A 63630-nucleotide genomic window follows, 5' to 3' on the forward strand; every position below is an offset into this window, starting at 1 on the left:
CTAAAGTTCAAGGAGCTTCTAACCTAGAAAGGGATAAGATTTTGTGCTGTGTGCTAAGGTGGTGAATTATGAGGGGAAGGGAGGTGCTGAAGGGATTCCAGAATGGCCCTGGGTAGTTGAGCAGGGTAAGATGATGGTTAAGTTTGATCAGAAAATATAGAGCAAAAGGAAATGTGACTGTGTTCTTTACCCCTAGCAGATCTCTTGAATTTCCTTCCTGACAACATGCTTTTTGGGGAAGACATGAGATGCCAATAAGACCTGGCACTCCTCCTCCTCTGAGCATCCATAGAAAATGACCTTTCTGCTCAAAATTATTTCTTTTCTTTCCACTATGTGAGCCTGCGTTTGCTTCTTCCACAGTGCCTGCTTCTATTCAGTCTGTCTGTCAGCAATGCCTACAATATGCTGGGCTCTTGGCTAGGCCCTGGGGCTGCAGAAAGGAACCTCACTCTCAAGGGATTCATGGACAAAATCCAGTGAACAGACCATGATTAAACAGTGTGATCAGTGCTGTGCCATGTGTGTTAACCACAGAGTACCAGCCTGAGGAGTTGGGGGAGGCATCCCCTAGGCAATGACCCCACTAGAATCAAGTCTTAATGATTGGACAAAAGCTCTTGTCACCCAAGAAAGAGTGAGGCCTGCCTTCAATTGAACAGCTGGTGCAAATCTTAGAGCTTGTGTGCCAGAACACCCTGGAATGACTCCACTTTATCCCCATCTCCTTTCCCCTTCAGCCAAGATCCATTTGCCACCCCTCCCCCAGCACTGGCTGCATTGCTGTGGCCACATTAAGACCTGGCCCCAGATGGAGGATGAGTGAGGAAGCCGTTGTACCAATATGGCTGAGTGAAGCTGCCGAAGGCCCTAGAAGGAGGAAGTGGATAAGTGCCTTATCCAAAAGGATACAGCAGCCTCAGGTCTTATCAGGGGGCAGGAGCTTCCTCACTCCTTCCCCCACCTCTGACCAAGTCACAATGTGCCTCGGCAGTGCAGGCAGCTGTGTGGGGGGAGGAGGAACTATAGAACTGTGGGCTAGAGTGGAGGTGTACAGACCAGCTGGTTCATGATTGCACTATCCCAAGCAGGAAGCAATGGTGGCTTAGACTAGCATGGTGGTAGTGGAAATGGGGTGAAGATTCAAGAGACATAGTTGAAAGGCAGAACCAACAGGACTTGATGATAAAATACTCTCAAGAAAAGGGAGGAGTCGACTTTCAGCCATAAGCATCCACCCCCCAGAGTGGGCCTCACCCCCTTCCTGGCAATCCTAGAAACCATATGGGTCCAGGACCTAGAGCCCTTTACTCTGCCTACTACTCAGCAAGTGGGTTTCAGTTTGATAAGAAAAGACTTCCTGTGGTGGAACTGAAAGGAAGAGGAAGGAGCTAACCCATTCCTGCCTAGGAGGTTGTGGGAGAAGGAAGATGGCCAGAGCTTTGTGTCCACTTCATGCCCTCTGGCTTCTGGAGTGGGTGCAGCTGCTCTTGGGACCCGGTGCTGCACCTCCAACCTGGGCCTTGAACCTGGACCCAGTGCGACTCACCTTCTACACAGGCCCCAATGGCAGCTACTTTGGGTTTTCATTGGACTTCTACAAGGACAGCCGTGGGAGGTGAGCCCTGGGGAACTCCCCCCCATCACTGCTTCTCTGGGTCTTGACTTCCCCATTTGTGATAGAGGTTGAGCAAAGTGATTTCTAGGGTCTATTCGGGCTGAGTTCCTGTTAGGAATACTGGGGAGGGACTAGCTCAGGTGAAGGTGTCAACGAGAGGCAGCACTGGGGAGCTGGACAGAGCAAGGACAAAGGGAAGACAAAAGTTGATGCTTTATTTTTTTCCCCAAGGGTCAGTTTTATGACCCACTCCACCCTCATCCTTTTGAAATACAGAGAGGAGCACATGTCTTAAATTGACTTGCAGAACTATGAAATTGTCTATCCACCCCCCCACCTTGCTTTTCTATTCCAACCCCCTCATCCCCATAAAAATTATAGATATTTGAAAAGAAGCAATAGGGCATTCATGGTTGGGATGGATCAGGCTGCAAAATCAGACAGCTAAGATTAGAGTCCTGGCTCTTCCTCTTGATAGGAACTACCCTGAGCTAGTTACTTATTGAAGTGGACACTAGTGTCCAGCTTCAGGGAGTGGCAATGGCAGATGGCCTTCAAGTATCAGCCCCTTGGGAAATTTCCTCTGCTGAAGAGAGCCACCTCCCCCAAAGCTCCCCCACTTCCAAATGTGGCCTAGGAACAATGACTGATCGATGAGGAGTGTGGAGAGCGGGGAAAGATTAAGGGTCCGGCTCTCTCACCTCAACTCCAGACAGTTCTGAAGGGTCCTTCTAGCTCCAGAGTTCCCAGGGCATTAGCCCATGGCTGTTATTGGGCCTGAATCTCAGCTCGGCTCCCTCCTCTGCCCACTCGTGCTTCTTTCCCCTCCTTTCCACAGATATTGGTCTCATGGGCATTACTTAATAAACATTCTGCACACTAAAAAAAAAAAAATTATAGCATTTTTTGGAGCACTCATATATTATTTGGATGGCACTGTGCTGAATGTTCCTCTTACGTTTATTTCATTTACTTCTGACAGCATTTATTGGTTGGTATTGTCCACCTTTTATATACGGTACAGCTGTGATTTGAACCTAGATCTACTAGAGTCCTCAGAGGTGTCAGCACCCCACCACCCACTTTAGAGGTGACCACTAGCTTAATTCTTCGCCGTTAAAACTCACCCTCATGAAGGGATCTGATAACAGTTCAGACAGACATATTAGGGTGCATATAAACCCATGGCTTTTGGCGGCAGGTGTTGGGGAATGCAGATGTGTACAGAGTTTAGGAGGTCTCTAAAGGCAAGGATATCAAAACCCTGGTGTTCAAATCGAACCAAATGGTTATAGTCTCAGCTTTACCCTTAATTCCGCGGGTTGCTGTGGGCATATGATTTCCCTCGCTGGAAGTCAGTTTCACTGACCATAAAATGAAAAGACTGGCCTCTGCGGTCTGTGAGGTTTCACTGAGGAAAGATGACCCAGGGACCCACCCCAAGGCACACTGCCCTCCCGGGTAGTGCTCCCGCCGCGGGCACTGGGGAATGGGGTACGCTGGAATCCGCGCAGCGCTCACCCAGCTTTCTTATGCAGCGTGTCCATCGTGGTGGGCGCCCCACGGACCCTGGGCCGCAGCCAGGAGGAGACAGGCGGCGTTTTCCTGTGCCCCTGGAAGGCCGAGGGCGACCAGTGTACCTCGCTGCCCTTCGACCTCAGTGAGTCTCGCACAAGGAGGGAAAGGGAGGGGCTACAGGGAGAGCGGACAGCTGGGCTTCAGCACCCCACCCCTTCTTGTGCCCTCCAGATGATGAGACGCGAAGCGTAGGCACCCAAACTTTCCAAACCTTCAAGGCCCGTCAAGGACTAGGGGCGTCGGTCGTTAGTTGGAGCGACATCGTTGTGGTGGGCGCTACAGGACTGGGCTCAGGGAGCAGACAGAGGGCGGGGACACGTGGAGGGGGGGAACCCGAGTCCCGCCCCTTCCCCACTATCCTGTGGCCCTGCTTCAGGCCTGCGCCCCCTGGCAGCACTGGAACGTCCTGGAAAAGGCCGAGGAGGCTGAGAAGACGCCCGTAGGTGGCTGCTTCGTGGCTCAGCTGCAGAACGGCGGCCGCGCGGAGTACTCACCCTGCCGGGCCAACATCATGAGACGGGTTTACGAGAAAAATTACTTCAGTGAGCTCCGCTCTCCGTTCTGGCTCCGCCCACTCGCGGCGGTTTAGCCCCGCCCTTAATCTGATCCTTCCCTCCCTCCAGCTCCCCCAAACCCTGCTTTCAGCCTGGCATCGCCCAGTGACCCAGCTCCTGGCTCCACCCCGCACGCCCCCGGCCCGGGAGCCGCTTCAAGGCCACGCCACCGTATTACCCCGTGGCCCCGCCCCCATATGACTCCACCTCCCGGCCCCGCCCAGGCCCCAGGGCCTGCTTCTTCACAGACCCTTCCTTCTTGCCTCCTCTAGGCGGAGACAAGCGCTACTGTGAAGCCGGCTTCAGCTCGGTGGTCACTCAGGCGAGTAGGGATCATAAACGGCGTGGGGGCGGCTCCCAAACAGGACCCCCTCTCACCTCCAGGGCTTCCTTTTCAGGCTGGGGAGTTGGTGCTTGGGGCCCCTGGCGGCTACTATTTCCTAGGTACGTGCCCATCCGTACACCTCCCTCCCTTCTCTCGGCCTGGGTAGACCCCAGGCGTCTGGGGCCCCACACCAGCTGTCCCTCGCTCCCTAGGTCTCCTGGCGCGGGCTCCAATTGCCGATATCATCTCGAGTTACCGCCCGGGCACCCTCTTGTGGCACGTGCCCACCCAGCAGCTAACCTTCGACTACAGCCACCCAGAGTACTTCGACGGCTACCGGGGTAACCCTGGCACCTCCCTTCGAGGCTTCCCAGCACTCTTAAGTGTCACCGCCGGTCAGGTCCTGCCCCTGTGGGAACTCCCCCTTGCCAACCCTGGCTGGCCAGCTCCAGCGCTAAGGCGCCCCCATCCTCTGCTCCCGCAGCTCCCCTTCCCCACCCTCTGCAGACCGCCCAGCTCCCATACACCCCACCTCGACTTCCCGCCCTGGATTCGCTTCACGGCCTAGGGCAGGTCTCGGTGGCCTCGATTTTCCCGTCTACACAATGCAGGATTTAGACCGGGTGGTCTCTGAGTCTCCTCTCTCTCGGCCCCCTCCCTGCTTCACCCTCCCGGAAAGGCTAATTCGCGCTGTGTCTTCAGGGTACTCGGTGGCTGTAGGCGACTTTGACGGGAATCCAAACACTACAGGCAAGAAATTCACTTAGGGGCGGGGGTTGGGGAAGCCCGGAAAGGAGCACCTCTAAGACCCGCACCGAAATCTCCCTGGGATGAGGAATGGCGGGCTGGAGGCGGGTAGAGATTCCAAGGACCTCACTCGCTGGGCCCGGCTCTCCCTAGAGTTTGTCTTCGGTGCCCCTACCTGGAGCTGGACCCTGGGAGCGGTGAGTGCCCTCTGCCCACCACTCAGTGTCCCGAAGCCACTGACTTCACTCTTCAGCCTGATATCCCCACCTAAACCTCCTGCCCTTCTGCGGCGGGGGCGACAATAACGCGCTCCTGTGCGTTGTCCGCGCAGGTGGAGATTTGGGGCTCGTACCACCAGACGCTGCACCGGCTGCACGGAGAGCAGGTGGGCGTCGGGTCCCCTTGGGGGTGGCCAAGGCTGGGGGATTGAGACCGTAGAATATTCCGCGGGACATGGTGGGGGCAAAGTCCAAGAGAGGGTACCGAGTCCGGGGACAGAAAGTAAGGTGCGGCCGGGCTTCCTGCAGATGGCTTCGTATTTCGGGCACTCAGTGGCGGTCACTGACGTCAACAGGGACGGGTGAGAAGCTGGGCGCCCCCACCCCTACCCAGTTGGGTCCCAAATTACCAGAGGCGTTGACTGCCCTCGGTCTCCTCCTTTCCTAGCCCTCACTCCCACGTGACCACCGAGGGGAGCGGGAGGGCGAGGGTGGGCGAGATTTGGCTCTGGCCCGCAGCGGCCCCCTACCTCCCACCCCCCCACGTAACCGCCCGTCGGGCCCGCAGGAGGCATGACCTCTTGGTGGGCGCGCCACTGTACATGGAGAGCCGTGCTGACCGCAAGCTGGCCGAGGTGGGGCGCGTGTACTTGTTCCTGCAGACTCGAGGCCCCCACGCGCTGGGCGCCCCCAGCCTCCTGCTGACCGGCACGCAGCTCTATGGGCGATTTGGCTCAGCCATCGCCCCTCTGGGCGACCTCAACCGGGATGGCTACAACGGTAAGGGATGAGAGGAGCCCCACTTGCTACACAGGGGTTTACAGCCACAATGATCTTGGATTTGACCCGAGGGCAGCAGGAGCCAGGAAGGGGTTTGAGCAGGAGAGAGTTAAAGGAGACTAATTGGGATTTGTTTGCGTTAGTCCGTGCAAGAAGTGGTGACTGCCCGGATGTGGGCTTTGGCAGCGGAGTTAGAGATGAAGGTGATTTCAAGATATTTATTACTTAGATTATTAGGACTTGATAGGTGACTGGATGTGGGGCTAAGAGAGAGAGGAGTTGGGTGGGTGGTGGTGCCCTTCACTGCCTGGAACTCAAGCCATGCAACAGGTCTGGGGTGAGATCAGCAATTCAGCTCTGGACTTGTTTGATTTTTTTTTTTTTTTTTTTTTTTTTTTTGGCTGTGCGATGTGGCTTGCAGGATCTTAGTTCCCTGACCAGGGATCGAACCCGGGCCTCTGGCAGTGAGAGCATCGGGTCCTAACCACTGGACTGCCAGGGAATTCCCTGGACTTGTTTGATCTTGAAGGGCTTGGGAACATTAGGCGGACATATCCAGAGAACAGCTGGGTGTGGCTTCCCCCACTTCCAGCAGAGAGGTCTGAGTGGGAGATAGGGGACTGGGGAGAGTCAGTGAGGTCCTGGGAGCTTGCGAAGTGTGAAGAGGCCCAGGACAGAGCCCTGGGGAGCAAGAGCATTTAGGGGACTCCCAGAGAAAGTGAGTCTGGAAAGGAGACAGAGGAATGTTCAGAGAGGTGGGAGGGAAACCAGGAGATCTGATAGCCCAGAACTCAAAGGAAGAGTGCTTTAAGCAGGAGGAAGCTGGGTCAGTGGCTCCAGATGCTGCTGAAAGGTACAATTAGATGGGGCTGGAGAAGTAAATATTCATGGGCTTTAACAAGAAGGAGGTCATTGGTGACAGTGACAAGAACCGATTCAGGGCTGGGTAGGGACCAAAGCCAGAATGCCAGGAGGCAAGGTATGAATGGAGGGGAAAAACTGAGGGCAGCCAGGGTAGACCACTCTTGCAACCAGTTTGTGAATGGAAAAAGAGAAAGGTGATTACTGAAAGGAGATGAGGGTCAAGGGAAGGTTATTTTAATTTCAAAGAATATGGAGTAGGTTGAATGTGGAGGAAAATGATCTTATGGGGAAATGGGGGCGTGCAGTGAGCTGGAGGAGGGTCCCTGCAATGCCTGAGGGATGCAGGGGTGGGATGCTCAGCCCAGTGGCAGGTGTAGGAGGGACACCTATTCCAGGGTCAAATGGGGAGAGGAGGAAAAAGTGGGTGTGGAGTTATAACAACAGTTGGGCTGCTTCTCTTTGTGAATGAAGTGGGGGGCTGGGAGCCTGACTGAATGGAGAAGGTTTGAAAGAGGTGCTGAGCAGAAAATGCCGAGGGACTGCTGGGCAGCATCAAGGTCCCTAGTGAAGGCTGGAGGTCAGGAATTCATGGTGCTCCATATGGTGGGGTCTGGCCAGGCTTGCCCAGGACTGGCAATGGGGCAGGACGGCTGAGGATATGGTGAGGGTGATTGAATGACCAGAAAATAAGTGAAGAGATGAGGAAGCCAAAGATCAGGAGACAGTGGAGGCCCAGGGCCTGAGGATGAGACTGGTCTGAGTGGTCTATTTGGATGAATTCTGTGTACCTCGATCAGAAAAATCAATAAAGATTTTTAAAAGAAAACAACTGCACAGAAAACATAGCATAAAGTCAGAAGACAAAGGAAAGGCAATTACAACATATATATCAAAGATTTTAATTGCTATCACATGCAAAGAATTCTTACAGATTAATAAGATTATGATGATTATTAAATTTTCAGAAGTGATCTTAAAAGTTATTAGTGATGACGAGCCCATGGCATGACTCTGGATTTGCATGGTGGGAGTAGAGTGGGGTGAAGACCCCCAGGTGAAGAAGGGGCAAATATTTAATAGGTCTTGGTTACTTAATCTTCTGGGACTCTATTTTCTCATCTAAAATGGGAAGAATAATGCCTAATTTTCAGGATTAAGTGAAATCGTGTCATTATATTTTCCTCAATAGATAGTGAGGGCTGTTTTTGTTTTTACAATAATCGGACTTGATGGGTCTCCCTCCTACCCAATTGTAAACTCCTGGAGGGCGGGGCAGCTCTCTCCTTGACCCAGACCTCTGCCTTCCTCTCCTGGTCCCCTGGAGTCTGCCCAGAGAAGGAGCTCAGGAAAGTTTTACAGGGCCATCTGGAGAGACTGGATAACAAACAGCCACCCCCTTTCTGTTGCTCCTTCCAGATGTTGCTGTGGCCGCCCCCTATGGGGGTCCCAGCGGTCGAGGCCAAGTGTTGGTGTTCCTGGGTCAGAGTGAGGGACTTAACTCACACCCTTCCCAGGTCCTGGACAGCCCCTTCCCCACAGGCTCTGGCTTTGGCTTCTCCCTTCGAGGTGCCACAGACATCGATGACAATGGATACCCAGGTGCCCCTGGACTGCCTCCAGCTAGACAGGAAGGGCCCTTGGGCATTAGCTGGAGATGCTGAGACACAGCCAGGGGCTTGAACCTGACCTGGTGCCCCACTGAGAGCTCTGACCCGTCTGTGGGGCTGGGGGGCCAGAGCAAACCTTCTATGGGGGTGGTTGTGTGGGGAAGTTCTGGGAAGATGAGGTGAGGACGCCATACCCCCTCTAATTAACAATTCTGACACCTCCCCTCCTTCCCACAATGTCTATAGACCTGCTGGTGGGAGCTTACGGGGCCAACAAGGTTATTGTGTACAGGTGAGCACTGGTTCCAGGGGCGGGGAGGGGGAGGACCCACACCACCAGAGGAGACTAGGCCAGGAGGGGCCACAAGGCAAGCTTCCTGCATCCCACCAGGGCTCAGCCGGTGGTGATGGTCACTGTCCAGCTGCTGGTGCAAGATTCGCTGAATCCTGCTGTGAAGAATTGTGTCCTGCCCCAGACCGAGACGCCAGTGAGCTGGTGAGGAGACAGAGGGCATGGGCCAGGCGGGATCTGGGGCCTCAGTGCGGGGACCCTAGCCCCTGAGCCCCATTCACATCTTTGCAGCTTTAACATCCAGATGTGTGTGGGAGCCACTGGACACAACGTTCCCAAGAAGCTGCGTGAGTGGCACCATGGGGACAGGAGGGAGGTGGGCCTGGGCCCCCTGGAGGCTGGCCGGGGAGACCCTGACACTTCCTGCTTGCCCGGCCAGGCCTAAATGCTGAGCTGCAGCTGGACCGGCAGAAGCCCCGCCAGGGCCGGCGGGTGCTACTGCTGGCCTCTCAACAGGCAGGCACCATCCTGGGCCTGGATCTGAGCGGGAGGCACGGCCCCACCTGCCACACCACCAAGGCCTTCCTCCGAGTATGCCCGGCTGGGAACGGGCAGGGCTGGGTGTGCAGAGCCTGTTCATCCAGCCCTGGGGCATTGGGCTGGGTGCTGCATGGGGTGGTCAGTGGGACACACGTAGTAGGGTACATGGTGGCAAGATGGCCTGACTCTTGCCCCCTCACTAGGATGAGGCCGACTTCCGGGACAAGCTGAGCCCCATCGTGCTCAGCCTCAATGTGTCCCTGCAGCCTGAGAAGGATGGACTTGCCCCTGCTCTCATGTTGCATGGAGACACCCACATCCAGGAACAGGTAGGGGTGGGCAGGTGCAGGCAAGGGAGGTGGAGGACCCCTCCACCCAGAAAGTCAGGGTTAGGGTTAGTGTCCAAATCGTATTGTGAACCCCCAAACCTAGATGTCACCTCTAATCTCTGATGTTACTCTCAACCCTGATGAAAACCCCCAAATCTCAATATCCCCTAAACCCTCATGTAAACCCCAAATGTCGATGTCACCTCTAAACTCTGATATAAACCCATAAACCCTGATGTCATCATCAAAGCCCTGACATCATCCCAAACCCTGATGCAAACCCCAAAGCTCTGATGTCATCTCCAACCTCCTTTTCCTTCTCAGACCTTCTAATTCCCTAAGCCCTGATGTGCCCCCAAACTTACCCACACACCTGATGTGCCCCCTCTAGACCCGCATCATTCTGGACTGTGGGGAAGATGATCTGTGTGTGCCACAGCTCCAGCTCACTGCCAGCGTGTGAGGAGACCGCCCGCTCTACCCGACCCTGGCCCTGTCTACCCCGATGACACCCCCTCCCCACCTGGCTCCTGATACTGTCCTCAGCCCCTCTCCTCCTCCCAGACCCTGGGCTTGGACCCGGCCTCCTCGGCTTTACTCCTTTCTCCCCACAGGACGGGCTCCCCGCTCCTCATTGGAGCCGATAACGTGCTGGAGCTGCAGATGGAAGCGGCCAACGAGGGTGAGGGAGCCTACGAGGCCGAGCTGGCTGTGCACCTGCCTCCAGGCGCACACTACATGCGGGCCCTCAGCAACATCGAGGTGAGGCCCCCACCCTGGGGCACTGTCGGGGACCTGGAAGGTGCAGGAGCCTTGATTCTCATCTCCCACCTGAGAGCTCCCACTTCTCTTATACCTTCCTTTAAAAGCTGTGATTTGTTTTTTTTTTTCTTTTTAATTCGGAAGAGGAACATTTGCTAAGAACTCGATTATAAAACCCAAACCAAAAATGGCTCAGGAAATAAATGTTAACAGGAACCTCTGTTAACATTTGGTGAATTTCCTTCCAGTCTTTTTTCTCAGCATCAACACTTTATTTATTTTATTGACGTAGTTTATAATAATGGGGTTATACTCCATGTAATGTTTTGTGCGTTTTATTTCCAAAAAAAAAAAATCATTAAAAAGAATAAGGTGCTGCAGTAATACATAAAGTGGAATATGACAGTCCTTGAACTCCCACCCTGGCATCCTCCCTTCCCTGAGTTTCCAAGGGAGCTTAAATATATATGGGATGCTCTGTAACCATCTTCTTTCTCGGGACTGCCTCTCTGAAGGGCTTTGAGAGGATCATCTGTAACCAGAAGAGGGAGAATGAGACCAAGGTGGTACTGTGTGAGCTGGGCAACCCCATGAAGAGGAACGCCCAGGTGAGGCCACCCAATCCTGGGTGCTGGGTCTCCTCCACCAGGGGTTCATAGGCAGCTGGGTTTTAGGGGCTGGGTTTGGAGTCAGATGGCTCCAGGCTAGAATCCTGGTCCTCCCACTCCCTAGCTGTGTGTTCTTGGGTGAGTGACACCCTTTCTGAGTGGGCTTCTGAACAAAATGGAGGTAATAATGGTGACCTTGGAGCATGAGGACCACAGGCCACATTCAGAGTGGGCATTTGGGCGGTGACTTTGGCTCTCCCCATGTCTCAGATAGGAATCACGATGTTGGTGAGTGTGGGGAACCTGGAAGAGGCTGGGGAGCACGTGTCCTTCCGGCTGCAGATCAGGAGGTACTAGACTGGGAAGCACTCCGTTCCCCTATCTGATCTCCACACAGAGACCCTCAGACACCCTCCAAACATAAGGGTCTTCTGGGATGTCTGCTCTTTAGACTTCCCTCTTCCCTTTCTTCCTCAGAGACTTGTTTCTGAGTTTTGGAGCCCTAGAGGAAGTTCTTTTCTAGGTCTAACTTTAGTGTGGCATGCTGTTTGTGGAGTTAGCTCTTCCTGAGGCCTCTGAAATTCTGGCCCAGCCCCAGAGAGTCCTCATGTTCACTGGCCTGGTGTCCCTGATCTGTTTCTCCTCATCCCCCTCCCTTACAGCAAGAACAGCCAGAATCCAAACAGTGAGATGGTGAAGCTGGATGTGCCAGTTCGGGCAGAGGCCCATGTGGAGCTGAGAGGGTGAGAGGCCAGGGATGGAAAAGGGAGTTAGTAGGCACAGCCCTAAGGTTCCGGGGTCCTGGGCAAACCCCCACGGGCAAGTCAGGGGATCAAGCTCACTCGGGGAGTGTCGGGCCCCTGCAGGAACTCCTTTCCAGCCTCCCTGGTGGTGGCAGCAGAAGAAGGCAAGAGGGAGAACAGCTCGGACAGCTGGGGCCCCAAAGTGGAGCACACCTATGAGGTAGGGAGGAGCCTCCGCACCCCAGGCTAGAGTGGGAGGGCCCCAGGGGCTGGTCTAGGTGCTGAGCCTCCTAACATCCTGCCACCACCACCCCGCCAGCTCCACAACAATGGCCCTGGTGCTGTAAATGGCCTCCGCCTCAACCTCCACCTCCCCGGCCAGTCCCAGCCCTCCGACCTGCTCTACATCCTGGATATACAGCCCCGGGGAGGCCTTCAGTGCTCCCCACAACCGTCTCCCAACCCCCTCAAGGTGAGAGCCTGGGTGAATCCCCAGCCCATCAAACAGGCCCCCTCTAGGAGGGCTGGGAGATGGGCAGAGTGCCGGACCTGATGGCCTCTTTGCCTCCCCAGCTGGATTGGGGGCTGCCCACCTCCAGCCCTTCCCCGGCCCATCACAAGCGGGACCGCAGACAGGCACTCCTGCCAGAGCACGAGCAGCCCTCGAGGCTTCAAGGTCCAGTTTTTGTGGTGAGCAGGCTCTGTGGTCTCCAGCTGGGGCCTCCCTGGGGCCCAGGGGCAGAGGGGATGGGAGGCAGGGAGGGAGAGGGGCGGGTGGTGTGATGTAGGCCTCGTGTGGGCCACCGTGGTCCCACAGAGTCCTCCGAGTGAATAGGAAGGATTGTGCTGGTCTTGTGTCTAGGGCAGGGTGGGGGGCACTTGCATATTTTAAGGTTTCCAGTACATTAAAGAAAATGAATAAATGCCAAAGCAGGTTTACAAAAAGGCTGGGTATTGAACGCTGTGTTATTGACCCACTTCTTTCCTCCCTCTCCCTGCATCTCCGGGACTGTGTGAGCAATCTCATTCAGAGATAACGTCCCAAGCTTGAATCTGAGTCCCTTCCCGAGGAGGAGGCCCGGCCTGTGCTCCCTGAGCCCCCAGCCCCCTCTGTCTTGGGTCCTGCGGTGAGAGGGTGATGGGTCAGCAGGGGCTGGGGACCAATGACACATCCCCTCAGAGCTGCGATTCGGCGCCCTGTACTGTGGTGCAGTGTGAGCTGCAGGAGATGGCGCGCGGGCAGCGGGTCATGGTCACGGTGCTGGCCTTCCTGTCGCTGCCCAGCCTCCGCCAGGTGGGCCGGGATGCGCGCGGGCGGGGCCCTCGGAGGCGGGGACTGAGTGTGTTGGGGGAGGGCGGGGCTTCGGGGGCGGGAGAGAGTGAGGGCAGAGTTTACTTTGGAGGGGACGGGGTTAGGCTGGGGGCAGATCTCCCCAGAGGGGAGTCTGGGGCCGGTACTCCCGCCACCAATAGGCCTCGTGTAAATGGCTTTCACCGCCACCCCATCCAGAGGCCCCTGGATCAGTTTGTGCTGCAGTCGCACGCTTGGTTCAACGTCTCCTCCCTTCCCTACGCCGTGCCCGCCCTCAGCCTGCCCAGCGGGGAAGCTCTGGTGAGTGTGGAAGGATGGTGGCAGAAAGGGGTCCCGCGGGTCTCCCACTGGCCTTCCCCTGTGTCCCTGCCCGGCAGGATGGGGGCGGGGCCTCCCTGGGTCTGCGGGGTGGGACAAGTAGGTGGCTTCGCTGGGGGTCACCAGCCCTGCAAGTTTGAGTCTTTGGGAAGGTCAGCGTCCCGGTGGCTGAGGAGACCCGCGGGTCTCCCCTCAGGTGCAGACACAGCTGCTTCGGGTCCTGGAGGAGAGAGACATTCCAATCTGGTGGGTGCTGGTAGGCGTGCTGGGTGGCCTGCTGCTGCTCACGTTCCTGGTCCTGGCCATGTGGAAGGTGAGGCGGGAAGGCAGGGTGGGGGAGGCAGAGGGAGATGGTGGCCCAAGCAGGTGACCCAGGGTCCATCTGATCTCCAGCTCCACTATTAGAATGTCACACTCTAGAGGACCTCTTCCAGGGCACAGATCCCTGGGAGAGGTGGCACCTGAAATTCTAAGGCCTTTAGACCCATTCCCCTGAGAGCAGGAGTCCCAGGGAATGAGCCCTGCCTTCAGGAATCCATTGGCCACCGAGAAGGACAGGGTTCACCTCCTCCCTGCTCTGTCCTCCCCCGCGCCGACTGAGGTGGGAGACCCAGGTCTGATCCAGACCCCGCTGCCTGCTCCTTGTGAGGCCCTGCTGGGTCACTCCCTCCTCTGCGCCTGGACAACATGTGAGCCGTTCTCAAACACACGTGTCCAAACCCTGGAAAGCCATAGTGCTTTTAGGGAAAACCACACGTTAGACTTATAATAATCAAATATATACCATCACACGCTTGAGTCATATAGAGACATAATCATCAGTACTTAAGAAAAATTCAGGGAAGAAACAACAAAATATTAAAAAAAAATTTTGTTACATGCATTATCTCTAAATGGGGAAAGGCCTCCATTTGATCGTATAGTGGGGTTTGTGTTCTGTGCTGGTCCAGGACGAGGACCTCGTGACTGGCTGGTTTCCAGCATACATCCTCCACTGCTGCTCTGGGGCCTAAAGATCACCTTTACACCCTGTCCCCGGCCCCTGTGCACCCCCAGGTTGGCTTCTTCAAGCGGAATCGGCCACCCTTAGAAGAAGATGATGAAGAGGAGTGATGAGCCCATGCATCTCTGTCCTAGCAGGAAGGCTGGGGGTGATGCCTGCTCTATCCCTTCTTCTCCAGCGAGTGCCCCCCAGCTCTGGTCACCCATGGGTAGGAGCTGTTCCATGGAGGGCTCCTGATGTCATTCCCCACCCGTCAGAGCCAGGTCACCCCCTTTCCTGCTGCCTAATAAAGAGGTTGAGTCCCAACCCCCAGCATGATGCCTCCTCTTGGGGTCAGAGGAGGAGAGGGGGCCTGAGGTGACGTTGGGATGGGGAATCTAGGGCTGGCAGAAGTGTGAGCAGAGAGGGTCTCTGCCAGGGTAAAGGGTGCAAATTACTGTCTTTGGGGAGTGTCGGGGAGTAGAGAGTGGGGGTGGAGCAAGGGAGAAAGGGTGGCAGAGCCTCCAAGTGAGACTGGAGGGGGATGGGGTGTCTGAGGGTGACTGGGTGGGATGGGGGTTGGGAGCATCGAGAAGTCAGGCTGCGTCCCTGGTGGGTGGCTTTAAACAATATTTTTTCCATGATTTTGAGGGAATCAAACCTCAAGATGATCTGAGATTTGGAGAAATAACACACTGTCCCCACTCATAAAAGAAGGTGCTTAAAGCTGTGTTCAGAGTGAGGAGGGGCAGAGGGAGACGGAGTAAGCCCTCAGTCTGACGAAGGCAGAGTCACGACAGGGACAGAAGAGCAGGCATTGCTCTCTGGCCACCCTGCTGTTTGCTGTTCCTTCTTCCCCGCTAAGGGGAAGGGTCTTCAGTTAAGAACAAGGGCACAGGTGGGGAGCTCACAGGAGGGCTAGGAGTGGAAGACAGCTGTCCCACCGCAGAGACTGGAGTCAGCGGATAGAGGTGGGATGTCCTCTTGGAGTCCTGAGAGGTTTGTTGGTTCATGAGTTCAATATTTATTGAGCACCATGGACCTGGTACTGTTCCAGTGCTGGGGTGGAGCAGTGGACAAAACAAAGTCCCGAGCTCATGGAACTTACATTCAACCAGGAGTAAAGAATAAACAAATTAATGTATGGTCAGTGGCAGTCAATGCTGGGAGTTGAAATAAAGATAAGGAGATAGTGATCGAATTAAGTGGGTGTTGGGAGAGGGCTGACATTCTAGGGAGAGTAGTCAGGGAAGGCCTCTCTAATGAGGTGAGCAGAGAGATGAATGAATGAGGCAGGCAGCTGGAGGGAATAAAGTGTTCTAGACAGAAAGAGCAGCCAACGAAGAGGCATGAAGTGGGAGCAGGCTTGATGTATTCAAGTAAAAGAAAGGAGGCCCCTGGGCTGGAGGCAGACCAGGGGTCCAGATGAGGTCAGGGGTGGGGGCAGGGAGGCAGCACCTTGTGGCTGTGGCCATGGGGAAGACTTTGGACTTGACGCTAAGTGTTGGGGGAAGCCACTGATTTACAGACTTACCTCACAAGAGCTGCTGGTATTTGATTTTACCCAAAGGGGTAAAAGGTAAATTCTGAAAAGAAGAGAACAATTTGACATCCATGCATGGCAAGTTCCAGAACAGGTTTCTAGTTGTGTGACTGTGACCATTTAGGAAAAGATGAAGCTGTGATCCTTGAACACCAGCCAAACTCCCTCTCCCCTCCGCCATTGTAATTGGATGGCCCCAGACAATTTATCTTGATCCAGCAAAGCATTTGGCATTTGTCCTTATAAACAAGACAGAAATGTGAGCTGGATGATAGAGACTCAGATTTAAAACTGAACAATTTTGATAAAGCTGAAGGAGATCTCTATGGGGGTGTCCCAAAGCTCCATCCTTCGGCTGCCTGTTGTTGTCATGAGTCCCTTGAACGGAGGCAGCGAAGCTGCTCTTCACCCTGCAGATGGCTCCGGGCTGAGAGGCAGCTCCAATACAATGGGTGATGAAGCAGATTCAAGGCAGCCTTGACAGATTGTAAAGTTGGGTTGAAACCAACAAGATGAAATTCACCAGGAATGAGTGCTAAATCCTGCGTTGAGGTTGTGAAAAAATTGGTTACATAAGACTGGGAAATCTGAATAGATGGAAATTTATGAGAAAGAAAGAAAGAGAAAAGGAGGGAGAGGGAATGAGAGAGAGAGGAAGGAAGGAAGGGAGGGAGAAAAAGAGGGAGGGAGAGAAAATGAGAGAGGAAGGAAGGAAGGAAGGAAAGAAGGGAGGGAGGGAGGAAAGAAAGGAAGAAAGAAGGAAAAAGAAAGAGAAAGAAAGAAAGAAAGAAGGAAAGAAAGAAAGAAAACAGGTGGTTTTGTTCACAAGCTCATAACAATGTGTCCTTATGTCAGGAGACCCAACCAGGACCTAACCAGGAGAAAAGCCTCACCTCTGGGGGACGGAGTTCCTTGCCCTAAGTATCCAGTCCCATACAGGGCACCATATTGTGAGAAAGAGGTGACAAGCCAGAGAGAACCAGGAGAGGGATAACCAGATTAGATGAGGGTTTGACCACCCAGAAGTTGAATGATGAGGACAACTAGAAACTGGAAAGAGAGCGCTTGGCTGGGGCCGGGGCAGGGTTCCAGTGTGGGATTCAAACGTGGGGTTCTAAGCATTATGTTTGCCCAGCAATGGATCTACTATTACCTGGGTGGTGGTGAGCCCCCACCTCACGCTGGGCCAACAATAGCACCATTTATTGTGCCCCTGCTCCAGTCAAGCACATGCTAGACCCTTTACGTCATTATCTCTTTTAATTGGTACAACAACCCCACGAGGTAGAGATTATTACACCTCTCATTTTAAAGGAAGGCTGTGGAGCAGAAGGTTAAGTAACTAGCTTATGGCTCAAGAAGAGGCAGAAGCTAGACGAGAACCCAGACTGGGTGATTCCCAAGGGGGCTGCGCCCTACCTCCCCAACACTGAGCAGGTGTTTGTGCGGAGAGAACTGGGCAGTTCTTACAGTTTGGGGAGACACTTAAGACCAACTCTTTGTGTTGTAAGCAGCAGTCATTCTCCCTCTCAAAATTCTGCAACAAATTTCCGGGGCTCAGGAACTCTGAGAACCCCTGTGATTGGACCCTATTCGCTACACTCCCTAGCAGCTGGGGATCTGGGCGCGCGGCGGGGGCTGCGGGGTGGGCTGTGGGCCGCGAGGGGGCGGTGCCCGGAGGCCCGCGTGGTGGGGCGCCGCCTGCAGGGGGCGCTGGCGGCGGCTCCTGGCGGAGACAATCGCACTGAGCGGCCGCCGCAGCCAGAGCTGGAGCCCGAGCGGGAGCCCGAGCTGCGCGGCGCGGCGCAGAGCTGGGGCTGAGCGGGGCCGGCCGAGCGGGGCCGGGCGGGAGCCATGGGCCGTTAGGGCCGGGCCGAGCCCCGCGATGCCGCCGCCGAGTGGCCCCAGTGTCCTCGCGCGGCTGCTGCCGCTGCTGGGGCTGCTGCTCGGCGGCGCCTCCCGGGTTCCCGGCAAGTCGCCGCCGGAGTCCCCCAGCCCGCAGGGTGAGTGTCGGCCGGGAGGGGCAGTGATCGCGGGCCTGCGCCCCCCACCCGCGCGATCGGGCCCCCGCCCGCCAGCCCCCTCTTCGCGGCGCTCGTGAATTGGGGGGTGTTCTATTCCCTGGATTTGGGTGGGGGGAGCTAGGCGACCTGGGGTCCTCGCTTACGGGGGAGAGGAGGGAGGGAGAGGGAGACCGCCGGGCGGGGGTCTCGGGGAAGCACAATGGGGAGGACGGGGGTCCCCAGGCTCCGCTCCGTCGCCCCCTCCCGCCTTGTTTTTCTCCCTCCTGGTCCGCGAGGCGCTGCTGCCTGAGCCATTGTCTATCGAAGACACCCGCCCAGGGGCGGGCTGGGGCGGGCGCCCGCTCTGCAGCCCCCAGCGGGTTCCTCGCTCCCGACCCGGCTGGGTGGGGGCCCAGGCAGCGGCTGCCACCCTGGGCCCGGACGGGGGCTGGGCGCCTAGAGCTGGGTTTGAAGGGGGGAGGGGAGAGGGGGAGTGGGTGAGGCGGTGGGCGGATTGGCTGCTCGAATGGGGTTCTTCGCCCCGGAGTCTGACAGCCCCCAGACGGCCCCCCAGGTTCAGAATTTGGGGTGCACCAAAGAAACGCTGATGGGCCCATGACGGAGGAGGGGCTGCAGTCGGGGGGCTGTCTGGAAAAAGAGGTGCGTTGTGATTCCCAGCTCAAGGCGCATGGCAGGGCTGTGGTGGCGGAGCCATGCTGAGCTGGCTAACTGGCCGTGGACAGTGCCGGCTGGGAGGGCAGGTGCCTGGGTCCCCGGCCAGCAGGCCTCCAGCCACTCCTGTCCCCAGCCCCCCCCAGGTCACCCCCTCCTCATCTCACCTCTCCATCGCAGGGGAGGAGACCCTCCCAGCGCCTCACGGGCCCAGGTGGGTGTGTGAGGTGGGAGCGGGGCCGGCTCCTGCAGCGGGAGAGGTGGGAGAGCTGGACCGTGACTCCCTACCGATGCCTGGGTTCTCAGGGGCCTCCACCCACTCCAGCCCGCGCCCGCCTCCCAGCCCCTGGCCACACACCCCAGCCCCTGTTCTCCCCACTCCTGCCTCTTAGCCCCATCCCTGCCTGAAATGGTGCTCTCCACTCTTCGCCTTTCCACCAAGGAGCTGACAGGAAAAGAAGGGGGGTGGTGGGGTGTTGGATGAGGGAAGTGGGGTCCGGATGAAGGGAGGGGGTCGGATTTCCTCCTGGAATGAGGCAGGGCTGAAGCCTGGACAGGCGGATCCTGTATGGAATGTCAGGCTTTGAGGAATGGGGAAGGATCTCCTCGGCTTCAGTCTTCCCTGCTCTCTGCAGGAGAGGAGGCTTTGATGGGTAGGAAGGGGCCCTGTTTTTTCAGGAAACCTCTCCCTCAAGACCTGCACCTCAGGGGAGGTGGCCCAGGGAATTGGCTGGAATAGAGCCAGGAGAGGGGGTTCTCCCAGGCCACTAGCTGGGGGCCCAAGTTGAGGGGAAAGGGGAAGGGGGAAGGGCACCTGCCCACCCCCTCCTCAGCTTGGCACTGATGCCTCCTCAGGCCTTACCTGCCCACCCCTGTGTTATTCCCTAAGCCCCTTCCCCTTTTCTAATGCTCTGGTCCTTGAACCCAAGGCATTCCTTCAAATGACCATATTCCAGACTCCTGGGTCCCCTCTTCCCAGCTGCTCTATCCAGCTGCTCCTAGCCTGGGGTAGGAGTGGGGAGTCGGCAGGCCCCTCTAGCTTCTCAAAATTCCTTCTGGGTGGCCGGGAGGTGGTGGGGGGGGTGGTGCGGTGCGGGGAGGCTGCCAGTTCCCCGGAGAACCCGAAAGCAGGAAAGGTTCGAGTGTGTGCAGCCACCCGCCGAGTTGGGCTCTGGCCTGGGAAGCGAGAGGGAGGTGGGCTCAGGCGAACAGCTGGATGGGATGCCAAGGGCAGGCGTGGTGCTGGCCCTGGGGTTGGTTGAAAGCCTGAGACAAGACACCTGTCGCTGTTGAATGTCAGGCTCCACCCGTGAGGCCCCGTGACCTCCACATGCCCTGCTGCCCTCGGCTCCGGGGTCTTCCTTCTGTACTTGGCCTCTCCTAGGTTTGTGTCTAGCACCGAGCCCACTCCCCACCTCCCTTCTGGGCCCCACACAGGCCTCTGTACCTTTCCAGGCATGACACCCACTCCCATTATTGGCAGCAAGGTAGGGGTGAGTCACGTTCTTGAGGAGGGGCTGTGCTGAGTGGGAAGAGGTAGATGGTGCTGTGGATCAGAGAGGCTGCCTGCAGAATCCATGAGAACAACTCAAGTTCTGGTCCCTCCCCTGTCATCCCATCTGAGCCCGGGACACCTGCAGGCCATCCTGGCCAGACCATCTTGAGGCCAGGGGTAGGGGTGGCTGGAAAGAAAGACTTGGACTTCCCTTCCCAGCCTCCTCCACACTGGTTACCCTAGGGCCTGGGTCGGCCCCCCCAGATCTCCTTCCCCTTGCCAGGGCCCCAGCTCCCTGCCCATCTCCTGGGAGGAATGAGGGCGTTGCCATGGTGACTGACTGTAGCTGACCAGCTGGGAGGGGGCTGGCAGTCCATGTGAGGGGGAGGGGTCAGGAGGTACTTGTTTGGCCTTAGGGGTTGGGTGAGTCCCTAAATCTGAAGGGAAACAGGCTTGTGCAAAGGATTCTGGGCAGAGGATGAATGATGGGAATGGCCAACCTGCTGGTGTCCCCTTCTCAGTTTTTTCTTGAGAACCCAAACTCTGACCCAACCCCCCTTCCTACCTTCCAAATGGCTGAACCTTGACCGCTCTCCTCTCCACTTGCAGATCCCTGGTTCTCCGGTTATTCATCCTTTCTCAGCCCTCCTTCCCTCTCCTCTCCCTGACACCAGCCCCATAGGGTCCAGTGGTTAAGAATTTGGGTCTAGAGACAGACTCCCAGGTTTGGATCCCAGATCTCCCACTTTACTGTAGTGCAAGTATCTAAACTCTTTGAGCCTCAGTTTCCATATCTATAAAATGGGCTAAGACATCGAGTCTAATACATCACTGACTGTAAGATACACCATTATTTATTTCATGTGCCAGTAAAAGAGGAAAAAAATGCTGCCGATTATGATTATGACATTATCGATCATAGGTGTAGCCTGAGTCCAGAAGTGTTAAAATGTCAAAATGTGCATGTGTCAGACTTGATGAAATATGCTAATAGTACCACGTACCTCACAGGCTGATGTGAGGTTTAAATGAGGTCTCTATAAATGCTGGCTCTTATAATACCTTGTCTAGCCTGGGCCCCAAAGCCACGCCCAACCCACAGCCCCCTCCTCTGATCTCGAGGCTCCCCCCAGTTCTCTCATGCCCCCTCCCTCCTCCTCACTCCCCTCACCCCATCTTGCCCACAGAGATTCTGATCAAGGTGCAGGTGTACGTGAGCGGGGAGCTTGTGCCCTTGGCCCGGGCCTCAGTGGATGTATTTGGGAACCGGATGCTGCTGGCCGCCAGCACCACGGACTCGGAGGGCGTGGCCACACTGCCCCTCAGCTACCGCTTGGGCACCTGGGTGCTGGTCACTGCTGCCCGCCCTGGCTTCCTCACCAACTCTGTGCCCTGGCGTGTTGACAAGCTGCCCTGTGAGTGCAGGGGCAGCTGGAGGGGGTGGGGAGCAGCTGACCCCATCAGCCCCTTCCCAAAATAGTCTTGGGGGCGGAGAGGGCAGGCTTTCCAGCAGCTGCTGCCTGGGCTGGGGTATGCAGAGGGGGCTGAGGGAGGATGAAGTCACTGGGATTCAGATGGTGGGAGTGCCAGCCTAGGGGAGGGGGGGCTTTCTCTGGAGCTGACAGGCCATCCCTCCTGCAGTGTACGCGTCAGTCAGCCTCTACCTGCTGCCCGAGCGGCCAGCCACCCTCATCCTCTATGAGGACCTGGTGCACATCCTTTTGGGCTCTCCTGGTAAGACTCCCCGCTCTCCTGGTAAGACTCCCCGCTCTCCACTCCCCCACCCCTCCGCCCACACCAGCTCCTCTTCCCTCTCCCTGACTGGGTATAGAGAACTTCGCCTGCCACATGTTAGCTGGGTGCCCTTGGGCAAATCACTTAACCTCTCTGAGCCTTAGTTTGTTCATCTGTAAGATGTGAACAATTGATAGTACCTACATCGTCAAATTTAGGTAAGGATTAAATATCATCAAGCATGTGAAAAACTTCATAGAAGGTGGTCAATAAATGTTTATTGTTACTGGGGCTTCTCGTGGTTTCTATTCTCCCTCTACTCCTACCATTTGAATTCCCATTTCCTGCCACCTTATCTTCAGTGGATCCACACGTATTTCTTGTGCACCTACTGGGTGCCTGGCTATGTCAGAAGCCAGGGTCATTCCACAGGCATAGAACACCTATCAAGTGCAAGGCCTGGAGCAATCCCACAGTGGCCCTTGTCCACCCACCAGGCTTTCGGTCTCACCCAACCAATACTTCCTGCAGCACCTGTGCTGTGCCAGGCATTGCCTCCGGTGCTGGGGACTAATGGTAAGGAAGAGCAGACCGGCTCCCCACCTGGTGGAGTTCCCCGACGAGTAGGAAGACAGACAGAGCATTGCAAAAAAAAAAAAACGCTGAGATAATTACAGATCAGGCAGGGCAGGGGAGTGGAGGGCAGCTGCTTTCAATACTGAGAGGACCCTCACGTGGGAGAATAGCAGGGTGAGAGGATTTGGCGAAGGCAGCTGTGGGACGTGGGGGCTCGGGAGTTGAAGGGGGAGCAAAGGCACCTTCGCTGGAGAGGAATCAAGAGGCAGGGGCAGAAGGGGACCGTGAGGGTGCAGGGGATGCTCTGGTCTGGCTATGCAGGATGGGGGCGTGGTGTAGACTGGTTGACGAAGCCAGGCAGAGGGTAAATTCCATCTGGCTAGTACTAGGGAGCCACCGTGGGTTCTGGAGGGAGAGCCTCGCCTCCCCAATTTATATTCTTATCTTGAGCCCTTGTCCCCAATTACTTTTCTGGTTTGCTCCACTCCCTCTCTCTGATCCTGAACCAGAGGCTTCTAAGATGTCTTTGGAGGTTTCTAAAATGCCAAACGAACCCTAGCTTAAGCCCTCCCACGGCTCCCACTGCTTTTGGTAGAAAGCCTAGACTCTTTCACAAAGCTGGCAGCGCCCTCCAGGGCCTGGCGCAGTCACCTGCAGTGCCCCGACCAGCAAGCCGCCTCGTGTCCCTGGGCCTTTCTCCTGTCAGTCCTCCTGGAAGTCCCTTTCCACTTTCTTTCCTGGTTGAGTCTTACTCACACTGCAGGGCTCCACAGGGCATTCCCAAGCTGGGCAGGCCAAGCTCCCCTTGCACCCTGCTATTTTACCAGCGAGGCAGGATGGAACGGTGGGTGAGAGGAGGGGCCCTGGCACCAGACTGCCTGGGCGTCAATCAGGCTCCAGTGACTTTGGGCAAGTTACTGAACTTCTCCCGCCTCCATTTCTGCATCTATAAAATGGGGCTGATAATAAAGGCACCTACCTCAGGGGCTGTTGTGCTAATTTCAGGGGTTAATATAAGTAACCTGCTTAGAACAGTGCCAGCATATCTTAAAGCTTAATAAATGTTAGCTATTACCATATTATATTGGAATACTGTTTATACATCCCCTCTGCTCCAAGCCAGACAGACAGATAGACATACACACACACACACCCTAAGTTGTCAAATGCAGTAGCCACATGTGGCTATTTACATTTGAATAAATTAAAAATTCATTAAACTTTTTAGAATTAAAAATAAATGCAGTTCCCCAGTCGCACTAGCTACGTGTCAAGTGCTTAACAGCCCTGTGTGTCTAGTGGGTACTGTTACAGGCAGCAGGACACAGAACATTTCCATCCACAGCAGGAACTTCTAATGGGTACTGTAATGAACAGTGACGCACTAGACTGTGAACTTGAAAGCAGGGAATTGTAAATTGCATCTTATTCCTCTTTGTATCCTCAGCACCTAACACAGTGCCTGCCACACAGTAGGCAATAATAATTGTTTGAGGACCTGAACCTCGTCATTTTATAAATTAATATGGAAAGAGTGTTTCCGAGAGAGCAAGTAACTTGCTCGGGGGTCACACAGCCAGGACCAGAAGATTACAGGTCCATGACCCTTCTAGGTTATCATTCTAAGCCTGCCCAGTTCTCTCCCCAAGTCACCACCCTTCCTGGCCTTCCCAAGTGGCCTGACCCATTGGCTCCCATTCTCTTTAGATACTTGCTTTCTGCTCTGGTCCCTGGGGACCCTTGTCCCCGGCCAGGCCACTGCAGCTCCTCTTTCCATCCAGGTGCCCGCTCCCAGCCCTGGGTGCAGTTCCAGCGCCGGGCTGCCCGCCTACCTGTCAGCTCTACCTACAGCCAGCTCTGGGCCTCGCTCACACCTGCCAGCACCCAGCATGAAATGTGGGCTTTCCCTGCCTTCCTGGGCACGGAGGCCTCCAGCTCAGGTATGCTGGGTGCCAGCCAAGGAAGGGATGTTCCCCCCACCAGGATTTAGCCCTCATCCCTTGTGTCCCCTTCCTGCAGGCAATGGCTCCTGGCTGGAGCTGATGCCCGTGGCTGCTGTGAGCGTGCACCTGCTGGCAGGTAATGGGACAGAGGTGCCGCTCTCAGGCCCCATTCACCTGTCCCTGCCTGTGCCCTCGGAGCCTCGTGCCCTCACCGTGGGCACCAGCATTCCAGCCTGGAGGTTTGACCCCAAGAGTGGTGAGTGCCTCAAGGGGGTGCAGGTGCTAGAGTTTGGGGAAAGAAAGTGGGACTTAAGTTGGGGGGGACACTGAGTTTGATGAAACCCTTGCCTCTCCCAGGGCTGTGGGTACGCAATGGCACTGGTGTGATCCGGAAGGAAGGCCGGCAGCTCTACTGGACCTTCATCTCCCCTCAGCTGGGGTACTGGGCAGCTGCCATGGCCTCCCCCACGGCTGGTGAGAGTGCGGGGACAGCAGGGACGAGGGGTGGTAGAAAGGGAGGCTGGGAGAGTGGACTCCTTCTGAACGGCAGGAGGGACATCCACACCTGGGAATGCTAAGCTCTTGCCCCGCACAGGGCTGGTCACCATCACATCGGGCATCCAGGACATCGGCACCTACCACACCATCTTCCTGCTCACCATCCTGGCAGCCCTGGCCCTGCTGGTGCTCATCCTGCTGTGTCTGCTCATCTACTACTGCCGGTGAGTGCCCCGCACCCCCTCCGACTGCTTCCCAATCCCCCAGCCTCCTCTCATCCCAGGCACTGACTGAGGCCAGCTCCGTGCCTGGTCTTGTGCTGGGTGCTCGAGGTCCCAAAGATGCATAAAACACAACTTCCATTCTCCAGGCGCTGACAGGAAAGCACTGCATATGCACATGCAAAGACCAAAAGACTGGGGGGAGAAGAGGCAGGAGCTGCAGGCCAGGCCCCTACAGGGACACTCTGTAGCTGCTCCTACCACCCAGCCCTCACTTTCAGGGGTCCTCAGGCCACACATGCCCCTGGTTGGCTTAGGTGCTCCTCCCCGGCTCTCACTGCACCTGCTATGTCCCAAGGAGTGCAGTTTACGCCGAGGGAGGCCCAAATGGGCACAGCTGCTGGCTGCTCCCCCCACAGACTCTCAAGCTCTTTCTGCAAACCTCTCCCAGGACCCATCTGGGCTCCCCAACCTCTCTCCTGAGTCCCAGGCACTGTCCCCACCCCTCCAACTATATCCATCCCCCATCTTCCAACTGCGGGTTTAGGGAGCTGCTCTGGCCTCCACCCTTTCCTGACGGTCCCGCTCTGCCCCGTCTCCAGGAGGCGCTGCCTGAAGCCGAGGCAACAGCACCGCAAGCTGCAGCTCTCCGGGCCCTGTGACGGTAACAAACGAGACCAGGCCACCTCTATGTCCCAGCTGCACCTCATCTGTGGGGGACCCCTGGAGCCAGCCCCGCCGGGGGACCCCGAGGCCCCGCCTCCAGGCCCCCTCCACTCGGCCTTCTCCAGCTCCCGTGACTTGGCCGCCTCCCGGGACGACTTCTTCCGTGCCAAGCCGCGCTCCGCCGGCCGCCCAACCGCCGAGCCTGCGGGTGCCCGCGGGGGCGAGGGCGCCGCGCTCAAGGGCGCCCGCTCCGTCGAGGGTCCCGGCGGGCTGGAGCCAGGCCTGGAGGAGTACCGGCGGGGGCCCCCGGGGACCGCGGCCTTCCTGCAGGAGCCGCCCTCGCCGCCACCGCCCTTCGAGCACTACCTGGGCCACAAGGGGGCGGCCGAGAGCAAGACCCCCGACTTCCTGCTGTCTCAGTCGGTGGACCAGCTGGCGCGGCCGCCGTCGCTCAGCCAGGCGGGGCAGCTCATCTTCTGCGGCTCCATCGACCACCTTAAGGACAGCGTCTACCGCAACGTCATGCCCACCCTGGTGATCCCCGCGCACTACGTGCGCCTCGGCGGCGAGGCGGGCGCAACGGGGGCCGGCGACGAGCCGGCCCCGCCCGAGGGCGCGGCCCCCGGCCCGGCGCGCCCTTTTCCCCAGCCCGACCCCCAGCGCCCGCTGATGCCAGGCCACTCGGGCGCGGGGGGCGAGGGCGGCGGGGGTGGCAGCGGCGAGGGCTGGGGGAGTGGGCGTTCGGCACCGGTCAGCGGCTCGGTCACCATCCCGGTGCTGTTCAACGAGTCGACCATGGCGCAGCTCAACGGGGAGCTGCAGGCGCTGACCGAGAAGAAGCTGCTCGAACTGGGCGTGAAGCCTCACCCGCGCGCCTGGTTCGTGTCCCTCGACGGGCGCTCCAACTCGCAAGTGCGCCACTCCTACATCGACCTGCAGGCGGGCGGCGGCGGCCGCAGCACCGATGCCAGCCTGGACTCGGGCGTCGACGTGCACGAGGCGCGGCCGCCGCGCCGGCGGCCCCTGCGGGAGGAGCGGGAGCGCACCCCTGCTGCCACCCCGCCGCCGCCGCCGCCGCCGCCGCCCGCGCCCCCGCGCCTGGCGCTCAGCGAGGACACGGAGCCGAGCAGCAGCGAGAGCCGCACGGGCCTCTGCTCCCCGGAGGACAACTCGCTGACACCGCTGCTGGACGAGGTGGCGGCGCCCGAGGGCCGCGCGGCCACGGTACCCCGGGGGCGGGGCCGCAGCCACGGGGACAGTTCCCGCAGCAGCGCCAGCGAGTTGCGGCGCGACTCGCTCACCAGCCCGGAGGACGAGCTGGGGGCGGAAGTGGGCGACGAGGCGGGCGACAAGAAGAGCCCGTGGCAGCGGCGGGAGGAGCGGCCGCTCATGGTGTTCAACGTCAAGTAGCACCCGGCCTGGCGCCGCCTCCGGGCCGGCCCCCGCCCCCTCCGCTCGGGCCCGCCCCCAGGGTGCGTGCTCCGGGGGGCCGCGGGGGCCCTCGCCCTTAGACCCCAGCCCAGGTCTGGAAAGATGCCCGGGGGCCTGCGGAGCTGTCCGGTGGTATGTGCTGGGTAATGTCTCGGGAGAGACCCGTGTCTGCCTCCGAGAGGGAGGTGGGAGGGGTCCAGACCCCCGATGGGAGGTGCTGGGGAGGAGGGCTGGGTGGGGGGGAAGCAGTGCCTGTATAAACGTGGCTGTACATAGAAAGCTCTATCGTGGGAAAGCAGGAGGGGCACCTGGGCCTCAGCTGCTAGTGTGAGGGCTGGGAAGGGAGGGGCGTTCTAGTGGACCCCTGGGAGGGGAGGGGGTGCTGCTTGCCGACTAGCCCACCTCTGGGCTACGATGTCACAGGGCTGGAGGCTGGGGCGGCTCTGGGGACTAGGGGATAATGTGATGGGATCGCTGTGGGCAACAGCAAATATAAAACTGGTGAGATAAACTTCTGTGTGTCTTTCTGTGAGGTGGGGGGAATGTGGACACTGGATGGGGGCCCTGGCTCCGGGGCCCCCTGGGGAGGGCAGGCAGGGTGGCCAAATCAGACACTGTTAAGAAAGTGTACAAACTTTATTGCAGCACACACACACACACACACACACACACATGCACACCTGTGGATAGGGAACAGCACCTGGCCACAGGGTCCACGGAAATGGGGGGAGGGGATGGCAGCTGGAAATGTGGCTTTTGCCACAGCCCTCGTTGGGATAGGGAGGGCCTTAGACTGAGGCCCCGCCTCCCAGGGTAACAGGGGTACTCAGAAATGGGGGTCTGGGAGACTGTGGCGGCGGAGAGGTGCTGGGGAGGCCTGAGCAGTGGGCACCCTCTGAGCAGGGTCCCGAGGGCCAGGGAGTGTCTTCAGTCCTCAGTCCCTCCTCACAGCAGCTGCCTCGGGGCCGGGTCCCTCTGAGGAGCGTCCCAGCGCAGGGCTTCCTGGAGCAAACACTTGGTGCCCTTGGTCCCACAGCGGAAGCCAAAGGGACAGCAGTGACGCCTGTCCGCACAACACGTGCCCTGGATGGCGGGAGGGGGGGCGAGAGTTGCACGTGGCAGGACCCGTCCCAGGCCCACACCCGGCCCCAGGGCGGGGGGTGGCACTGACCTGGCGGTAGGGACAGCAGGCCCAGCCCCCTCGGCTGTCTCGGCAGCAGGTTTGGTTATCGTGGCAGAAGTGCCCCTCACCACAGTCCACGTTCCCCACACCCACGTGCCGGCCGCGGTCCAGGTGGGCAGCAGGGCGGGCAGAGTCCGCCTCCTTCTCGCAGGATCGGGCCTTCACGTTGCAGGTGTACCCAGCCGGGCAGCAGTGCTGGCGGTCCTCACAGCACACGGCCTGGGGGGACAAAGGGGCATTACACTCTCGATCACCTAATGTCCCCCCACCTGGGACTGGACTCCCCTGTCCTGTCCGGAAGCAGGCAGGTGGGCACTCACGTGTGGCAACTGGCAGCAGGCCCAGCCCCTGCTCAGGCTTGGGCAGCAGGTCTGCCCCACCGGGCAGCTGGTGTGCTGGTCACAGCCCATGTCTCTGGAGTGGGACAGGGAAGCCTGGCGGGCAGGCACCTTGTCCAGTCCGGTCACCACCTCGTTCCCCCTCTTACAGTGCCCCCCGGCCACACACGTGTAGCCCTGGGGACAGCAGTGCTGGTGGTCTGAGCAGCAGACAGCCTGGGGAGGTGGCAGAAAAGGGTGGTCTAGGAAGCTGCTACGGGACGGAGCGCTGAGCCCCGGCTGCCTCCACTCCGCCTCTCCTGCTCACAGCTCCTCCAGCTGGGAATGACTCTGAGCTGGTGCCACCCGTGGGCCGGGCAGAGGGCAGAAGAGCAAGGCAACAGGAGCCTGGCCACGTGCTCAGGCCAAGACACCATCCCTCCCCCCAGTACTCTCCCCCTTTCCATGCACCTCTGGGATAGGACAGCAGCCCCACTCCCCAGACGTGAGTCGACAACAGGTATTGGAGGAGGGACAGTTGGTGACGTTATCACAGGGGACATCATTCTCCACGGCTCGGGGGTCCGGCAGGCTGACGTGGGCTGGGGCCTTCCTCATCCAGGGCACCCAGCGGGCCCCCTGTTCACAGGTACCCTTCTCTGTGTCACACCTAAACCCGGCCGGGCAGCAGTGCACGTGGTCCTCACAGCACACAGCCTAGGGCGGAGGGAGAGGGGACGGTGGGCCTGGGGGTGCCTAGCTGGCTGCCACCCTCTGCTCAGCCCAGGCCACTCACCGCTCCTCGGTACCTGGGCAAAAGGGCAGCAGCCCCAGGCCCCGGACAGCAGGCGGCAGCAGGTGTAGTCGTCGGGGCAGCTCACCTCCATGTCACACTTCACCTCCTGCACTGTGAGGCAGGCAAGGAGGATGGGTCAGCCGTGGCGCTGGGAACCCTCGGGGGTGCCCTTCCTTTGTCAGTTCCACAGCTAGAACCGGATGTGGAGGATGGAGGGTACCGCTCAGGCCACCCCTGGCAGTGATCCTAAGGCGAGGCCCAATGTGGACGAAAGGGGGCTGTCCCTGCCCTGGCCCCTCCGTGCGGCCATCAGCCCCCAGCCCCATATCTGCTCGCTCCTCATGGTGCAGGTGGAATGGCGGCATCTGTGGCCTCCCCCGGTACCTGTGTGTGCGGGCAGCTTGGTGAGGAGGTCCGTAGCATTCTCCTTGGAGAGGCACTTACTCTGGATCAGGTCACACACAGTGTCCTGGGGGCAGCAGTGCAGGTGGTCGGAGCAGCAGATGGCCTGGGTGAGGGCGAAGTGGTCTTTGGGATTTCCAGTCTCCCTGGAGCTCAGGGAGCAGCCAGGCTGACAGCTGGTACTGCCCCAATCCCCCACTAGGGGGTGGCATGAGTCCTGAGCAGCCAGGCTCCCAGCCAGCTGCCAGCCAGCCAGCCCCACCCCCTGGAGTCCCTGCCTGGTAGGTAGGTGTCCAGGCCAGATGGCTGTGGACGCACAGCCCAACTGGCTACAGCCCCTCACTCACACTGGGCATCGGGCAGCAGCCATACTTTCCACTGGGCAGCTTGCAGCAGGTAGAACCATCAGGGCACTGGGACTGTGCATCTGGGCACAAGACCACTGGAAGGAGAGAGAAAGGTGAGGGGCAGCCAGGGTGGAGGGCAATGTCTCCCCAGCTAGGAGTTAGATGAGGCCTCTCCTTACTCCCAGCTCACACCCCGACACTCTCCCACCTCCTTACCTGGCCTTTTAGTCTTTTGGGCAGGGATCTTCTTTGCCAGGGGGTGGGTGCCTGTGGCCGTGAGGCAGAGGCCATGAGCCAGGTCACAGGAGGTGCCACGAGGGCAGCAGTGCACCTTGTCTTCACAGCAAGAAGCCTGAGAAGAGATGGCCCTGACTATGTCCTTCCTCCCTCCAGCCCTTCCTCTGCCCCCACTGCCCTCCTCCCTCCCCGCCATCTTCCCAAACTTGTACCTGGGGCATGGGGCAGCATCCCCACGAGCCATCAGGCATAGTACAGCATGTGGAGGAGTTGGGGCATTCGAACTGTCTGTCGGGGCACTGGACGGCACCCAAAGGCTTGGTATCTGTGGACGGGATGACCCAGGATTCCACCCACTCAGTGAAGGTCATTCCTCCCACCACTCAAGGAGCTGCTGGCACCAGGGCCTGCAGGCCCAGCTACAGGAGGATTCGGGGGCTGGCACTAGGGCTCAGGGCTCCCCCAGGCTTTCCTAACCCACTCTCTCCCAAGCCAGTCCTTGCCCCAGCAATATGGCACAGGGCAGAGGCATCCACTGACTGGGTAGGCCTTAAACCAGTCCAGCTTGGCCTCTCCCCACCCACACAATGCTTGGCCCTGGGCCTGGAGTCTGGCATTCTCTCCTGACCCCTCCTCGCCCCAGTGCTGCCCCTCTCTCCAGAGCAGGGGGGCTGCTTAGTACAGATGTCACATGAATGAGGACACGAGGGCAGGAATCAAGGTCACCCAGCTGGCTGCACTCCTGGGTGCTCCAGGCTCTACGTGCTGCCCATCTGGCTCACCTGATCTTTGGAAGCAGGACCGCCCGTCAGCACTGCAGTGGAAGCCCTGGGGGCAGCAGTGGTGGCCATCCCCGCATGACACGGCCTGTGGGACACAGAGACGCCTTCGTTGGCTAGGCCCATTTCCCTGAGGGTGGGAGGAGAGTGCAGGAAAAGTGTAAACACAGACCCGAGCCCTCCATCGACCTAATGGCACCCTCACCTCTGGGAACGGGCAGCAGCTGGAGGTCCCTGAGATAGTGAGGATGCAGGAGTAGCCAGGAGAGCAATGGGCATCGGTCTGGCACGGTGTGCCCAGATGCCGGCTCAGCGCCGTGGGCCACTTGTCCTGGGAAGCGAGAGGAGGGGATAAACCGAAGGACCCGAGCCCGGCCCCCTCCTCTGGCCAATCCAAGATGAACCTTTGGGAAATCCCAGGCTGCTAGTTCTTGCCTGGGCCGAAGGGCACTCACCGGAACGGGATTGCAGCAGCTGTAGGTAGCTCCTCTCAGGTCCAGGCAGCAGGCCACAGGGCAGAGCTGACCGTCTGGGCACTGTGTTCCAGCCACCAGCCCTGTCACTAAGGCCACCCAGCTCACCAGGGTCCACATGGTCCACCTGCAAAATCCCTAGAGGCATTTGGCAACTAGGTGAAGCCCAGGCCACCCTCGATTCTGGGCCCAGTCACTCCCCCCGCCCCAGGCCCAGGCCTAGCTGAGCCTCCCCAGACACACCCTGTCCAGACAGAAAGAAGGATGCGGGGCCTGAGATTCAGTTTCCTACGTGTGTCCTGTGTGGGTGTCACACATGCACCAGCGCGTGTACACCCATGAGCATGAATGCTGGCATGAGCACGTGTGTGAATCCGTGTCCCCACATGTGGCCTAACACCTGAGTCTCTGTGGCTGAGTGTGTAGAGATGTGGGTATGGGAGAGTCAGGAAGATTTGTGGGTTTTGTGGGTCTGATCTGTGGGGACATGGGCCACCTCCGAGGGGTGGGGAAGGCATCAGTAGCCATGAGAGGACAGGGATGGGGTGCAAGGAGGGAGTCTCCCCTTGAAGAAAAGCCAGGGTTCCACTTCCCGAGCCAGCCCCTCTAGATGCCCGATGCTGTGCTCACACCTGCACCCTGCCAAGGCCTGTTGGCGGGGGAGGGGGAGGGGAGGACACTTGATGACATTGGCAACCACAGGGTTGAGAAAGTTGTGAAAAAGGAAGTACGGTGCCAGTGGAGTCTGGGCTGCCTTCCCCAGAGGCCAGCCACCACCTGCCCACTGGCTGTCACCTCCCCACCCAAGAAAGGGGATACACAGGCTGAGTCAACCTTGGGGACAGCTGTGTTCTAAGGGCCCCCCAATACCACCAGGCCCTTTCAGAATCCCCAAACATACCCCCCTCCCTTCCCCCCACCTCTCCCTGCCCTGGAGCCGAAACCCAGCTGCTTGTGGGGAGACCATGTGTGTCCACCGGGCTACCGATCTGCATCATCAGAGGGAAGTAAGCCTCGGTCTCTGGAAGGGAGCAGCCTTTCACTTCCTAAACAAGTCTTCCCCCAAGCTCAGCCAGCCCTGCTAGCTCAATGGGGTGGGCCCAGGTGATGTTACTCTGCCTAGAGGGGCCAAAACAGTCATGTTTGTTGAGCCTCTTAGGAGCCAGTGACAACATTCTACATTATTTTCTTTCTTCTTTGCAACAACTGTCCAAAGTAGAAATTATTACCTTTACTTTTCAAAGGAGGAAACTGAGGCTCAGAGATGTGAAGTAACCCCTGCCCCCCACCCCCCGTCATATATCAAGACATAGAAATGACAGGCTTTGATGGCTCCAGACTATACTGGACCTGGGTTCATTTCACAAGTGGACCATGGATAGTGCCTGAGAATGGGCCCCCAAACCCCAGGAGGATAGAGGCCTGGGGTCCAAGCTGAGAAGAGGGACAGAAGCGCTTCCTGGACAGGTGGACCAGGCCAGGACAGAAACACGGAGTACGGGGCTGCCTGGATACTGCACATGGGTCCTAGTCCTGGAACTGCCACCGCTGACTATGAGAGCCCCAAAAGTTGCTCCCTGCCTTTGGGCCTCAGTTCCCCATTAGTCTGTGTGTGGACACTGCACACTTTGGATGGCAGGGAATCGCACACACCCAGTCACTCACATCCTCTCTCCCTCACCTGGTTTTCCTCAGTGCCCCCTCTCCAGCTCAGAGACCATCCCTAGGAGGCGGCCATCTTCTGGCCAGGTAAGGCTGAAGAAGACTGGTCCTGGACCGCGGCCCCTTTCACCCTCTACACCAATGCCCACAGCCCCCCACCCTGCAAGGCATCTACAGCTGGCCGCACCTGCTTCTTAGGAGTCCAACCTCAACCGTCCACAGGCTTGTCCCACTGCCCTGGCCAGAAGGAGTGCCTGTCTGCACACATCTCAGACTACTCAGCGCCCTAGTGATTCATTTACATATATTCTCCTTCCTGCGTATCCTGAGGTTCGGGAGTAGAGTGTATGCTTCTACCGAATATACGTGCATGCACGCGCACAAACACACTCCGGACCAGGGATGGGGGAGGAGGGGACCCAAGTCCTCTCAGCAGGGTTCCAAGTGGTGGCCTCTCTCCTCCTCCCCACCCCACACTGCCACCGCAGAGAGGGACAGGAGCCTCTTCAAGCCCCCAGCTCCGTCATCTTCCACTAGGGGGCAGCCCCCAACTCCGAGTGCCAGGAGAGAGATTCCCAAAAGGTGAGCCAACCCAGCAGCGAGAGAGCAGGAAAAAGTGGCAGGGGGAGGCGGAAGTTAGCTCGTCCCACACCCCCGCGAGAGGAAGTGAGAGAGAGCCAGACACAACCCAGGGGTTCAGTCACCACTCCCAAGTCCCTACTGTCTTTGAGGAGGCCAGGGTCTCAAGCCCCGTTCCCAGCCCTCCGAGCTCGGGGACCATGGGCGGGCGCTTCGCCGGCTCCCGGCCGCCGCGGGGACTACCCACCAGCACCACCACCAGCACCTGCCGACGGGGGCGGAGTCGGCTCCAGAACGGAGTAGTCTCTGCTTTGGGGGAAGGGGCTGCAGGCCCCAGGGGTGCTGGAGAGGGAGAAAACCCCTTCTCATGGGGGTCACTGCAGTTACTGCTTATTCCCACCACCCATAAAACCCCTTCCAGTGCATCGGAGTTTCTCTAAGGGAGTCTCTTCTTGTCTCCCTGATGAAACTACAGAGGAGCCTGAAGCCCTCACCTCCCCCTGGCTGGGCCCCTGGGAAGGAGCAAGCGAGAGGTCTACGCAGCCACCCTCCTTACCTGCGTCGGGGTCGGCGATCCCTGGGGAGCAGCGACGGGGCAGCTCACCAACTTGGCCCCCTCGGCGCGTTGGCCCACCCACCTCTGTTTCCATTGGCCAGGTGTCCGGGCTGTCGCTCTCCCATTGGCTACTCGTCGACGTAAAGGCGGGGCCAACCTGGGAGGCTGTGCTGCTTTTCCTACTCAATTCACTCTCCTCCCTCCCTTCCTCTCTCGCCCCAACCCCCCATTTCTAGGGATCATGTGATTAGGGAAACATGTGATGCCGTCGCCTGCTAAGCCAGCCTGCTGGTGCCCGCCTCGCCGCCTCCTGCAGCCCCATCCCGAGATGGGCCAGCTTCTGTCAGGGGACATTGAGAGCCAAGAGCTGTCCCTTAGAGGGTGCGTACAAGAGCATTTACAGGATGTCTCTTGGATATGGAACATTTGTGCATCCTGTTTCTGTTCTAGCCAACCAACTCAGATTTAATGCTGGGCAGCCGGGCCCCAAAGGGGAGTGAAGGAGTAGTGAGGGCAAGGATAAACAGCCCTCAGGCCCCTTCCTCAAGGGGCTCACAGCAGGGGGTGGGGTGGGGTTGGAGAATCGGGGGCCAGGTGCTCTAGGTGTGTGTAGGGAAGACGTAGTAGGTTGACTCTAGGCAGGGAAAAAGAGGTTTAATTCCACCTTGGGGGCACTTTTTTGAGCTGAGTCTAGGAGGATTTTAAGTGGCAAGTGGGGAGGGGTTGGAGAAGTGGCTAGATAGGGGGTAATGGGAAAAGCATTAGGAAACCAGATGGGAAAGGCAGCCTTGGGCAGGGATTGAGTGCCAGGTTCAATGGAGTGGACTTGAGGAGCTGCTGGGTGTGTGGCACCAGGCTGGGCTGGCTGTGCGTGCATAGCACAAGTGGCTTCCTAGTTTCGATCGGCCCTACCTTTCAGGAATTGACATGCCGGTGGGGAAAGAAAATATACCTCACGGAACAGATTCACCAGCAGCAGGAGCTAGACTGCTCAGTGCCAAGGGGCCTTTCCCCGGCAGAGATGAGTGATGGGAGATGCACCAGGAGAGACGAGAGGCCCAGAGGAAGCCTGGTGCCGGGTCTTGGAGGAAGGGCAGTGTTTGGTTGTGCCGAGTGGCTGGGGAGCACTGCAGGTTAAGCAAAGAGCTTGAGCTGGGGGTGAGGCTAGGGTTGGGGACAAATAGCCAAACTCAGGGGTGGTGGGAGTCTGGGTAGAGAAGATTTTGATAGAATCAATTGACTGTAAATGTGAGGACTGGACTCTGGACTCTCAATTCTATTCCACTGATATATGTGTCCATTCTTAAGGCCAGTATCACACTGTCTTAATTACTATAGCTTTTTAGCAAATTTTGAAATAGGGGAAGTGGGAGTCCTCTAATTTCTTTTTCAAGGTTGTTTTGGCTATTCTAGGTCCCCTGAATTTCTATGTGAATTTTAGGATCAGTTTCTGCAAAGACAGCTGAGGTTTTGATAGAGAATGCACTGAATCTATATTTGGGGTGTATTACCCTCTTAACAATATTGTCTTCCTATTCATGAATATGGGCTGTCTTGATTTATTTATCAGTTTCTTTTTGACAGTTGCCAAGTATTCCACACTATAGGTGTTACATGTTTACTTAACCAGTCTCTTTTTTTTTTTGGCCACGCTGTGTGGCTTGTGGGATCTTAGTTTCCCTACCAGCGATCAAACCCGTGGCCCCTGCAATGGAAGCTCAGAGTCCTAACCACTGGACCACCAGGGAATTCCCTTAACCAATCTCATTTAATGGACTTTCATGTGTTTCCAATTTTTGCAGTTACGAATAATTAGGCAACGAATATTTCTGAACATGTCTCTGAGTGCACATATGGGGGTTAAATTCCTGAAAGTAACATTGCTGGGTAAAAGGTATGTTGAAATGTTAATACCAAATTGCCTTAACATTTTTCCAATTTACACTCCCAGGCTCAGTATTTGGGGGAACTTATTTCCCATATACTCACTAACATTGGATATGCCAGTTCAAAAAATTTTTGCCATTCTAATGACGGAAGATATTTCATGGTGGTTTTATCTGCATTTCCTTGATCTCTAGGGAAGCTGAGCATTTTTGTGTATGTTTATTCTGCATATGTATTTCTTCTGTGAAATGCCTGCTCTTATCTGTATTAGTCAGGGTTCTCCAAAGAAACAGAACCAGTTGATGTGTATATAGGAAAAGATTTATTAAAAAGAATTGGCTCACATGACTATGGAAGCTAGTAAGTCCAAAATCTGCAGTGTGAGCCAGCAGGCTGGAGATTCAGGAGAGCCAATGGTGCAGATGAAAGTCCAAAGACGGTTGCTAGAGAATTTCCTCTTGCCTGGAGAGGCCAGTCTTTTTGTTCAATTCAGGCCTTCAACTGATTGGATGAGGCCCACCTGCATTATGGAGGGCAATTTGCTTTAGCCAAAATTCAGTGATTTAGATGTTAATCTCGTCCAAAAACACCTGCCAAGTTGACACATAAAACTAATCATCACACAACAAACTCACAGATATAGAGAACAAACTAGTGGTTATGAGTGGAGAGAGGAATGGGGGAGGGGCAATATAGGGGATTAAGAGGTACAGACTATTATATATAAAATAAGCTAAAGAATATATTGTACAACACAGGAAATATAGCCAATATTTTATAATAACTATAAGTGAAGTATAACGTTTAAAAACTGTTAATCACTACATTGTACACCTGTAACTTACATGATATTGTATAGTTGATATAGTATATCAACTATAGTTCGATGATAAAAAAAAACTAACCATCACATTATCCCTTGTTCATTTTTCTCCCGTGTTTCTTTTTCTTGTTGAACTGCGGGAGCTCTTTATATAGTCTGGATATTATGTACGTTGCAGATATTTCCTCCCAATCTGTCATTTGTCTTTTATCTTTGTTTATGGTATCTTTTGTGGTCAGAAGTTGTGTTGTTATGTCATCTGAAATCTAGCAATCGATCTTTTCCTTTGTGGCTTCTGCCTTCCCGCAGCCCACACTTGCTTAAGAAGTTAGAAATATGTTCTTCCTGGTCTGTGACAATTCCTGCTGTGGTCCCACCTCGGATGCCAGCACTACCCTGGACTGAGGCACCACAGTGATAGGAGATTCCACTGAGAGGCCTGACATGAAGAGAACCCCAGATGTGACTCTGGCTAAGAGGTTCCTCCAGGTCAGGGTTGGACAGCTTCCCTCTCTCTCCCTCTTTCTGCTTCTTTCAGCCTCTCCCCAGTTCTTCCCATCACCCCTTCAGGGTTTTCTTCATTCAGACTTACAGTTCTGCTCTCATAGAAGAGTCACAGCTGCCTCAGGGCCAGGGGCCTTTCCCCCCAACGTCTTGAATTGCCCGATAAAACATCAGATGCCCAGTTAAATTTGAATTTCAAATAAAGACAAATTTTTTAAGCATAATTATGTCCCATGCAATATTTGACACATACTTACACTTAAAAATTAATCCCTGGGAGTTCCCTGGTGACCTAGTGGTTAGGATCCGGGCTTTCACTGCTGGGGCCCGGGTTCAATCCCTGGTTGGGGAACTGAGATCCCTCAAGCTGTGCAGTGTGGCCAAAAAGAAAAAAAAAATTATTCCTTGTGTATCTGAAATTCAAATTTAACTGAGCATCTTATATTTTTATTTCCTAAATCTGGCAGCCCTGAACACTAAGGTTGGAGTGAGGGCACAGAAACAGCCCCTGCCTCATACACACCTACTCCTTCCTTCCCCATCCTGCCTGAGTCACCTTAGGGTGAATAATTGTTGCCCCAGTTGCTCAGGCGCCTGCCCTCCTCATCGGGCACCTGACTGGTGTCTGTGGGGCTCTGCTCATCCCTCCACCCTGTCTGGGTAGGTGTGGGGAAGGGGAGGCAGGAGCAGGCCAGTGCCCAGGCCAGAGGCTGTGGCGGGATATTTGGCAACAGAGGCACCAGACCTGGATTCCTGACCTAGCATAGGCCGTGAACTTGCCCAGTGCCAGTGGGCAGGCCACTTCCCTTATTGTTTTTTAATCAATTACTATTTTTAACAAAGTATACCATGCAAATAAATTTTAGTCAAGTTATAACACAAAGCAGCACTCTTTTTTTTTTTTTTTTTGGCTGTGCTGCGTGGCATGCGGGATCTTAGTTCCCTGACCAGGGATGGAATCCGTGCCCCTGCAGTGGAAGCTCGGAGTCCTAACCACTGGACCGCCAGGGAAGTCCCAACACAAAGCAGCACTCTTATCCTCTCTCTTTTCCTACACCAGGCTTCCACTTTCAAACCCTTTAACCGTTTCTTCTGTGACTTTCCCTTGTGTGCTTGTATGTGAATTCTTAATTCGCCTTTGGCCTCAGTGTGTTCATCTGGGCAGTGGGTGAGCACTGCCCTGCTCTCTGTCTGCTGGGAGATTCAGAGTCTGCACTGAGCTGTGGCGACTCCACCTGGCCCCGGGTGCAGGTAGACTGATGCTGGATGGTATCTTTAAATCCAACTGTGGGGTGCAGGATGCAGGGTAGGGGTTCAGCGGGAGGGAAGAGAGGGGAGAAGGGGGAAGGCAGGTAGGGGAAGTGGATTACTTGGCTTTGCCCTGTAATGGAGGGAGCTTCAGGGATCCTGATGTGCAGATCTGAGAGCCCCTCATCTCGCTGAACCCCCTTTCTATGCAACGAGGAACCTAGCGTTCAGGGAGGAAACTCCTCTCCGGTCCCCTTCCCTGTTACAGGCTGTGTGACTTGACTTAATCTCTCTGCCTCAGCGTCCTGGTCTTTACGTTGAGGACAACGAAAATAAGGCGCTTCCCTCGGGAACGAGATAACGCCTGCAGAGCCCTCAGCTCAGGGCCTAAGCCAAGTATGTGCTCAATTAACGAAGCTGCCACCGTTGGTTGTGGTGATTCCTCCCCTTGGGCCCTCCCCAGCTCCCCCTCACACATACCTTAGCCTGGGAGACTGCCCACCCACCCCTCAGCCCACCTCACCCTCTCCTCTCGAGCCGTGGCCCATGTATCTCTCTTCCCAGAAATCCACCTGGACCCCCCACGTGGCTGCACCCCATGGCATCCTTCTGGCCCAGGGTCCAGAACTCTGTCCAGGAGGGTCTGTTTGCACCTGGTCCATTTCAGACTCCTGAGAAGGGCACCCCATCAGACTGAAACCATCAGGATTCCCTCAGCCAGACCAGGGCAGAGGAAGACTCAACCCCTCAGGGATGGGGTCGGGGCAGGGAGACGCAGGGTAGGGTGAGCTGGGTTGAATTCTCTTCTTCCATCCAGATGTGGAGTCAGCATCTGCCTTCTGTGGGAGAGGAAGGCACATTCCCAGGTCAAACTTTCAGTTTCTTACGTTCTGAGAGCAGTGGGGTGATCCAGAGAAGAACTTCCTGGGAGAGGCAAGGACTGACCCCAGCGTGTCTCCAGGAAGCCCGATTGGCCTCTGGGACAGGCAGGTGGCAGGTGCTGGAGGACAGGAGCCAGCTCTCTCCTGGAAACCTGGGCAGTGGGACCTCGTCTTTGCCTGTTGATCTGAAATTCCAGCTCGGCCTCTTCCTAACTGGGTGACTTTGGCTTATTTTTTATTTATTTATTTATTTATTTATTTATTTTTGGCTGAGTCGGGTCTTTGTTGCTGGGCGCGGGCTTTCTCTAGTTGTGGCGAGCAGGGGCTACACTTTGTTGCAGTGGGTGGGCTTCTCACTGCTGTGGCTTCTCTTGTTGTGGAGCATGGGCTCTAGGCACACAGGCTTCAATAGTTGTGGCACACGGGCTCAGTAGTTGTGGCTCACGGGCTCTAGAGCGCAGGCTCAGTAGTTGTGGCGCCCGGGCTTAGTTCCTCTGTGGCATGTGGGATCTTCCCGGACCAGGGCTCGAACCCGTGTCCCCTGCATTGGCAGGCGGATTCTTAACCACTGCGCCACCAGGGAAGCCCCTGGCTTATTTTTTTTACCTAAATGCCCTCATCTGTGAAATAGAGTAACTGTATTATAATTACCTGCCAGGGTTTCAGGAGGATGGAATGTGCTTGCACACGTATGTAAAGCACCAAGCTCAGGGGACTTCCCTAGCGGTCCAGTAGTTAGGACTCCACACTTCCAATGCAGGGAGCGCGGGTTCGATCCCTGGTCGGGGAACTAAGATTCCACACGCCACACACGGCCAAGAAAAAAAGAAGTACCAAGCTCATAGTCGATCCTCATAAGCTGTCACCTCCTTCTCCACTACTCCTACGATCGAGAGAATTTTGACAACTAAACTACATTTATTCAGGACTAAAATTCATTTTCTTATTAAAATTTACAAAATCAATGATGTAAAATCTGACGCCACTCAAATGAAAAAGAAAACATCCAGCCAAACCCAAGACAGGGGCTCAGATCCTCCAAACCCTTCTGAAGCTCCTTCAGGGTGCTGGCCCTGCACCACATCTAAGGACACCCTGTCCCTCCCCTGGAAGGCTTGGGAGGGGCTGGGCCCCGATGGTGGTCTGGCCAGTGTCATACCTCCCTGTGGGTACAGGGAGAAACTTTCCCCATCCTGTGCCTTTTTCTGAACTTGAGAATGCCCTGGGGTGGTTGCTGCATTGCCTGTGGACTCCAGGAGTTGGAGCCTAGCCGTTGTCAAGGGCAGCAAGTGGACAGGTTGGGTCACGGAAATGGAAGGACAGCTTGGGCTGTGGGCACTGTTGACTCGTTGACTGTTAGGGCTGGAATGTTAATGAACTTGGGGGCAGGGCAGGGAGTGGAGAGGAGAAGAATCAGGACCATGTTTTGCCGGCCTCCTCTGTTCCACATCACTGAGTCCTTCTAATGACACTGCAGAGTGTTAGCTCCACCTCGCAGATGTATGAGACACTAAGGGTCTTGTCCAGGGTCATCCGGCTACTAAGCGGTGGTGTCAGTATCTGAGTCCAAGTTGATCAGACCTCGGAGCTTTTGCCCACATCGCCAGGCTCCACTGGATGCAGACGCCAGCGCAGCCTGTCCTCCCTACCAGCCCTTCCAGCCCTGAGCTCTCCTGTCCCCTCTCCAGGCAGGCCCCCTAGGGGTCAGGAGACACCCGCTTCAAGTCACTTGGACAGGTCACTTAACTCCTCTGAGATTGTTTCCTCATCTGTAAAATGGGTCCACAATAACCCCCACATGCCCTCTTACACAGTCATGAGAGGTTCAAATGGGATGATGGATGTAAAGAGATCTTGTAAAGTGGCACATAAAATGGAAGGAATTCTTTTTAGGACATCAAAGAGGTTCCTCTTGTTAATCTGATGATCTGTCTCTGAAGCACTGGGCCAGGGCTTAGGTGAGGAAACTGCCTTCCCCAGAAAATTCAGAGAGGTCAGATCAGGGTCATCTCCAGGAGCCCAAGGAGGAACAGAGAGAGGAAGCAGCTACATGGAGGGCGGGACAGGAGGAGGGAACTCCTCCCCCCTCAACCCGGGGCACACTTTCCGGGTCACAGACCTCCTTCACACGCCTCATCTGTCATCTTAAACCTCTCAGCAGTGCTGGAAGGGAAGTAGGGCCAAGAGTATTATTCTTTCCATTTCAAAAATGACGAAAACAAGGCCCAGAAAAGAGACAAATTCCCCCAACAAGTTAGCAGAGAAATCTGTACTCAAATGCACATCTGCACAGGGGACTTTAATTCAATTTCTTATGTTAGGATGGTTGCTGGTATACTTGATTTCCATGTTTTTAAAAAGTAGGTCTGGCTAATGTTTACTGAGACTCACATTGTGCCAGGTTCTGTACTAAGCTCTCCTTTAATCTTTAACACAGCCTTGTGAGGTAGGTACAGTTATCATCACCATCTTACAATGAAAGAAGGAAGACCCAGAGGTTAAGCAACTTTCCTGGGGTTGTGTAGTTGGAAAGGGGAGAAGCCAGAAATTGAATACAGGTCTGGTCCAGAGCCTGTGTTCGTAACCATCATAGTTGTTCTTTTCAATGCAAGTTTTTCTTTCGGTGTGAGTGCCCAGCTCTCATCTGAGCACTTTCCTTCATCCCAGCCTGCTTGGCCCTCCCTTGGCCTTCACTGTGGGTTAATCTCCATCAATGTTTCCTGACCCCCCACTTCTCCCTTGTTCTAGGCCGTCTTAGGCCCTCTCCATCATGTGACCTGTTTTAGTGCCTTCACAGGCACTAAACCTCATGTCCCTCCTGTCTGCAATTGTCTTGTTTATTTACTTGTTTGTGTGTTTGTCTCCTGCACTAAAAAGTGTGAGCAGGGACCCAGTGTGGCTTGTTCCCTGCTATATCCCAGTACCTACAACGGTATTTGGCATACAACACTGAAACATTTTTAAAAAGAGAAAAAGAGAGGGAAACACTCAGTAAATCAAAAAGAGAGAGAGAGAGAGGGAGACGAACACAGGTCAGGCCTTTGTTCCAGGCCCAGCTGGGATGGCTCCTCCTCAGTTTGCATCACTGAGACACGGGCTCAGCCCTGGCATGGCCACGCTTTTCTGGAGGCTGACATGCGCCAGGCAGCCTCGGGCACGCTGAGAAGCAGAACCTCCACCCCAGAAGGCAATGACACTACATGCGACCACTGGTGCTTGGTGAGCTCGTGAGGTTCTCTACAGAATCAGATCCAAAGTCTTCGTTTGGTAATATAGTTTGTAACTCTCCTTCAATACATTTTCAGAAGTGAAATTCACAGAGAGTGTAATTTCCTATGCACGTTTTAAAAAATCTGTATTAAATTCAAACTGTAATAGAGAGGAAAAATAAAAGAAAGTAATTTAGAATGAAATAATATGTATTTCTGTGTGCAAAAGCTCAGGCTTGACTCCACGAGAGAACAGAAGCTTGCAGATGCCCATGAATCACTGGCGACGGAGAACCGGAAATGGAGGCTCTGTGCTGGAGTAATTTGTTAGTAACTCAGCTCACACCAGCCAGGTGGCCAACAGGATGAGATGTTCTGAATGGTGAATGATCCTTGGTAAAGTTCTAACGGAGACAAAGCCACATCTTCCTGAAGACTGCATGGTAGTTTTATTCCTGGGAAATTCTATAGATTATAAATATAAAACCATTTAGAAAGATATGGGTGAAATAGAGCTGGCTTCGAGGTCGGATAATTATCAACAGATTTCTCGAATCCGCAGATGTGGAACCCGCGGATACAGAGGGCCGACTGTATTCACCGTACTAGGCCATTTTATATAAGGGACTTGAGCATCCCCGGATTTTGGTATCTGCAGGGGCTCCTGGAACCGATCCCCCGTGAATACCGAGGGACGACTGTATGTGGTTGTCCAGAAAGACAGAGGAAAGCCGCGAGGTGTACGGGGATAAATTCCTGTTAATGTCAGACTGTCCTACACTTTATAGGACATTGAGCATCCCTGCCCTGACCTCTATCAAATGCCAGGGGCTCTGATCTTGTGACAATCACAAATGGCCTCATAAATTCCCCAAATTTCCCCTAGGGGGCGGTAGAGCTCAGATCGAGAACAACTGCCCGGCATATTCCCCATCGCCCCGCTGTTTAATTTAACACTTATCTTTGAGGTTGTTTTACACTTGGAGGTGGAGGTCAGCATCCCTTTCAAGGTGGTATTTGTTATATGGGGATATTGTCAGGCAGTCCCTTTGCATGGCATTCTGCTGTTACAAACAGGGCTACGGTAAGGGCGAGTCATTTCGCACATGAGCAAGCCAATCAGGGAGGAATGCTTACAAGTGGCCTGGCTGAGTCACAGGATTGGGCGTTCGGAATTTTGATAGCTATGGCCCAAAACTGCCTTCCTCGGGGGTAGATTAATCCACACTCCCAAGCAGAGTAAGAGTTCCAGGCATCCAGCTGGGGGTTGGGGGGAAGGCAGTTCTGCAGTCTTAGCCAGGACCCTTCACCTCTGGAGGCCACCTCCTCAGACCGCACCCAGGGTGCTCCCAATGAAGACTTGGGTGTCCAGAAACTTCCCAGCTCATCTTCTCAAGCCAGGCAGGGGCTGGGGGGAGACAAGAGAGGCCTTTCCCTGGGTGGGCTGATTCTAGCTATTACATTTATTTCTTTTTTTTAACCTTCAAAAAAAAAAATACAGGGACCTCCCTGGTGGTCCAGTGGGTAAGACTCCGTGCTCCCAATGCAGGGAGCCCAGGTTCGATCCTTGGTCGGGGAACTAGATCCCGCATGCAGGCCTGCCTGCTGCAACTAAGACCAGGCCGCAGCCTAAATAAATAAATACTTTAAAAAAAAAGATAGCTTTGTTGTTGTGTTTTTTGTTCTTGTTATGTTTTCTCGTGCATGGCTTGCCGGATCTTAGTTCCCCGACCAGGGACTGAATCCAGGCCACTGAAGTGAAAGCCCCGATTCCTAACCACTGGACCACCAGGGAATCCCCAGCTTTGTTGCTTTCTGATTCTATACATAATATATATGTATTTCAGAGGGAGAAATCCCTTTCCCCACCAACTTTTTATTTTAAAACCTTTTAAAACTTCAGAAAAATTGCAAGAATGGTACAATGAGCACCATATACCCTTCACTTTGATCTACAGTTGTTCACATTTTGCTACATTGGCTTTATCTCTTTATTTTTGCTGAACCATTTGAGACAGTTGCAGACATTTGCCACTAAACACTCAGTGTGCATTTCCTAAGAACAAGGACATTCTCCTACAAAACCACTGTATGGTTATCACACTCAAGAAATTTAATGTTGATAAAGTAATATCAACTATACAGGCCTTATTCAGTTTTCTCCAGTTGTCACAATAAAGTCCTCTATAACTTCCCCACCCCTCCCTGCCCCCAGGGCCCAATCAAAGATCTGACTTGGCATTTAACTTGAGCCCTAGAGTTTGGATTTCTCTTCTCCCGTTCAGTGGTCCTGCAGCCTGGGGCCTTGCCTCCAGGAAGGCACCTCTAGGTGGGAACGGTTCAGGCCCTGAACTCAGAGGTGCTAGTAGAGTCCACGGGAGGGACCTGAGCCTTACTTCAGCCCCATAAATGTCTTCCTAGGCCCTGGGGGTGCAAGCTGGGGCTTGCCCTGGAAGAATTCAGCCTTACAATAAACTGTCTTCTGTTTACCTCGCTTGCCAGGCAAGGACTTGTCCATCAGTCCCTGAGATAATCCCTGGGGCTGGTACTATTTCCTCCCCTTTTACAGTTTAAAGGAGTTTCTGTTTTTCCATCTGACAAGGAGGCCGGTGATGGCCACATGGAGCCACATGCTGCCTCTAGAAGGACCACTGGGTGCGTGGTCAGCGTGAACCGTGGCTGAGACAGCCAGGACAGTGGCGCCTCCTCCTCAGGCCTCTAGGTTTGCTTCTCAGGTCAGGCCAGTCTAGCCAGAGTCCCACAGGTTCATAGGCATCTCAAGGCTCTGGATCCACCCTGCAGTCGCTATGATCGTCCTTGGACGACACCTCCACCAGCTCCAGTGGTGGATAACTTCTCCCTTCTGCCCAGACTGTTGCCAGCATGCTGGCCTTTGGTTATACCAAGGTTTTCTCAGCCTCGAAGCATTTACATGTAGGGGATGGCAGGGAGTGAGATCTACTCAGCTCTGGGTGGGACTACAGAACTGTTTGTCGACTCAGCTTTTCACAGACATGACTTTAGCTAAGAGTCTGTAAATTAGCAGGATGGGTAACTCATCCTTATTTTCAGCTGAGGAAACTGAGGTGTAGTGACAAATCTCAAAGGCATCCTACTGCAAGAAGAAAACCAGAAATGGAGTGCAAGCCCCTCATTCTACTGTGAAGGAAACTGAGGCTCAGAGGTCACCATGTTTGATTCCTGGCTGTGCTATTTTGCTCTGGGGAAGAAGGCGTGTAAGGAGTTATCACTATCTGTGCCTGCATTTAGAGGCAGAGGTGGGACCAGAATCCTGGTTGCTCTAAAGACCCTTTCCAGAACTTTCTGTGCCACAGGTCCTGGTGTGGGGCGGGGGGCAATCAATAATAATAGTAATGGTCACCGACTGCTTGCCAAGTGCCTGACAGGGCTCTAAGCACTTTAGAGCTATTACCTCATTACATCCTCAAATTCCCATGAGGCAGGGGTATTTTGATCCCCATCAGCTCATTTATAAATGGGTGAAATGAAGGCTTAAAGGACTCTAGATACTTGCTAGGAGGTCCCACAGCTGCTGCAGCAGGCAGCCCATATTTGAACCAGGTCCCGCCCTCCCAGTGCTCTGATCTGGAGGCAGGTAAGTGGTGCAGCCCCACCACGCTGTATCTTAAGAGTTCTTGGGGCCTGAGGCCTGAGTAAACATTTGCAGGGAGCAGAGAGCCCTGGTTGAGAATGGGATGGAATGGGAGATCCTCTGGACTCAGGTAGGAGGGGGTTTGAATTATAGCTCTTTCATTTGTGTGATCTTGGTGCAACTTGACCTCTGGGGTCCCCATTTTCTCATGTGAAAAATGGGAGAGTGCGTAGGAGAAGTCTGGATTCTACTCCACACCAGGAGTCATTACACACAAGGACCTCAGTTTCCTCCTCTGTAAAATGGGGGGGAGTTATCTCTTGGCTGATGGCTGTGAAACTGTGTAAGTCATAACTTTGAGGGAGTAAAGGACCCTAATAGGGGCTGGGTTCTCGCCCTGTCAGTTTATAAAATTATTTTGTGTCATTTCAGAATTCAGTTGGTATGGGAAGGTCATGTAAAGGGCGCCTTCTCTCAGGGCCCTTTAGATCAGCAGCACTTCACGGGTCACTCCCCGCCCCCCATTTCGGGCTTCCTAGCGGTGGAGAGCCGCAAAGTCTTTTCTCAGGGAAAGCATACGGTTGGCCCCTTGGAACCCACGTGCTAACCCGGCGTGCACCGGCTGGCTGGGCGACTCCAGGCCCGGAAGCGACCATTCTGGGGGTGAGGGGCGGAAGAGCTGGTGACGTCAAAGTCACGGCCTACCCTTCTTAAAGGCGCAGGCTCGCAGCCGGTGTTCGTTTTTCTCTTAGGACACTTTCGCCGCACGAAAGTTTTAAAAGCGAGGCAGCTGATGGGGTCTCGGGTGCGGGGCTGGCCCGGGACAGAAATGCGGCTCCTGAGAAGAGGGATCAGAGACGTCCAGGATTAACGCCCACCTGTCGCCCGGTGAGGCAATGTGGTGCGGGGGAGGTAATTGTCCAGTTCTTAACTTTAAGCCTCAGTTTCGTCTTCTGTAAAACTGGGTTAATAATGATCTACTTCTAGAAGTTCTGAGACGTAGAAGAAATAGGTTTCGTGAGAGTAACCAACACAGAAATGTCAGTCCCCTTCTCCCCTACTCAATCCTATTCCTGTGCGAAGGAGGAATCCGAGACCCAGAGCGGTGTTGTAACTTGCCCAGGGTCACAGGGAGGTGGGACGAAGCCCAGGTTAAACCCGGTTGAACCCACGTCTCCCGGCTCCCGGGCCAGCCTTTCCTCTCTGTCCACCCTGCCTGGCCCGGGTTACTTACTCGTCAACTTCACTACCCACACCCGCAGGGTACCCTTCAGTTTTGTCAAGTGGATTTACAGTTGCAGTCTTGATGGATTGTCTGTTAAATAGGGACGACCCTGTTTGATACGGTCGCCGTGAAGTTGTAAAACCTCAGCAAAGAGCCCGATGGGTTAATGTTTGCCAGCACTATTTCATCGCCCCCCGTGGCCTTGGAAGAACTGATTCAAACCCCCGCCGCCAAACAAATGAGGAAAATGGGGAGAGTGCTTTACCCACGTTCGTCTAGAAAGTTTGCGGGAGCAGCGCTTGGCCGGGATGCTGGTGGGGTGGTGTTGGCGACAATACGCTGTCAAGTACGGTGCTGCCGCCAGGTCAAGCGCGGCGTAGAGACTTGCGACCTTGGCGCGCGGGCCCGGCGGGGCACCCGCGGCGCGGGGCCTGGTTAGCGCGGGACCCGGAGGAGGCCGCGAGTGGGCGGGCCGGCCTCACTCCGGGCAGGCGGCCGGTCGGCCCGTGGGGGGGGCGGGGCCTCGCGGCGCCGTCCAGGGGCGGGACGGGCTCTTCCAGTTTCCGAGTCGGCCTTGGTGCCTAGCGAGCGCGCGCGGAGCTGGCCCCGGCCGCGGAGCCGCTATGGGCCCGCTCGGCCCCGGGCGCCGCGCCGCGCGAGCACCGGCCTAGAGCCAGGTGGGCGGGGCTGGACCTGGGCTGTGGGTCCGGCGGGAGGCGGAGGCGGGAGGCGGGTCTCTGGGGGTCTCGGGGAGCCTGAGCCGGGCCTGGCTGGGGGCCGGGAGTCGCTGGCCGACCTAGTCGGCCCCACCGGGCGCCCTTTGCGCGCGGGGCCAGGACAGAGAGTGTCGCCGAGGGGCGAAGAGCGATTTTGTCTCCCCATCCCTACTTCCCGTACTCTCGACCGGCCCCCCCGAGAAAGAGATTTTGAGGGAGAGGGAGCAGAGAGATTGTCCTTCCCATCCAGGTTCGGGGCTTGGCCCTCCGGCCTCGGGAGGACGGGTGCGGGGGAGGGCCGGGCACCCCTGCCTGCAGTCCCGGAAAGTGGACGGACCCTTCGCCGCCCTCAGGTTCGTTACCTTTCCCTCCCTGCCGGGCTCCACCTCTCCACGTCCGGTGACTCGAGGCTCGCATGCGCCCGCCTTGGGGCTGGTTGCTGGAGTTGGGGGCGTAGGGGGGCGGCTCAGGCGTTTTGATCTTTGGGCCTCCAGGCCAACCCGGGCACCTGCACTGAAGAGGTGCACAGTAAGCCCGTGTGGCGAGGGTGAGGAATGGCGGACAGTCCAGTAACTGATGGATGACTCTCCCAGTTTCCTTCCTAACTACTCCCACGGTGACCTTGGGCAGGTCACTTCATCTCTCTGAGCCTTTTTCCCCTTTGGCAAGATGGACTTGACAGTAACTGCTGTAAAAAGTGGTTATGCGAAACTCATAGTGAGTGAGTGGGGTGAGGGTCCAGCTAGTGTCCCCAAGAGCCCCTGCATCCTTTCTCTCCCTACCCCTGACTCCGGTTTTGTGCTCCAATTGACTGACGTTTGTTTTTCAGAACTGAAGCTACAAGATGGCTGACCAGGACCCTGGAGGCATTAGCCCCCTCCAACAGATGGTGGCATCTGGCACTGGGGCCGTGGTCACCTCCCTCTTCAGTAAGACCTGGGATGGTGGGGTGGGGGCAGCTGGGGACTGGGGCAGACCAGAGATTAGAAATGACTTGGTTCTGGATGAGGGGTCGGGGCAGGGTCCTGAAAGGAGCTTTCAGACCTGCCCTCCTCCCCCAGTGACCCCCCTGGACGTGGTGAAGGTACGCTTGCAGTCTCAGCGCCCCTCGGTGGCCAGTGGTGAGTGTCTGACCCTGGAGCCAATAGGGGGTGGTGCCAGGGATCCCCAGAGATGAGGTCCCTGGGGCAGGTGGGGAACATTTGTGACTTGAGGTAGTGCCTTGTATTTTAGAGCTGATGTCTTCCTCCAGACTCTGGAGCCTCTCCTACGCCAAATGTGAGTGTCCCATGCCACGGGGAACCTGTAAGTGTCCTGGGGAGGGATGTCCCAGTCTCTCCAGGGCACACGGGGGCCTCACAGCCACGGACTAGCACACGCTTCTAGATCATATTAGCTAGCCCTCTGTCCTACACAAGAACATCCACCCAGGGACCCCAGGCTCTGCTGGCCCTCCAGGGATGGGAGCTCACCACCTCCCTGTGAGGTTCCAGACCTCTGTCATGCTAATGCTCCTCCCCTTCCCCAGTGCCCTCCTCTCTCCAATCCACAGGGAAATGCCTCCTGTACTGCAATGGTGTCCTAGAGCCCCTGTACCTGTGCCCAAATGGTGCCCGCTGTGCCACCTGGTTTCAGGACCCCAGTCGCTTCACTGGCACCGTGGTGAGGAGCAGCTGTGCCCTTAGCTGGGTCTGTTGGCATTCCTGAGGGATTCAGATTGGTCAGGCAGCAGACCCAACAAAGAACGGGTAGCGCAAAGCACACAGGGGTGGCCAGTTCAGTTTGGGAAGGGCTTTCCTGAGGAGGTGGGGCCATCACAAGATTTTGAAGGGTGAATAGGAGTTTGTTTGGAGCCAAATAGGGAATTCCATGTGTAGAGGCCTGAGGGGCTACTGGGTAGGAGCGAGGGCATCAGGCTAGGGCCCAGCCTGGGCCAGCCCCGCCACAGGCCTTGTTCATGTTCATCCTCCCTCCTCCTGGGCTGGTGTCTGCTTGGCCAGGATGCCTTTGTGAAGATTGTGAGACATGAGGGCACGAGGACCCTGTGGAGCGGCCTCCCAGCCACCCTGTGAGTACCCCAGTTCTGCGTATTGCTTTCGCCCGATACCCCACTGACCCCTTACTCCTCTGTTGACTGGCTGGGTGGGGCAGGGGAAGCTTGGGAGGTTTGGGAACTTTGGGGAGTCTTGGCTAACCTGTTCACACCCCTAGGGTGATGACTGTCCCGGCCACTGCCATCTACTTCACCGCCTATGACCAACTCAAGTCCTTCCTGTGTGGTCAAGCCCTGACCTCTGATCTCTACGCACCCATGGTGGCTGGCGCACTGGCCCGCCGTGAGCACAGCCCTGGGCTTTCCACCTCCCTTTGACCCCACCTGTGCCGGAGCCCAGTCTGGACTCCCAGCTCCAACCTCTGCCAGCCTAGGGGTGGGGGGGACGTTCAAGGCCCCCAGACTCTGGGCAGGCTGCCCCTGGGACCTGTAAACTGACCCCTCCTCCCTGGTTCCCGCAGTGGGCACCGTGAGTGTGATCAGTCCCCTGGAGCTGGTGCGGACAAAGCTGCAGGCTCGGCATTTGTCATACCGGGAGCTGGGCACCTGCGTCCGAGCAGCTGTGGCTCAAGGCGGCTGGCGCTCACTGTGGCTGGGCTGGGGTCCCACTGCCCTTCGGGATGTGCCCTTCTCAGGTAGGCACCAGGGGTGCAGGGATTGGGGTAAGGGAGCCCAAGAGGTCTACAGCCAAGTCCCAGCTTTACTACTACTGACTTTGAAGTCACGTAAACTCTCTGAGCCAAGAACATCTCATCTGTGAAGTGGGCCCCAGCAGGCGGGATATTCACCCAGGTTTTCACAAGATACTTCTTGCAGAGGGCCTTTTATGGGAACTGGCACGTGGCAGGCAGACTTCGTAGCTGGGAGGGAGTGGTTGTGATGTAGGTCTGTGAAAGGTGGGAGGTTCGTGGCCTATCCCACTGCCCTTCCCGTCTCTGATGAGTGAACCCCTGTGCCCCCAAGCTCTGTACTGGTTCAACTATGAGTTGGTGAAGAGCTGGCTGAGTGGGCTCAGGCCAAAGGACCAGACCTCCGTGGGCATCAGCTTTGTGGCTGGCGGCATCTCAGGGACGGTGAGTTGACCAGGCTGGGAGTGTGGCCAGTAGAGGTGTCCTTGGGGTGACCTGAGGGTCGTTGCAGATGCTCCGGAAAAGAGTCCTTGCTTGCCTGTCAAGGAGTGCGCTCCCCCTCCCCTTCTGAAGCTCTAGCTGGGGCTGGCAGACCCTGGCCGCATGCAAGGGATGGGTGTCCTGGGAATGGAGACCAGCCCTCTCCCCACCCCACCAGGTGGCGGCCATCCTGACTCTACCCTTCGATGTGGTGAAGACTCAGCGCCAGGTCGCGCTAGGAGCGGTGGAGGCTGTGAGAGGTGAGGGGCCCTGGCTAGTGCGGGGCAGGGCAGGCGGGGTCCCAGCGGGGTCTTACAGGGCCTCGCCTTGGTTTGCAGTGACGCCCCCGCACGCGGACTCCACTTGGCTGCTGCTGCGGAGAATCCGGGCCGAGTCGGGCACCAGGGGCCTCTTTGCAGGTGAGCGTCTGTGTGTGTGTCCACGCCCTGGTGCAGGTGGGGCTCCCTGGGACCCGACCTCTGACCCCAGCCTCCCCCTCCCACCGCAGGCTTCCTTCCAAGGATCATCAAGGCCGCCCCGTCCTGCGCCATCATGATCAGCACTTATGAGTTCGGCAAAAACTTCTTCCAGAGGCTCAACCAGGAACAGTTTCTGGGCCCTTGAAAGGAATGAGGGGATAAGGACCCGACCTCATCCGTGGTGGGAGTGGGGCAGGAGGAGACTGAGCCAAGTGCCTTTTCCTCAGCACTGCGGGGAGGGGCCTCATTTCTCTTTCCTCCCCACTCTGAGCCCCAGGGGTAGGGGGCTGCCCCTCTGGGCCCACGCCGACCCCTCCTCTCTCAGACCACTTTCTTCCTGCTGCTCCCCATTCCCCAACCCCAGGAATCATCACGCCCTCCCCTCAAGTTCAAGACCAAATTTGCTAACTTCTCCCTCACTTCTTTCCCTGTGGGTTTGCTGTAGCTGGGCCTGCCCCCAGGAGCCGCAAAACCTTGTGCCCGGCATAGTCTGCACCCACCCTTGTTAATTCCTTGAGTCTAAAGATGATAAACTTCTTTCCACTGCCTCTGATTGTGGGGGTCTCTGGGGCGGGTGGGAAGCAGGATTTGGTGAGTGATTTGCACAGAAGAGGTCTGGAAGGGACCTTGATGTTGGCTTTGGCTGCCCAGGTGGCACCCATGTAGAGGACCCCTCCCACAGTGTAGTGAGAGCAGGTGGGGATAAGGACCCAGAGTTGAGAGGGTGGTGAGACCTCTCCCCAAGGGTACACTTAAGCGACAACCCAGGATGGAGGGTGGCTTCACTGCCAGGCTTTGGGCTAATGGAAGGGTCTGGATCTCTAGGCCGAAGCTGCATTGCTCAGGATGATGGAAGGGAAACGGGGCCCTGCCAGGCCTTGCCTTCTCCATCCTGCCACCCAGGATGTCCAGCATCTTCTTTGCCTGGGGTAAATGAGTTACCAAAGAGTATCAGGTTGAAGGGGTCCTTACATGTTTTGGTCCTTCCCTGGGCTGACCTAATATTTAGAACACTTCATACAGAAGCCACCCACCTCTTGAATTACTCTGACCAGTCTGCTCCCAGGGGGCACACCTGATTTTATCTGGTCTAGCATCACCTTGGTTACGGGCCCAACACTAGCCCCGCCGCATTCTGCCAACCTCAGAACAGGGCCCTGTCCCAGTCCCCCCACAGACAAGGCTGCCCTCAGTCCTCTGGTTTTTATTTGCCTGCTACCCTCATAGCTGCCCCCCGCCCCCCCCCCCAGTCTGGGGGCTGAGAAAGGAGTGACTCTGGGGCGTACACGGGCACAGACAGGAGAGGCATGGGAGGCGGCGGTGCCAGGCTGGGCCACCAGCTCCTGAGGAGGGCGAGGAGATGAGCGAAGGAGAGTCCGGGAGGGAGCTAGCCAGGCAGCGGGGTCGCCAGAAGAATAAGCTTCCTGAGGGCTCCCTGTGGCCCCGGTGCCCCTGCCTCTTGGCCCAAGCTGCCTCCCTTGGCAGCTCCTGCCTCCACGGGCAAGAAGCTGAACCGGGCTAGAAGCAAAGGGTGTCTCCTGAGAGACTCCTGGCTGAGTGGGCAGCATTCTCTGGAGGGTGGCCTGGATTGGGGGACCGTGAGGAAAGGCGGCAGGTGGGGCTGGCATGCCGCTCCTCAGCTGGGGCTCAGTGCCGGGCTGCCCTCGGGACTGTCGCTCACCAGGCACTCGTTGGATTTGAAGCTCGCCAGGGACTTGCAGCTGGGGATGGAAGCCAGGGAGCCGCAGAGGCCCAGCATGGAGGGCGTGGGGTCCTTCCCTGGGGAGAGAGGGCGGGTGAGGCGGGGCCAACCGGTCTGCGTGTGTGAGTTGGGTGTGCACAGGTGCAGGTGGTGAAGGGACAGCCCTCAGGTCACCCATCCGGAAACCTTCCTCATTACTGGAGCGCTTGCCTTTTTCAGTTAAACCCTGGTAAGCACCTGCCCCTTTCCATGCACGGAGCTGGGGACACTGTATTGTAATCGTCAGTTTATGTCTCTGTCTCCCCCCGAGGGTTCATCCTCTCTCTTTCTCCATTTATTAAACACACGGTGAGCACTTGTTCCGTTCCAAGCACGGGGGATACAGAGAACGGACGAGACACAGTCCCTGCCCTCACGGAGCTCACAGTCTGGTGGGGAGACAGACACACGGACAATCACAAACACAGTGTGGCGGGGTTCCACATCCATAGCCTGCCTTGTGTCAAAGAAGATCTAGAGTCATCCAGTACAGTGTGGTTTTTAGAAAGAAAAGACAGGTAGTCCAGGCACCGGGAAAACTAGGGTGGGAAACCAAGGTGAAGCCAGAGGGGGAGGGCAACACAAAATGCATGCGTTGAAGTCCTGGACATTCTCTTGAAGGGAGCCACTAATTTGGCTCTGAGCTTCCTGGCAGCCAAAGAAAAGGGGGAAACAATGGTCAGGCGACTGGTTCACAGAGCGCATGAGATAAGAGCAAACTAGTTAGGCGAAGAACTCCCTGAGGATTTGCGGGGCTCTTGAGGATGTCATGATGCCAAAAGCCATGGAGCCCTCACCATATGCCAACACTGGTGATCATTTTAAACAACATCCCCATTTTACAGATGAGAAGGACTCAGCAAGGTGGAATCAGTGACCAAGCTCGCACAACCAGAGGAGGCGCAGCTGGGATTTGCCTGACGCCCCAAACCAAGCTCTCAGTTGCTGTGCTAGGCTCTCGGGAAGAGTTGGATGAATGAGGGAAGTGGCCAGGGCCTGACTACAAGCCCCAAGGCCTGGCCTCAGCCCTTCCGGGATGGGTGCTGGATTGGGGGGCTCACCAATGGGGCCCCAGGGCTCCTCGTCCCGCTTGCCCTCTCCCAGGCGCTGGGAGTCCGAGCTCAGACTGGCTTCAGCCGACAGCGGCTCCGTGCTCATGAAACTGTGTCTGTGGCAAAGCAGAGAGCTGGTGTGTGGGCAGAGGCCTACGGCCCCAGTGCCCCTCTTCCCTGGTAGAGGAGGGAGCGGCACTGAGGCCAAGCCAAGCCTGCCTGGGGCTTACCTCCGGTAGAGCTTAGGGTTGTTGGCGCCCTCGGACCCATTGAGTGTTCCCAGTGACGGCCATTGGTTGACCAGGCGTGTGGTGAGGTCCTTGGAACCCTGGGCCAGGGGAGCATGGTCACCGGGGATCAGACCTGTCCTGGGATGGGGAGGGGGAGTCAGGCCTGGCTGGAAGAGGGAGCAGAAGTGGGGAAGAGGGGCTCAGCAAGAGGTGGGGGGAGGGGTTAGGATTGAAACCTGGGTAGCAGAAATGGGTATGAATGCTGAGGATCAGTGGGGCAGATCCTGGGAGTCAGTGGAGGGTACTGGGGGGGCCACGGCGGTGACAGGAATTAGTGCACTCGTGCTGGGGGTTAGGGGAATAATGAGATGTTGCAGGGCGTCAGTCAGGGTGATGGGCGGGTGGCTGCAGAGTAGTGTGGGAATCATGAAGAGTCATGGGGTGCCACAATCATGCTGGGAGGTCACAGGGTGATGAAAATGTTTCAAGGGGAACCGTTAGAGGGATGGGTAGGGGTGAAGTCAGGGGTCACGGTGGGAGGAGTGGTGAACAGAGGGAATAATGCAGTCATGTTGAAGGTCGTTGAGTCACATTAATTAGAGGTCCTTAATTGTAATGTTGGGGTCCCAGGAGTCCTGTTCAATGGCCATTCTAGCTTATGTCAGGTAGTTGAGGGTGAAGTGGGGAGCCGGTTGGTGGGGGGCCTTATGTCGAGAATGATGTTAGGTCGCGGCGGCGGGGAGGGGGGTGGATCTCGGGGTGGCGGTGACGGACTCAGGGGTTTGATGCTGGTGCTTGGTATCAGGAAAGGTGGCGTTAGAGTCAATGGGGGCGATGGCGGGGGTTCCCTGGGGTGATGTGGTCGGGGTGGCCGAGGACCGGGGTCAGGGCCGCGGCGGCACTCACAGCTGCTCCTGCAGCTCCAGGATCACGCCTTCCAGCTCCCGCTTCTCCCGCTGGTTCTGCGCCGCCGCCTCCTCCAGCTGCAGCTGCAGCCGCCGGTTCTCCGCCTCCAGGTCCTTCAGCTGCGACTCGCGCAGACGCACCAGCTCCTCCAGGTAGCCCTGCGGGGGCGCCGGCTCAGCCCGGGCGGCGAGAGGAGAGGGTCCCCGCGGCCGCCCGCCCTCTGCCGGGCTGGCTCTAAGCAACCCCCGCTCCGCCCCCGCCGCGCACCGCGCACCTTCTGCGCGTAGACAATGCGGAACTTCTGTTCCATCTTGTGCCACTTGCTGTACCAGCTGTCCTCGTCGGTGACGAGCGGCAGGTACGGGTGCTCGGGCGAGTTGTCCTCGCTCGTGCTGCTCTCGGCGCTGTGCCGCTCCTCCTCGTCCGTCAGGTAGTCGTAGCTTGGAAAGAGGGCGCAGTGGGCACCGGCCGGCCCTGCCCGCCCGCGCGGCCCCAGCCACACCCCCTTGGGCAGGGGAACCAGGATGCCGCCCAGCCCGCCCGTCTCCCGCCATCCCCGCCCCTCAGGGCCGTCGTCTGTCCGCACCCAGCACCCCTCGCCGCAATCGGGCTGCTCACCTCTGGGTGAACTTTAGGTAGGGCGTGTAATCGATGACTACGGGGGTCTTCCCGTCCAGCACTTCGCCCTTTAGGCAGAAGCTGGGGGCAGAGCAGCCACAGGGTTGGGGGGCGGGTATGAGGGGATGGGAGTGCGGACCTTCGCAGAGAAACAACCTCAACCCCCCACCATGGCCACGGCCACCCAGGCCCCACCTGAAGTCTATGGCGCTCAGTCCGATCAGCATCCCGGTGAGGACCGTGGCTTCCTCCCGCAGCATGATGGCTCCCGAGTCATAGAAACGTCTGCGGGGAGGGGTGAGGGACTGCGGTGTAGCATCCTCCCAGGGAGCCCCACCCCCTCAGAGCGTCTCTTGTTGGCTTATTACCAACCTTTCCTAGAGGAAGGAGGTATCTTTTTCCTGCTCACCCCTCAGCTGTGGATCTTGTCTCCCCCTCAGACTGGGGCCCACTGGGGATAGCGCCTGTGTCTCCCACCTATTAGAACGTGTGTGCCCTGAGACTAGACCTCCATCCTCAGAACTCCCCCTTCCCCACCAAGTACTGGGTCATCCAGATCCTTAAAAATCAGGAAACAAGTCCTAAATCAGTGCTTGGCGTACAGTAGATGCTCAAAAATATGTTGATGTGAACTCTGAAATGTGAGGACAGGCTAGAGATACAATGCAGTTAAAAACCCACAGTGCAGGGATTGAAGCTCTGACCCCTGGGGCTCTGGAGTCCACGGGTAGCAAGTACAGACTGCTGCTATTGTCTGGGGAGCAGGTAGGGCTCTGTGTTGTAGGCCATGGAAGGCCAACAAGTAAAATGATACATAGTTGAGGCTTGTCCAGAGCTGTGCATGAGACCGGTGCTGGGGGTCATGGGAGATAATGAATTTGACTTGGAAGAGATGGTGGTGGTGCTAAAGGTGTGTTCTGGGACTGCAGGCCCAGCTGACTGGTGGACAGTCTGGGAGACGGAAGCTAGCAGTGCATACTGGGAATTGTAGTCCAGGTACTGAAGGTTAACAGCAGGAACTTAAGGATCAAGTGTGTTTAGGCAATGAATGTACACACTGGGACTTGTGGTCCACACTGACTGAGGGGGTCTAACCTGGTGGTCCGGGTGTCCCGTAGGGCTGTGGTGATGTATTCCGACATGCGCTTCTCCATCAGTGCTACCCGGATCCATGCCCGGCCCTGGAAAGCACGCTCACCTTTACTTGCTGCCCCGAAGGGACTCAAGTGTGCACCACTGGGTCTGGATCTCTTGTGGTCCTTCTCCCCAGTGCCCGTGGGCAGGGGCTAGGACCAAGGAACAGGCAGCCCTCATGTATCCAGAGCAGGGAGCAGCTGCCCTGGCCCTGCTCACTGCAGGCCACTTACCTTGGCTCGGGCAGTGCTGATGTTCTCCATGTTCTCGATGCTGCTTACGCAGTTGTTGGGCACTTTGCTGCAGGCCAGGCGGATGTAGTCCCAGAAGCCCCGCTGCCCGTCTGAGCTGAACCAGCTCACCGGACCTGCTGGGGCACAGGCTGAGCCAGGGCAGGGAGGGGGCTCAGCAAGACCAGGGAGTTTGGAGAGGGTCCATGTAATGGGGCACACACATGCATAAGTATAAGCAGCCATGCACGTGCGTAGTGCCTACCCCAAACTCACGTGCACACACATGCATGTATATACAGGGCACATAACTGCACGCCCATGGCTGGGGCTTGTGGACACCCACTGTCTTGTGCCCAGAAGATCCCCTCCCTTCTTCCCAGCTCTGTGCATGAGCTTCTGCACATGATCCAGAATTGGGGCCAGGGTCAATGATGGAGTTCAGAAAGCCACAGAGTAAATCAGAGGGGGGGTAGCTGGAAGCCAAAGGCTGGGAGTTGGGAGGGCTGGGCAGTGGGGGGACAGGAACCTGGGCCCACCTTTGAAGCGGTGGCTGAGGATCTGCTCTAAGATGGCTGCAAAATTCACGAACTCCTCAGATGAGTCATCGATGGGCTCTGCCGTGTACTTCTCCAGCAGCGTTTTCACAGAGAACCTGGGCGAGGGGGAGGGAGAAGGGGCAGTAGGGTGTCAGGTGAGAGGACAAGGTGATGGGGGTAGAAGGAAGGCAGAGAAGAGGCCACCAAGAGCACGGACGTGGTGGGGAAGCAGAGGGAAAGAGGGCGGGAGACAGTGACCCATAGAGGGGCTGTGACATGGGAGAGTAGGGTGGCAGGTGGGAGACTGATTGACAAAGTGGGTGACAGGAGAGGTGAGAGGCAGAGAAAGAAAGCTTCAGGAACAAGGTATGAGAGGGGATGAAACAATCGGTAGAAAGATGAGGCACCTAGAGCCAGCAGGCTAGCCCAGAGCCCCTTCCTCCTTGCCCACCCTTTGGAGTTGCATTCTCTCTGTCAGAGAAGGGTAGGGGTCGGATAGGAGTTAGGAGCTGCTTTGTGCCCCTGCCTCAAGCTCCCTTCTGCTATTGCTGGAACAATCTCCAGTCCCTTCTGGGGTGGGGTGTGGGTCACCTGTACCAGGGCATGTGAGTTGGCACCAAGCACATGGAGCGTGGGCATGCATGGGTGGCCAGGTGGGCTCCCAGCACACGGATGCCCCCCTTCCCCCTTCTCCTTCTAGCTTGGCCACCCACACACCAGCTGCCCAGAACCAGGCGGTGCAGAACTGGGCCGGGGGAGGTGCAGGGTGTGGGTCTGACACACTCAGTGGATGGGAGGGGGCATTGGCAGCAGATCTCTGGAAGGGGGCTTGGGGGCCCGGACACCTGGCTTCTCAGAGAGGAAGGAAGCCAAGGGAAGCCAATGGGGCTGAGAGGCTGGAGCACAGCAGCCCCCGTCCCTCCCTCCAATCCTGCCCGGAGCCTCAGCTCCCTCTGCAGTCCCTACGACTGCAATCTCCACCGGCCATCACTGCAGTGGGCTGGGACAGGGAGGAAGACATGGCTCCCAACATCCCATCGTGGCCCCCCTATGGGTGGCATAGCAGGGGTGAGGTATCCAGGGATATGGGGGCTGCTTGGAACTGTCCTTTTTACCCTAAGCTCATCAAGCCCTGTGATGTGCCCAGCACTATACTCCACGTGTGTTATCTCATCCATCCTTACAACAGCCCTGGGTCCTCTTATTATCACTAGCAGCCCCATTTGACAGATAAGGTAACTGAGGGTCCAAGAGATTCACTGATCTGTTCAAAGTCACACAGCTTGTGAGGAGTAAACAGGTATGTCTGATTCCAAAGGCCTTGCTCTTTCTGCTACATCTGTGGCCTCCTGATGGATGTCACGATCACCGAGGCCCCGACCAACCCCTGCCTCCTCTGCCCTCTGTGCTCCAGCCCTCAAGCCCTGGCCGGCTCTCAGGGCAATGGCACAACCAAGCCCACGGACCTTCCTCCCTTCCCTATGGGCTTAGAGTTGGTCTGGCCTGAGATCAGAGCCAGGTCAGTGCTGGAGTTGCACTAGGGTGAGGCAGCCTGGGTGGACCCAAATCTTGTGTCCGTGTGACACCTGGTGGCCTTGGACAAGTCATTTAATCTCTCCAAGGCCCATTTTCCCCAGGTGCAAACAAGACCAATGGTACCTGTCTCATCAAATTTTGGTTCAGATCCCAGGAAAGACTGAGAGAAGGTGAGTACAGGCCATGGGGTAGGGGTGGTGAGGAGCTGGGCCATTAATGGGATAGCCAGAAGGAGCCTGTGTTTAGGGCATTAATCTGGGCTTCGTTATGCAGCCCCGCCCCCGTGATTTCTTCTGGTCATTTGGGTCAGACCTCAGTGGGGGCCTGCGGCTGGTTTCAGCATGGCAGCCATCTGCCATCTGTCCTCAGGGGTGCTGCAGCTGGTCATTGCCCCCCCGGGAGCCCCATGGTGTGTTCCCTGCTCAGAGGTGCAGGGCTGCTGCCGGTTACCATGGAGACAGGGCGGCCAGGGCCCAGGGGAGCCCTCGGCCTGCTAAAGGGAACTGTTCTGGGAGCTGGAGGCGAACCACGTGACAATGAAGAGGCGGCAGGGGCCTGAGGGGTTTCTGAGCCTTTGTCATGCTCCCAATCCTCCCCAAAACTCTATCCCTCACATCCCAGCTCTAAGTGCACTTTCAATCCACCAGAACCTCTGCTTCTGCAGCCTAGGCCAAGGGGAGTTCCCCCCTTTCCCACACACTCAACAGGCCCAGCTGTCCTGGCAGGCAAGAGAAGGAAGAGGAACCTAGGAGATCAAGCGAGAGGAGAGGGACTGGAAGGATGGCATCGGGACGGGGCGATTTTCGTGTGCCAGGCACAGGGCTAGGCACACTCCTTGGTGTGGCTATTACATCTACAATGGGGATGATGAGGCACCCAGGGCCCAGAGTGGTTAGGAGACTTCCTCAAGGTTGTACAGCTCATAACTGATGAAGTAAGAGCTTGAACCTAGGACCATCTGTGTTTTACACCACACTGGCAGGGTTTGGGGGGTGAGCGTGGAGGCAGGAGACCGCATTTGGGCTGGGCCATTGCTGCACTCATTCCTTCTATAACATTCCAGGCATTTTTACAGAGGTCAGATGTGCACAGCACCGTGCTAGGCACTAGGGATATAATGGTGTGAGACAGACGCGGTACTGTTGGGTGTGTGCCCAGGAACCTGGAAGGAGCTGTAGGATACGGAAGCCAGGGCATCAGGTGGGCACTGATTCCTGGGGGAAGGAGCAGGACCAAGGCCAGTGTGCAGGCAGGTGGGACTGGCAAGGGAAGACAGCTGAGCCCTGCACTGGGAGCACCCTGCCCTCAGAGGCGGCATGGGGGAGAGGGGAGGTTGCAGGTGGAGAAGGCAGCTGGCAGGGGGATCCTAGACGGAGAGATGAGTGCCGGTGGGGGCTGAGAGACTGGCCATTCCTGGCTTCACGGCAGGGCGGGGGGGGGGGGGTGGTGAATCACTGCAGGGCTGGGAAGTGGGAAGCTTCACTTCCTGGCCCCAGGAAAGTGGGCAGGTCTTCCCAACACTGCGACAGCCCCACCCTCAGGAACCAATGGCTCTGCCCTCCCAATCTCCTCCCCTTGAACCCAGGAGACCCAGGCTTCTGTGCTCAGGCCCTCAGTCCTTCCCACGGCAGGGGCAGTGCCGTGCCTTCACTGGACGGATTCAGGGACTTTGCCTACATGTCCAGTTGACCCTGCCGTAGGCTGCAACTGCCCAGAGATGGAGGAGGGCACCATCCCTGATCCAGGATTTGAGCATTGGAAAATCTCCCAGAAAAGCCCCACCCCAGAGAGGCCAGGCTGACAGGAGTGGGAGTGAGGGTACGCTTGGAGGGCGTTCATCCCCCTATCCCATCAGTTCTCCTCTGCCCACCCAGCTACCGCCCCCAGCAAGGGAGCCAGCCATCCCCACCCCTCCCCCTCACACACAATGTCACTTCCTGGTTCTCACAGGAAGCTGCAGTGCCAATTAAACACCCCTCACCCCCAGGCCCCAGGCTGGGCATAGGCCTGGCTTGGCCTAGAAGGGTAGGGACCAGACCTCCAAACCCCCTCCAGGCCTGGGCTTGAGGATAGCGGACGCGCTCCTCTTAACCTTGTGCTCCCTCCCTTTTCGCCGCGGCTGCTGTGCATCCTCCCGCGGGCACGCTCAGTCCAGGTCTCCGCAGCCCGCCCCGCCGCCTCTTCCTGACCACCCCACCCCCGCCCGCCAGCGGTGCCCACCTGCACACGGTGATCAAGTTCCTACGCTCCACAGCCACATTGCGGGAAGACGCTTTCTTGGAGGACAACCCCAGAGCCATGGTGGTCTGGACAAAGCTCGCTTCCATCCAGATGTGTAGCCACTGCTGCCGCCTCTAGCTGCCCCCCCAACCTGCCCGGCGCCCCGGCCCCCCCGCCGGATCACGGCTGGGCCCTCTGTCCGCCGGGACCCCTCGACCCCTCCACGGCCATCCTCCAGCCGCTGCGCCTGTTGCCGGGCCCCCTGGCTCCCTCCCCCGGCGGCGATTCCGGAGCAAAACAAGGCAGGGGAGGGAGCTCTCCGAGGTGCTGAGCCGGGGCCAGTCACCCCCCTTCCCTAGCCGCCCGCCCCCCTTGGCAGGTGACGTCAGGGTCCTCGGGCCCCGCCCCCGGCAGGCCGGGGACCAATCCGCAGAGGACGCAGGATTTTGGGGGGAGGGGAGAGGGCCGGGGCCTCAGGGAGGGCGGAGAGGGTCCCAGGGAGAGGCAGCGATTGAAAGGAAGAAGGGGGGCTTCTGGCTTGTTCTCCACCCCCATGCTCAGAGCCCGGGACCCACGCCTAGCGTCTCTGAGCTCCGACGCCTCTACTCCCTTGTTTCTGACTGGTGATCAGTGGTGTCTATCTCAGATTTCTCATTTCTCCTCACCTCCTGTACCCTCATCCCGGCCCCGCCCCCCCACCCATTCAGTCTCGGCATTCCCAGCGAGGCCAGGCCAGGTCTGCGTCCAGAGAGCGCAGGTGGCCCTACGCTGCCGACCCGGGAGACCAAGGAGCAGTCAGAGACTGCATATCTGTCGGTCTGCGCCCTGGCTTGACTTGTCTGCACCAGCCGGCGGAGTCCACAGTTACTAGGGTGGGGGAGGGGAATCCAGAATAAGCCGTAGGAGCCCAGCGCCTGGGACCACTCGGAACGATGAGTGGAGAGTAGACTGGCAGCTAAGGGCCTGGGCTCTGTGGCGGTTCCCAGCAGTAGAGCTGATGCCCACAGTGGTGCCAAGGTTACTGCTTCTTCTCAGAGTCCTACCTCCTCACACCACCCCAGAGGCAGCTGACATGAGGGGTTAACCCCTTGGCTGCCAGAATTGCTGCAGGGTGCCATCAACCCTCTCTGTAAGGCCAGAAAAGCTGGTTGCATCTTTTTTTTTTTTTTTTTTTTTTTTTTTTTAAGTATAGTCGATTTACAGTGCTGGTCGCATCTCTTAGGGAAAGGTGGGGAAATGGAGGCATAGTCCGGCTTCCCTGCCACCCTTTGCTCCCTCACATCACTGCTCCCACCTGCTCCATCCCTCTGTTTAGCCTGTTCTCTTTCAACCGCTGAAATCCCCAGCTCCCACAGAAAGCTTTTCTGTGTCAATTACAAGGGGTCCA

General features: G+C 56.8%; 5 protein-coding genes across 16 annotated transcripts; 3 read left to right on the forward strand and 2 right to left on the reverse strand.

The window, feature by feature from the left end:
- The first annotated feature begins 1430 nt into the window (after positions 1–1430).
- Positions 1431–14504, forward strand: ITGA2B (integrin subunit alpha 2b). The gene is made up of 30 exons (XM_061177110.1): positions 1431–1618; positions 3157–3278; positions 3368–3465; positions 3573–3738; positions 4023–4072; positions 4149–4194; positions 4288–4416; positions 4778–4825; positions 4976–5019; positions 5154–5207; positions 5350–5402; positions 5609–5820; positions 8101–8283; positions 8538–8583; positions 8683–8787; positions 8875–8930; positions 9023–9174; positions 9327–9452; positions 9844–9911; positions 10067–10214; positions 10730–10822; positions 11093–11172; positions 11485–11565; positions 11689–11785; positions 11885–12037; positions 12139–12255; positions 12746–12859; positions 13076–13177; positions 13392–13508; positions 14252–14504. Exons 1-30 carry the CDS (start codon positions 1431–1433, stop codon positions 14306–14308), a joined length of 3105 nt encoding a protein of 1034 aa, XP_061033093.1. The 3' UTR covers positions 14309–14504.
- A 2953-nt stretch (positions 14505–17457) lies between these two features.
- FAM171A2 (family with sequence similarity 171 member A2) lies at positions 17458–27139 on the forward strand. Its single transcript, XM_061175647.1, has 8 exons — positions 17458–17723; positions 21078–21305; positions 21532–21624; positions 23982–24140; positions 24220–24399; positions 24501–24617; positions 24739–24865; positions 25465–27139. The coding sequence occupies exons 1-8, from the start codon at positions 17606–17608 to the stop codon at positions 26936–26938; spliced, it is 2496 nt and encodes an 831-aa protein (XP_061031630.1). The 5' UTR covers positions 17458–17605; the 3' UTR covers positions 26939–27139.
- Positions 27140–27580: 441 nt separating this feature from the next.
- GRN (granulin precursor) lies at positions 27581–34360 on the reverse strand. 2 transcript variants are annotated; one of them, XM_061175781.1, is made up of 13 exons: positions 34291–34360; positions 31476–31620; positions 31226–31351; positions 31024–31108; positions 30454–30566; positions 30221–30356; positions 30005–30099; positions 29640–29763; positions 29269–29366; positions 28931–29176; positions 28463–28696; positions 28131–28361; positions 27581–28042 (listed from the first exon to the last, which is right to left on the reverse strand). In XM_061175781.1, the coding sequence occupies exons 2-13, from the start codon at positions 31611–31613 to the stop codon at positions 27905–27907; spliced, it is 1764 nt and encodes a 587-aa protein (XP_061031764.1). In that variant the 5' UTR covers positions 31614–31620; positions 34291–34360; the 3' UTR covers positions 27581–27904. The 2 variants fall into 2 exon arrangements, with proteins under 2 accessions (XP_061031764.1, XP_061031763.1); XM_061175780.1 differs by having other exon boundaries at positions 31476–31631.
- Positions 34361–47172: 12812 nt separating this feature from the next.
- On the forward strand, positions 47173–52585 carry SLC25A39 (solute carrier family 25 member 39). 8 transcript variants are annotated; one of them, XM_061175772.1, is made up of 13 exons: positions 47173–47343; positions 48647–48749; positions 49226–49325; positions 49458–49517; positions 49615–49674; positions 49925–50058; positions 50397–50464; positions 50608–50732; positions 50911–51084; positions 51413–51522; positions 51737–51818; positions 51897–51977; positions 52067–52585. In XM_061175772.1, exons 3-13 carry the CDS (start codon positions 49241–49243, stop codon positions 52180–52182), a joined length of 1095 nt encoding a protein of 364 aa, XP_061031755.1. In that variant the 5' UTR covers positions 47173–47343; positions 48647–48749; positions 49226–49240; the 3' UTR covers positions 52183–52585. The 8 variants fall into 8 exon arrangements, with proteins under 8 accessions (XP_061031755.1, XP_061031757.1, XP_061031758.1 ...); XM_061175771.1 differs by lacking the exon at positions 47173–47343 and adding an exon at positions 48243–48357; XM_061175777.1 differs by lacking the exon at positions 47173–47343 and adding an exon at positions 48243–48357 and having other exon boundaries at positions 49949–50058.
- A 663-nt stretch (positions 52586–53248) lies between these two features.
- RUNDC3A (RUN domain containing 3A) lies at positions 53249–62585 on the reverse strand. Of its 4 annotated transcripts, none has more exons than XM_061174810.1 (11): positions 62244–62585; positions 58488–58603; positions 57952–58100; positions 57680–57765; positions 56780–56869; positions 56585–56665; positions 56241–56406; positions 55967–56124; positions 55061–55198; positions 54840–54946; positions 53249–53816 (listed from the first exon to the last, which is right to left on the reverse strand). In XM_061174810.1, exons 1-11 carry the CDS (start codon positions 62348–62350, stop codon positions 53674–53676), a joined length of 1341 nt encoding a protein of 446 aa, XP_061030793.1. In that variant the 5' UTR covers positions 62351–62585; the 3' UTR covers positions 53249–53673. The 4 variants fall into 4 exon arrangements, with proteins under 4 accessions (XP_061030793.1, XP_061030790.1, XP_061030792.1 ...); XM_061174807.1 differs by having other exon boundaries at positions 57952–58085; positions 62244–62375; XM_061174809.1 differs by lacking the exon at positions 53249–53816 and adding an exon at positions 54063–54426 and having other exon boundaries at positions 57952–58085; positions 62244–62375.
- Between the last annotated feature and the right edge of the window lie 1045 nt (positions 62586–63630).

Source organism: Eubalaena glacialis, chromosome 19, assembly GCF_028564815.1.
Source record: "Eubalaena glacialis isolate mEubGla1 chromosome 19, mEubGla1.1.hap2.+ XY, whole genome shotgun sequence".
NCBI lineage: Eukaryota > Metazoa > Chordata > Mammalia > Artiodactyla > Balaenidae > Eubalaena > Eubalaena glacialis.

What these genes read in the sequence shown, in the direction of transcription:
- SLC25A39 (XM_061175774.1), top strand. Translation starts at nt 49,241, where the DNA reads ATGGCTGACCAGGACCCTGGAGGCATTAGCCCCCTCCAACAGATGGTG. An exon ending in GCGCCCCTCGGTGGCCAGTG is followed by an intron (nt 49,518 to 49,614) that starts GTGAGTGTCTGA and finishes GACTTGAGGTAG; the next exon opens with TGCCTTGTATTTTAGAGCTG. An exon ending in CACCAGGGGCCTCTTTGCAG is followed by an intron (nt 51,978 to 52,066) that starts GTGAGCGTCTGT and finishes CTCCCACCGCAG; the next exon opens with GCTTCCTTCCAAGGATCATC.
- RUNDC3A (XM_061174810.1), bottom strand. Translation starts at nt 62,350, where the DNA reads ATGGAAGCGAGCTTTGTCCAGACCACCATGGCTCTGGGGTTGTCCTCC. An exon ending in CGGGACACCCGGACCACCAG is followed by an intron (nt 56,870 to 57,679) that starts GTTAGACCCCCT and finishes CCCTCCCCGCAG; the next exon opens with ACGTTTCTATGACTCGGGAG. An exon ending in GCATTGTCTACGCGCAGAAG is followed by an intron (nt 56,125 to 56,240) that starts GTGCGCGGTGCG and finishes GCGCCCCCGCAG; the next exon opens with GGCTACCTGGAGGAGCTGGT.
- FAM171A2 (XM_061175647.1), top strand. Translation starts at nt 17,606, where the DNA reads ATGCCGCCGCCGAGTGGCCCCAGTGTCCTCGCGCGGCTGCTGCCGCTG. An exon ending in CACGGAGGCCTCCAGCTCAG is followed by an intron (nt 24,141 to 24,219) that starts GTATGCTGGGTG and finishes CCCTTCCTGCAG; the next exon opens with GCAATGGCTCCTGGCTGGAG. An exon ending in CATGGCCTCCCCCACGGCTG is followed by an intron (nt 24,618 to 24,738) that starts GTGAGAGTGCGG and finishes TGCCCCGCACAG; the next exon opens with GGCTGGTCACCATCACATCG.
- ITGA2B (XM_061177110.1), top strand. Translation starts at nt 1,431, where the DNA reads ATGGCCAGAGCTTTGTGTCCACTTCATGCCCTCTGGCTTCTGGAGTGG. An exon ending in CTCCAGCTCACTGCCAGCGT is followed by an intron (nt 9,912 to 10,066) that starts GTGAGGAGACCG and finishes TTCTCCCCACAG; the next exon opens with GACGGGCTCCCCGCTCCTCA. An exon ending in TGCCCAGCGGGGAAGCTCTG is followed by an intron (nt 13,178 to 13,391) that starts GTGAGTGTGGAA and finishes GTCTCCCCTCAG; the next exon opens with GTGCAGACACAGCTGCTTCG.
- GRN (XM_061175781.1), bottom strand. Translation starts at nt 31,613, where the DNA reads ATGTGGACCCTGGTGAGCTGGGTGGCCTTAGTGACAGGGCTGGTGGCT. An exon ending in GCTGCTGCCCGTTCCCAGAG is followed by an intron (nt 31,109 to 31,225) that starts GTGAGGGTGCCA and finishes TGTGTCCCACAG; the next exon opens with GCCGTGTCATGCGGGGATGG. An exon ending in GATGCTGCCCCATGCCCCAG is followed by an intron (nt 30,357 to 30,453) that starts GTACAAGTTTGG and finishes ATCTCTTCTCAG; the next exon opens with GCTTCTTGCTGTGAAGACAA.